This window comes from Argopecten irradians, chromosome 10 (genome assembly GCF_041381155.1).
Source record: "Argopecten irradians isolate NY chromosome 10, Ai_NY, whole genome shotgun sequence".
Classification (NCBI taxonomy): Eukaryota; Metazoa; Mollusca; class Bivalvia; order Pectinida; family Pectinidae; genus Argopecten; species Argopecten irradians.
In genome coordinates, this window is record NC_091143.1 from 37,058,920 (window position 1) to 37,128,314 (window position 69,395).

At 38.0% G+C, this 69,395-nt stretch overlaps 5 protein-coding genes across 5 annotated transcripts; 3 read left to right on the forward strand and 2 right to left on the reverse strand.

Annotated features, from left to right (window-relative positions):
• Nucleotides 1–9,913: 9,913 nt before the first annotated feature.
• Nucleotides 9,914–18,474, reverse strand: LOC138333814 (zinc finger protein 235-like). The gene is made up of 3 exons (XM_069282426.1): nucleotides 18,422–18,474; nucleotides 13,458–13,528; nucleotides 9,914–12,354 (listed from the first exon to the last, which is right to left on the reverse strand). The coding sequence occupies exon 3, from the start codon at nucleotides 12,302–12,304 to the stop codon at nucleotides 11,228–11,230; it is 1,077 nt and encodes a 358-aa protein (XP_069138527.1). The 5' UTR covers nucleotides 12,305–12,354; nucleotides 13,458–13,528; nucleotides 18,422–18,474; the 3' UTR covers nucleotides 9,914–11,227.
• Nucleotides 16,110–16,871, reverse strand: LOC138332691 (uncharacterized). The gene has a single exon (XM_069280681.1). The coding sequence runs from the start codon at nucleotides 16,869–16,871 to the stop codon at nucleotides 16,110–16,112; it is 762 nt and encodes a 253-aa protein (XP_069136782.1).
• A 25,830-nt stretch (nucleotides 18,475–44,304) lies between the features above and the next one.
• On the forward strand, nucleotides 44,305–45,277 carry LOC138332692 (golgin subfamily A member 6-like protein 24). The gene is made up of 2 exons (XM_069280682.1): nucleotides 44,305–44,599; nucleotides 44,976–45,277. The coding sequence occupies exons 1-2, from the start codon at nucleotides 44,305–44,307 to the stop codon at nucleotides 45,275–45,277; spliced, it is 597 nt and encodes a 198-aa protein (XP_069136783.1).
• A 119-nt stretch (nucleotides 45,278–45,396) lies between these two features.
• On the forward strand, nucleotides 45,397–46,912 carry LOC138332693 (golgin subfamily A member 6-like protein 7). The gene is made up of 2 exons (XM_069280684.1): nucleotides 45,397–45,546; nucleotides 46,730–46,912. Exons 1-2 carry the CDS (start codon nucleotides 45,397–45,399, stop codon nucleotides 46,910–46,912), a joined length of 333 nt encoding a protein of 110 aa, XP_069136785.1.
• Nucleotides 46,913–47,220: 308 nt separating this feature from the next.
• On the forward strand, nucleotides 47,221–47,963 carry LOC138332694 (golgin subfamily A member 6-like protein 7). Its single transcript, XM_069280685.1, has 2 exons — nucleotides 47,221–47,501; nucleotides 47,750–47,963. Exons 1-2 carry the CDS (start codon nucleotides 47,221–47,223, stop codon nucleotides 47,961–47,963), a joined length of 495 nt encoding a protein of 164 aa, XP_069136786.1.
• Nucleotides 47,964–69,395: the final 21,432 nt, after the last annotated feature.

Below are 69,395 nucleotides of genomic sequence, written 5' to 3' on the forward strand. Positions count from 1 at the left end.
GATTTCCCTTTCTTCCCGAATGGCAGTTCCAACATTTGGACCTCTTTTAGTGAACTGCTTTGCTGTGGATTCGTCTCGTTGACTCCACGATGTTTCAGTTTGGTAACTCTCGTTGGCAATACCAATTGGTTAGCATCTCAGGATGGCGACACCATCAGTATAGTGATATCTGACCATCAGGATAGTGACAATTTAACCATCAGGAGTGTGACAACCATCAGGATAGCGACAACCACCAGAATAGTGACAGCCAGCAGAATAGTGACAAACATCAGGATAGTGACAACCACCAGGATAGTGATAACCACCAGGATAGTGATAAACATCAGGATAGTGATAACCATAACGATAGGATAGTGATAAACATCAGGATAGTGAAAACCATCAGGATAATGACAACAATCAGGAAAGTGACAATTATCACGATAGGAAAGTGACAACTATCACGATAGGATAGTGACACCTATCACGATAGGATAGTGACAACTATCACGATAGGATAGTGACAACCATCACGATAGGATAGTGACAACCATCAGGAAAGGATAGTGGCACCATCAGGATAGCGACAACCAGTGAGGATGACGCGCATGAGGAGTTCGAGGAGGAAAACACCGTCTTCCCTCTCTGTGAGGAGCAGCACAAAGGCCCTGTGCCAGAGTCTTGCCCCCAAACGCATCCTGGTTTCCATGCCAAAAGTGAAAGTGACATAGATAAAGACATATCTGGAAGCGCTTGTATGACTATATTTTCAGTATGATGCTGTGAAACACCAATCATACATGTGGGTACGCTCGGTAAGCACGAGCACATCAAAACAATAATAACAATCCTCGATGAAAATTAAATGAAATCCTAATTGAAGGTATGAAATAATAATAAAAAAAAAAACATTTGCAATGATTTCACAACGATTATCGATGTTTACAATTATGCGATCGGTGATGTTTTCTAATGTTTACATCGTTCTATTTCGTTTTCATATTTATGAGCAAAGTGTGTATTTCCACACACAACGCTTTCTTAATTTATTCCTCAGCAGTAAATTTCTATCTATCTATTTGGATGTTACACAATTTGGTGATTAATAATTTATCAAAATGATTTATACAAAAAAAAAGATTTAAATGTGTTTGCAAAAGTCTTGTTGTTGAAGTGAGTGATTTTTGTTGAAGTTCCGAACTATATCTGATGAATTTCCTACGCTCTTTTCCATCGAGATTTGGTAGCTCGAGTTGCCACCCTTCATAGTAGTGATATATTATTTTTAGCTACCTTTTAATCATATATCATTTTCAAACCAATACATATAGAAAGTATACATAAAAAGATGTCAATCTCTAGTCAAGATTAATTTTATCTTTTTTGATTTTGAAAACATGACACGACCGTAATACTGCTATATTTAGTAACAGTGCATAGCACTTGTTGTTCGACTTGTTCAAGCTGTGTTTAACTTGCAGAAATGCTTCATTTCATAAAAAGTGTTATAAGAAACCAAATTATGTACTTTTTATTTGGCAAAAGTATCTGGCCATGATTTATAAGTAAAAAAAACGGCAAATCAAAGTGATACACATGTAAGCAGCCATGTTGGTTTTCTAAAAAGGAAACTAACACATAATCCGGAAATGGTAATACTTCTAATGTTGTTGGGTTTTATTTTTTTTCGAAAATATTCTCAAATTAAGTAAACATTAAGATATGGATATATTTTACTTTTTTAATTTATTTTTTTTCTTAAAAGAGACATTGATAATTTTAGTAATTAATATATGAATATAGAAATGATTAATTTGAAACGGCACTTAGATTTTTACCCGGATTTGTTAGTGTTGAAATTGTTATTTCAGAAATAAGAAATTTAAAATAAATTTATTTCAGTTATTTCAGGAAAATACGTTATTCAATTTATTTATCTTGAATCAACTTTAAATATCAAAAATGAATAAATATATTTTGTTTAACTCTAACATTCAACATGGTACAAAATAAACTACAGGTATACTAAATTCAATATAAATGATAAGCCATTTCTTTATTCCTTTGTTTGAGTCCTTCATTTCACAGCATCTATGAGTGGCTTGACTGGGTTCTAAAATGTACTTGGTTTTAACCTTCGAGCTCTATTCTGTGTGTTACAGATTCACCCCAGTCCTTGCAACAACTCAGCGCCAGTTAAGTTTTCGGGTACATACCAATTGTATGTATTTTCTCTGTTACAGGAGTCAGACGGACCTAATGGAATGTGTCCATTGTGTCCCCGAGGGATCAGATGACAGCCCTGGCCAGACGACAGGTGATCACCATCGTTTCCCTGTGGGGCGGGCCTTCATCCCTTTGACAGGAGTCCTACCACTTTTCCCCTCTCGTCACCGAACTAGGGCAGTCGCCCGATTCGAGGCGTCGAAGAGAAGGTGGCCCTTGGAGTGGAGTCAACCAAACAATACTTTCTCGGTCAGAACGCAGGACCTGCACAGTGGCCCGACTCTAAACGTGGATGCAATCATCATACGCTTATGCAGGGCTTTCTCGTCACCAGTGAAGAAACAGGGAGCCTCTTGTACCAAGTGGACCATGGTGATGCAGGCATACAAGGCGATCCGCGACAAGTTCCTTGACAACCAGCAGGTCATGTCGCAGATTTCAGCTTGTGTCACCAGTGGTAAGTAATATATGTATTCATATTGTGTATGTAAAATGCTACAAAGAATATAGAAAGGTGGAAAGGTAAAAAGTAATTGTTTTGGCTTATTGTGAAACTATTGCAAACAATGAAAACAAATTGATGTTATGTTTCATTCCGGTAATTTTACAGGTTCAACAGAAGATCGAAGAGACATGATCACAGTGCGTTGAAGCAAGGGTTACAGATCAAGATTTTGGAGGAGAGCTAAAAGCTCCTGTCCCACGTCGTTTGAACATGCAACCTCACCGGTCAGGGTATCCCAAAGCCAGCAACACCAGTTTGATTCGTCATCTAACACCGCAGGTTTGTCAGCAACACGGAAGTGTCATCAGAAGTTCATATTGCCAACGGGCAGCGCCACGCCAGTAACATTCGGTTGCCACGACCGTTGTCTCTGCGCCGGTTTCTGTTACTTCTGTTCCGGCTCCCTTTGCCACGATTCCTCAAGAGCCATACCAGATATACTTTGGTGTCTGCGCGTTCGATGATTGTTCCTCTTCTGTTACAGATACCTAGTCCAGGTCAGCAGTTTTGTTCCTATACCAATACAGCCATCGCCGCCTCAACAAAGTCCTGATCAGGTGGTTCCTCAAAGCGCCATTCCGATTCAGCAGTTCATCCTTGTACATATACTGCCATGCTCTCTACGAAGACCTGTTCAGGTGGTTCCTCAAGGCACCATTCCGACTCAGCTGTACAGATACTGCCATCCCCTCCTCTACCAGTCCTGTCCAAATGGTTCCTTAAAGCACCACTCCATCACAGCAGTTTGTCTCGATTGTACCACAGGAATCCACGATGTCGCGTCTACCATCAACACTTCGTCCGTCACCATCCAGCCCTGGCCCATCGCGAAGCAGCAACTCGTACTACAAAACGTCAAACGAAGAGGTCGAGAAAGGCAGGGTTTTGAGGACTGCAATATTATCATTTGAAGAATGGACAGAGACGATGAAGGCTAGAAGCTACACCACCAGAGAAATCCCAAGATTTAGGGATCCCTGATCTCCGTTTACATATACCAAGCGCTGGACAACAAGGCACAAGGGGGGGATATAAATATTTTTAATGCTGCCTAGCAACATTGCTAGAAGGTCCCAAGCCCTTGAAAAAGCAGAGGGGAAATATTTGTATTCACTAAAAAAACCAACAAACACTGTGATAAATCGTGTAGTGTCGATAGCAATTCCTATGGTGAAGTGGCTATCACAATTGTCACTATATGTGGCAGGAGACCCGGTTCGATTCCCGGTGGGAATTTCAGCACAATTGGTTTGTTACAGCTTTTTTTGGTCATATTTTGATATCTGAGTCATAATTAGGGCTTTTCACCATGTGGTGAAAAGACCTATTGTTTTTGTTCTGTTTTTTTTTTTATTATTATTATTACAAGCTAACCGATACTTACATAATATATAATTCATTTTTTCGCAATTTTCAGTCAGGTGGACATGACGTACATAGCAATTAGTTTACATGATGAAATAATTTGCGTGCCCCTATGCTTGGGGTGAGGTGACCAATATTACATTTCACGGTCCCGGAATAGCAGTTGAGATGGGTTGTTTTTATCTTGTACACACGTTCCTTCCACATATTCATAATTCTTAATATAACTGTCGAAGACAGATATATCTGGATCAAATAATCGATGAAAAGTTACATAATACATTTGTATAAGACCACGATCGAAATGCATTGTGGTTAGCGATAGGCCTAGGACGTCTCCTTGCAGGCGGTATATGGAGTTTTCAAATTATTATTTGCCTAGATGAAATAAATGATTTGTTTTAATGTCCAGGAGACAGGAGTCATCTCGTCTTTCCGTGTCAAAACCCATGCATTACCTAGTTCTTAACTTACCTGGCAATGACGGTATTGTAAACTAAATATAGTGAAAATCCCGCCAAATTGTCTATGACAATATCTAGTTACTAACAATAATTTTATTAGATTCACCCTATTTAACTAGTTATAGGCTTTCTTTGGAAACTCGCTGTAAAGATCCCACTGTATTAGCCATGTACATGTATCTACATTGTAATATTTTGAATGTTTGTGTAAACTCGCGAAATCAAAAACTAAATCATGTTTTCTGTTGTGGTGCCTCCAGTCTAAGCGTCCAGGGTGCAGAGATCGTAAGTGATCGGAACCCTGGAGTATCGGGGATGTATTTTTAGGGTTCCTCATTCTGTCATAGTTGTAGCTTATATTATAGGTATGATCACCTAGCTACATTGTACTTATCTGTATAACGAGCTGAGTTCTACGATTATCGCTTAAATGTCTATATTATTACTCTATCATATGTTCTCACGATTTACTAGTATTGACAATATGACTAAAATATGTCGAAATAAATTATCAATCTACGCCAATATGGTATTTCTTCTTGGACTTATTTAAATATTGAAATTATATCATATACTGTCTCATATATGTTTTCTCTCCATTTTAGGCCAAAAAGGATATGTCTATATAGGATTACATTAACAAAAAAAATAGGGTCAGGGTGATTTTTCTTTTTCTAGTGTCTTTCACTATTATATAATGGCCGGAACCGGAGTCTGAGATCGAAATCCATACTTTTAATTCTTAATTTTATTTCGTAGAAAAGTGGTAAAAAATATTTGTGTCTAGGATAAATAATTAGGGTCGGTCGGGTAACCCTAAACAGACATATTATTATTATCATATAACATCCTGGAATGTTAGCAAATATAATCGGTTGTTTTGCCTTTCATGTTGTTGGAATTCCACCTGATTATAAATAATCTGTTCTCTTTGATCGGATGGTCAAAAATGATTTATATTTGTATGTAGGTACCGGAATCGACCGAGCGTTGCCGAATCAAATAAATTCTACGAATTTAGCCGGGAGCAGCCGATCTTAGTAGATCTTAGATTAGACGGTTAGACCGATTGAATGGGTCAATTCACTTATTTTGCATTATATCATTTATAGATAAAGAAATTGATATGGCAGTTTTACGACTCATTTAGTCCATTTTTTACAGTCAAACAGTACATGTGTGCAAGTCAAACTAATATGCTTGCAATATTAATAATATTCTGACGTCTAAATATTTTAAAATAAATCAGTATGTATATCCGACATAATGGGAAGCAAACTATTTGTCGAATTTTGACCGTTTGACGGAGATATACAATTTCCTAGTATGTGTCAACAAATTGTTGAAGATGAATGTCATTTTTTTAATTGTATGTTATTTTTATTCAGATTTACGAAGAAATCTTTTTACTTTGGCTGAATCAATTTTTCCAGATTTTAGTCTTTTAAAGATGCTCTACCGCCGACATAGCATAAATAATATTCATTATTTGAATAATAATTGGTGTACTATCGTATATATATATGTCTAATTAACACAAAAAATAATCTGAAATAATTTATTTTGCCTTTGGTGCATGCGCAATCAGTACTTCATTCCATATAGGATATAGTGCCACGGAATTTTTTCGGGATGCAATTAATAATTTTTCATATTTTTAACTTGAAGTAAAATTAGAAGCTCGTACTTTTCAATGTTGGTAATGGTGTAAAGTAAGTAACTTTTGTAACTGAAGAAAAATACTAAATCGTCTTCTCCTATGTCGGCGGTGGAGCATCTTTAAATAATCAAGATAAACTCATTTTTTTAATGAATGAATGCAATCTTCAAAATATTTTAGCAAGCACAATCTATAAAATGTATAGTAGAAGAATGAATTTTTTAACTACAAACTATAGATATCAGTGTCTCGTAAGCCTTTATGTTATAGGCTGGGTGGCAATTTTTAAATTTGAATATTTTGTACAGTACTTTGTTGTTTCATGTAAATTGACATGTGACACTTTAATAAAAATAAATTGTATTGTATTGTATTGTATATTGTATTGTGTAAACTTTTCATTCAAACGACTTAATTCTCAATAACCGGAAGGCCTTGGATATTGATATTTGGCCTATAAGCATGCTGCTGGGAGGAAGGGCTACAGCCTACCACGATTGTTCAAATGATCATGAATGACCTTTATCTTATAATTCAAGGTCACAATGGTCAAAATGGCTATTTTTTCATCATTGGATACGTCTAGGTTCAGCTGACCAATGAAAAAGCGCTTTCTTTATGACTGAACTTATAAGTGACAGTGACCACGGAGGCGTGCCTAGTCCGCTAAACCTGCCTATATGATTAGGTTTTTTTTTTTAATTTTGCCTAATATATAGTCTATATATCAGGCAAAACAAATTTAAAAGCCTAATAATATAGGCAGGTTTAGCGGACTAAGGCATGTCATGTCTGCCACCAACAGCTTCCAAAATAGTCAAGATGGGTGATATTGACTCTTTAGTCAATTACCAAATGTTTTAAGACCAGCTAAATTAACTTCTTGAATACCTTGCTCTCGAAACAGAGAGGAAAAGTAAATACATGTATGTGTGTGGTTTTTGTTTCACAAAGTTAAACAATTCATGCAGATAGAATTTGATCTCGTGACAAAATTGAACACAATGAAACATGAAACTCAAGAGGCCCATGTGGGTTTTAACGGTCATCTGACATTCCAGCTTTGGCACATTTGAATAGGAAAAGATATATGTTTCATGGTGACTTTGACATCTATCTTGGATTTTGAAATAACAAAGAAATCTGTTTTTAGAGGTCTGAAATTTTACATTCAAAGAAATTTTCAGCAATGAAGCTGAAGAAGAACTTTAAAATGTGTTTTCATGATGACAGCTGTGGCGGTCATATTAGTCGTGAATTAACCTGAAAAATAACAAAACTTCGTCAGGACCACGTTAGGATCATTTTAAGCAAGTTTCAGCTATGTTTCACAAGCTGAACTTGGGAAGATCGAAATTCAAATTGTGTTTTGAAAATGACTGCCACATGTACAGCTGCCATATATATTGGACTTAGGATTGACCCGAAAAATAACAACACTTGGTTGGGACCCTATCAGCGTCATTTCAGGCAAGTTTCAGCTCAATCGCACAAGTAGAACTTGAGAAGTAGAAGTTTAAAATGTGAAAAGTTTACTGACGCAGTGACAGCACACGGCAGATGAAGGACAATGACTATAGGTCATCGTGACCCTTTTGTTCAAATGATTTAAAAACTGATGTACTAACAAACAAATTTATTTTTAAATATCTCACAAATATAAATATGCTAATATCTAGAATTTTGAATCGGTTCCATATAACATGTTTTTTTTTCAAAAAGTGCCACCATTCCCTCAATGCATACATCAATGGATAACAAATGTAAATTTAAAACAATAACAAACTTCATATGACAAAATCCAAGATGGCTGATTGTTAGCCAAATTGTTCTCAAATCAGTCCCAAATGCACAATTATATACATAATGAACTATAGAGAGACTAAGCTGAAGGGGAAACTACAGATGTCATTAGAGAAACATCCTTTACATATGTATATACTTTAGGCTAAGAAATATCAATAACAAAATCCAAGATGGCTGTCTGTCTTGTTGTCCATATATAATCCAAGATGGCTGTCTGTCTTGTTGTCCATATATATACTGAGAACCAATGTAAAGAAAACCTACATATACACCACATTAAACTGCAACAATATGAGTAAGTGCAGTTATCTAGTCAGCTAAACCTGCCTATATTATTAGGATTTCTTATTTATTTATTTATTTATTTAATTTTGCATATTCATAATTACACAAAAAATAAAATAATGATAATATAGGCAGGTTTAGGAGGAAAAAATGTATCTTGCATAATTAAGTTGAAAATACAACATTGTAGCTATATAGGTTATCAAATCTTTATTCAATATTTATTCATTATTTAAATGAACATAAAACTAAATGAATAAAAGAGATAAATGATATTCTTTGCTTAGGGTTTATATATATGCAAAGCTTAAGACATTACAACTTACTTGTAAACAGTGACCTCTGTGAGACATCCAAATAGAGAATTATAACTGCCAGTGTCAATATATGCATTGCAGTGAGAATACATTTTTTCTATGATTGATAGTTCTACTGTAATAACTTAAAGGCCCAATATCCGTATCTTTCTTATTTTTTTCATGATTTAGAAGAATGTTGAAAAAAAATCCTGTTGTAAATCATGCAGAGACAGGACTAAATCGAAGTCAAGATGAGCGATTATGATTCGGAATATTTTGATAAAAATCAAATAAATATTAAACATCGCTAGGTGGGTCCCACTTAGTCAAACAAGCCGATGTTGGCCGACATTGTAATGTCGTTGCCGAGAACGTCATGTGACTACCGTAACTACGTAATGTCTGTCCGAACTCTTCCGAAAACGGGTCATGAACTTTCCGACTTCCGTTCGGCAACAATCGTAACTTCTATGGTGACCAGTTTTAAATGAAGGCATGTTTACATGTATCGCCTTTCAACAACTGCTGTACCAAAGTTATTGAAAAACATTTTAAACATTCTTTAATATATCTTAAATTTCAACTACATCTACAAATACTAACAATATCGGAGTCAAATTTAACTTGAATTTTTGTTGATAGTTAAGTATACATGTAGTGTGGCTTTAAATAACTGGGAAACAAATTCACTCTTATTTCCAAATGACATCATGTGACCATGGCCAGTGTGTATACAAATTAAGATCATAAGACCCCAGAGGGTACAGTATGCAGAACAAGACGGACCCCTTCAAAATTTTATGAGAAATAGCGATAACAATTAACTTCATTTGTCTAAATTCAATCCTCGATACTCCAGGGGTTACGATCACTTACAATCTCTATACCCCTGGACTATCTCATAGTACAAGAATTCCAAAGAACTGGATGCGTCGCCTGCACAGCAGTTTAAACATCACAAAAAATTTATTTACAGTTGAAAATATTGTTAATAACTAAGTGAAGTTATCAAGTCCCGTAACTCTTGCAAATATTGACGGATTTTGACCAGTATCAAACCCATCTGAGATCTTATTGATATAAAGCTATATACATAATTTAGTTGAAATCGCATACCGTCAATAAATACAAAAGTTACTGAGCAGTAACCAAGAAATTGTCTGTTTTGATAATTTTAAAGTAATGTAACTCTTGCAAATATTGATGGATTTTGACCAGTATCAAACCCATCAAATCATAGATCTCATTGATATAAGGCAATATATCAAATTTGGTTGAAATTGAATAATTAATATTAATGTTATCGAACAGAAACCATGGATTTATTTGTTTTGACAATTTTAATGTCACGTAACTCTCGCAAATATTGACAGATTTTAACCAGTGTCAAACTCATCCGAGATCTCAATGATATAAAACAATAAACCAAGTTTGGTTGAAATTGGGGAGATGGACAATAAATACTTAAGTTATCGCACAGATACCGTTTTCTGGACTCCAGCAACGCTGAAGTCGACGCAAACGCTTAAGTCGACATAGAGATACCTATGTATTGCACTTGTTTTGCAGGTGACACAAATACTGGAGGCAACAGGACAGGTAATTTACTCCTTTGATGTACATCAAAAGAGCCATATAAAGGTACACTGTGGTTGACTGTGTGGCTTTGAAGTTGGGCATCGTTCTATCCGTATTGTAGTCTTCATAGGAAATCTTTGCTGGCCTGTGATTGGTTTAGATCGATGTATTCCTCTGAACTACCTTCAGTTTTATTATGAGATAGTCCAGGGGTGTAGAGATCGTAAGTGATTGGAACCCCTGGAGTATCAGGGATGTCAAATTCCAAATGGCTGCCTGTTGGGCAAAATGTATATACATGTACTAAGATGATTTTTTTTGTAACATGGAGAGAATAGTGTGCCACCATCTTGGGCTTGAAACCACGACCCTGGACTTCCTCGACCGCTGCTCTACAGACTGATCAGCTAAAAGGAAAATTCCCTCTAGTGTGAAGCTAGAAGGTAACCTATCACTATGTACAGTATACAAACAAAACCTGCAACATTTATATGAAGATACCATCAGTACCTAGCAATAACAAAAATTGTTTACAAACGGGGGGATGGACGACGAATCCGGAGGAAATGTGATTTGAACAGCCAACTATATAATGATGTGTGGTCCCCAACAGATGACCACATGATCAGATATCATCAAAGACTGGGTATACGTATAATGAAGACATGGGCTTATCTTGGTCCTTTAGACCAACTAGGTGATCGAAGGCAAAAATTGTAAATATATGTAAACGGTTTCATTTCCAAACAGAGATGCTAAAAAGATATAGTTATGTTTAAGTGAATGTTTTTCCTCATCTATTCTACGTAATGCAGTTAACTCCTTAAGCACATTATTATTCCGTCTTTGCATATTACAGAGTTAGCTCCCTTGCGGGTAGGTATCAATTGTTACGCCATTATTTTGTGAGCGCAATTCACGTCGTTTTCTCCGAAACTTATGACGTTACAGTCGCAAACACATGACGTCACAATCAATACCTACCCGCAAGTGCAGATAACTCTGTAATAAGCAAATTCGGAATTTTCATTCCTCAGATGGTGATGTCCTGGTAGATCTATATGGTGTCTTCTGGTTCATCGGTGGTAAGGGGTACATCTTCACAACTGAAAATTGTAACATAATCTTGTGCCACAAATTTCTGTGCATCAAAATTCTGTCCCTCGGATGTCATATTTAAATCGCTTGCTTCATGTTTTCTTTTGATATGCATTAACAAATTACTGCTCTGAGTAAATTCCTTGCCACAGACTGTACAGGTAAATGGCTTCTCTCCTGTATGTATCCTTACATGCCTAGAGAGGTTACTCCGACAGAAGAACCCTTTACCACAGACATCACATTTAAAAGGTTTTTCGCCAGTGTGTATTCTGTTGTGTATTGAAAGTGCGCTGTTCTCAGAAAACTCCTTCCCGCAAACTTCACATTTGAATGGCTTTTCTCCAGTATGTATTCTTACATGTCTAGCAAGGTTACTTCGGGAGAAAAACTCGCTGTCACAAACTTCACATTTAAATGGTTTCTCTCCCGTATGTATTCTTTGATGTGTGGAAAGGTTATTTTTCTCCGCAAACTTTTTTCCACAGATATCACATTTGAAGGGTCTCTCTCCAGTATGACTTCGGACATGTTTGGCCAAGCTACTACTGCGAGGATATGCCTTTCCACAGATATCACATTTGAACGGTAGTTCTCCAGTGTGTATTCTGATATGTTTCGACAAGTTGCTTCTCTCTGAAAACTGCTTTCCGCAGACCTCACATTTATATGGCTTCTCCCCAGTGTGTATTCTGACATGCTTTGATAGACTGCTGCCCTCTGAAAATTCCTTGCCACATGCCTCACATTTAAACAGTTTCCCTCGTATATGAATTTTAATATGTTTCCCGAGACTACTACTCCGGGCATATTCCTTCCCACAGACCTCACATTTATATGGTCTCTCTCCGGTGTGGATTCTAAGATGTTGTGACAGATCAAACTTTTTAGCAAACTGCTTTCCACAATCGTCACATTTAAACTGTTTCTCTTTTGTGTTTTTACTAATACATGTCTTCAGATAATTTTGTAAAGAAAACATATTCTCACAGGTAGCATCAGAAATTACAGATTCAGTTCCTTGATGTTCCTCCATATTGTTACCGCCAACTCGAGAGGAAAACTTCTTCTATTTGTGTTAAGTACCTGAAAATAGATATTTAATACATCACAGATACAAACATATGTAGATTATGTATATACATGTACATGTAACACATATGATATTTGGATTTCATACTGCAGTTGGATCCTAAAATTTTGACTTTGGCATTTCCTCTTTACTTCAGGAAAATGATGCTTGTTTACTGATTAGCAAAACCATTTACATTATACGATAATGACATACTGAATTATGTAAGCTTGTTATGAATTCCTGTGCATTTTAGAAAACAATACAAGATAGATAAGACAATTGAAGCCTATACTGTCTTGGGTATCTGAAATTTATTCATATATCAGAGTTACCTCCCCTTTACCAGGAGATGTAATTCCAGCACACAATACTCTAACCCATAACACTAAGAAATAGAAAAGCCCTAATTTACTACGCTATTTTCTCGGACTTTCGTCATAGATTGGGGCAAGTTTTATTATAATGGTCCTATTCACTAAGAGTGGTTCTTGGTCGTCCAGGAATGGGACTTAATTGTTTCCCAGTTATAATTACTCACTTTTACTTAAAATTGATTGAATCTAGTCACTTTAAAGCATCAATCAATTACAGAAAACATTTTGTAAACATGTAAAATTATTAATTCCTGCATCATGTAACAGCTAGGCCTTAATTAGGTTTTTTATTTACTTCAGTGGCAATATAAAGTGATCAATACTCCAGTGGTTACTACAACTGATGTTATATGCACCCCTGGACTGTCTCATGGTGAAACTGGAGGCAACACAGGAAAAAGAAAAACTGACCAATCACAGGCCTGCAGAGACTTCCTTTGAAGATCTAGATTACAGAGAGAGCAACGCCCACTTCAAAGCCATGCTGTCAACCACATCTTCTGTTATTCTGTTCTTTTGATGACATCAAAGAATCAAATTTAGCTGAAATTACCTGTGTCTTATGATGCCTTCAGTTTAACTACGACATAGTTCAGGGGTGGATATAACGTCAGTGATAGCAACCCCTGAAGCGTCTAGTATGGGGGTGGATATAACATGAGTGATAGTGAACCCTAGAGTATCAAGAATGTATTAACGAAAGTGAGCTTTTAATCAATATATATTCTTACATACAGTACCTTTCCAGCCTTCAGTAGACAATACTTCTGATTACATTACACTCCACCAAACGCCAAGTCTACCAATTTACCTGAAAATATTTCATAATTTTATAAAGTTCATAAATCAACTTTAAAAAAAAATTTAAATATTGAGATCAGAGTGACATTTCATGTTTCTATTGGGTTTCCCCTCTAATAAGTAACAAATTATTCTAATTGTTTTTGTCAGTTTTGTATAGCTATAAATAGCTATTATAGCCATATATCGCTATCACACCAATAAATAAACATGTGCCCAACTCGTCTTCAGTAGGAACAGACCTACAAAAATATATCACAACACATAAACATATACTAAATTGTATATGGTTTTTTTAGACATGCATGATAGGAATTATGATTATAAATCATAAACATACCTGTAGCCATTATTTGTTTGAAGGTTCTGAATCAACACATTCAATAAATAAATGGGGAATAAATATTGACACTCTAAATGTCTAACAGAAATAACAATTATATTTTACATTGTCAGATTGGGCACATGTAAATTTATTGCTATTATTTAAGGATTAACTTGAATGGATTTTTTATATAATTATGTTATGGAGATATAACACAAAAATCTGAGTGTACTCTAAATAAACCGCAAAGAGGTTTATGATGAGAGTACACTCAGATTTTTGTGTTATATCTCCATAACATAAAATTTTTATTCAAATTAATCCTTATAATAATCTTAAAGATAATCTTTTAACATTCAAAATTCATTTTGGGACTCTTTTGTCGATGAAATCATTACACTGTCTTCTCAGGTAATCAGAAGCAACGTCACAAATGGAGACGCCATTTTTTCCTTTATGAGCTGATAAAGTTAATTTTTAGACAATGAAAATGCTCGTTACAAGCAAAATTGAATTATAGAGCTCTATATATAGCTATAATAACTATTTATAGCTATACAAAACTAGCAAAAAAAACTAAATTTCTGGAGATAAAAATGTTTGCGCCAAAAACCGACTTCTGAAACTTGCAGGGAATGCATGTGTATAAGGATAATTTTGAACACTATGCAACCACTTTTCGTTCGAAACAATAGAACAATAATTGACTTAATTAGCTTAATTATACCTCATCTAAACTGCTTTCGATATGTTTGAATAATTGTTTTTTTATTATTATTTGATTTAAACATATTTTATTTGCATGTTATATACAAATGGGATTAGACACAAGTTGTAAACTTGTCTTATAATCTGTCTTAGCTTCTCCTGTAAAAAATAAAGATGATATATACATATGACTGCAAATATTAAACAAAGTGATGATTGAATAACACACAAAACTAGCTTTGAGATAAAATTTACAATGAAGTTCAAGCATGATGAAAATTTCTCTGCACATGTCTTTATAAAATAAAATTACTGTAAAATACAGAATCAATTTTTAAATAACATCATTAAAGATGCTCCACCGCTGACAAATAGTATTCTTTCACCATCAAAAACAGGAGCAGACAATTTAGTATTTTTCTTCAGTTACAAAAGTTACTTACTTTACACCAGTACCACCATTGAAAAATTTGAGCTTCTAATTTTACTTAAAGTTAAAAATATGAAAAATAATTAATTGCATCCCGAAAAAAATCTGTTGCACTATATTCTATATGGAATGGAGTAATGATTGAGCATGCACCAAAGGCGAAATAAATTATTTAATGTTATTTTTGGTGTTAATTATATTTATATAAACACGATTAAACACAAATTATTGTCCAAATGATGAATATCATTTATGCTCTGTCGGCGGTGGAGCATCTTTAAATGAATCAAATATCAAATATTAGAAACACATCTTTGTTCTAAGTACATGAAAGTATAGTAATAGATACATTCAACAGTAATTTTTTATAAGATCCATTGATTCAACTCCTAGTACATTTATATGTATCAGAACTGAAAAATTACGACTGCTGGTTAGTAAATTATTAAATGTGTAAATACATTTAAGATGATCGTTATAAACAACCACTGCAAATTTCAGGAGTCAGTTTTGAGCGGAAGCATTTTTATCTTCAACAAGAGCTGTTGGGGAACAGCAAAGCTCGCCTATTCAGAAGAAGTTCGCTGATACTTCGCTGATGGCGGCCTCGTTGAAAGTGTACACACTTGTAGAGAGGCATTGATGGTATTATTGATCTTGGTGGAGATAGGGGTTTTTCCCCCTCCTACACCGACTTTTGAGTTCCGGCTACGCACGCACAGATATTATAGAGTTATTTACAAAAATTTAAAAGTATCACTATTAACAAAAAAAAATAAAATATCTATAAATTCCAGTCATAGGGACTGGGAATATGTATCATTTTAAAATATTGGTGTCAAATGAATTGAGGGTACCCTATGTGTATACGTACTAGTTAATAGATTTAGTTTCATAAAATTATGATCTATCTATAGGGTAGATTGATACAATGATATATAATGGGGAACACTGATACAAGTGGCGGGGCAATCCCCAAACAACTTGTACTACTTAATGGTAAATGAGTATATAAACCTGAGTAGACTGGCGATCAGAATTGGTCTATAGGCTGCATATGTGTTTAATAGAGTCTCTTTTGCAGTTTCCTTAGACCAAATCTATTTTAAAGTTACACTACCGGCCTCACTAAGGATGATCACTTAGGACAAACTTGTTGTTGGTCTTCCAATATTTGTTTAGCTGAGTCTTAAAGCTGTTGATTGACTTGGCGTTTACTACCTCGTTTGGTAATGCATTCCAGTGGTTGACGACTCTATTGGAGAAGGCATTTTTTGTTGTATTCAGCCTGACCTGTCTCTTGAACAGTTTGTGGGTATTTCCTCGGGTTGACTGGTATGGTCGACTACTAAACATTGTGTCTGAGACTATTTTATCATGCTTATTAATAATCTTGTATAGTTGAATCAAATCACAACGTTTTCGTCTATACTCCAGTGTAGGGAGACCCAATGTTCTAAGTCTGTCTTCGTAGGACAAGTCTTTGATATTTTTAATCCTCTTTGTAGCTCTCCGTTGGACATTTTCGATTTTGATGATATCTTTTTGTAGGAATGGTGACCAGATGGTAGTGGCATATTCTAAGTGCGGTCGTACCAGGGATTTGTAAAGAGTTCTGAATATATGTTGGTCCATGTATGTAAATGACTTAAAAATTACTCCCATGATACGATTTCCTTTTTGTGCTGCTATGTTAGCTTGTTCCGAGAAGTTCAGCTTCTCATCTATGATCACACCTAGATCCTTTTCTGTTGAGACTTTCTGGATAGTTATGTTTGAGGATTCGTTCCGGATGTTGTATTGGGATGTTTTCTCGTTGTTACCAATCTCCATATGTTTACATTTGGTAAGATTGAGAGTCATCAGCCAGTTCTCTGCCCACTTTACCATTTTATCTATGCTATTTTGTAGTTCTTGTCTGCTACCCCGGAGTAGATATTTGTTTGTAAAGTTTGGTGTCGTCAGCAAACATTTTAACGAGGCATGGCACAACTTCTGGAATATCATTTACATAGATCAGAAACAGTACAGGTCCCAGAACACTTCCTTGGGGAACTCCACTTGTTACAGGTAGACTATGGGAACATGTTCCGTTAACAATTACTCGTTGTTCCATGTCCGTGAGAAAATTTCTTATCCATTGGAGTACTCTCCCTTTAATACCATATTGTTCCAGTTTGTGTAGCAGTAAGCTGTGACATACCTTGTCAAACGCCTTGCTGAAGTCCAGGTATATCACATCGGTATTGTGCCCTTCATCCATTGATATTGTCCAGTCTTCCAGGCATTCCAGTAATTGAGTGGTGCATGAACGTCCCTGTCTGAAACCGTGTTGCTCTTTTGTGAATAGGTTGTTGGTATCCATATGTTTGACAATTTCGTCTCTCACTATTCTTTGTAAAATCTTGCTAGGTACTGAGGTCAGGCTGATTGGTCTGTAGTTACTTGGGTCTTTCCTTGAACCTTTTTTGAATATTGGGCAGACGTTGGCTTTTTTCCATGGGTCTGGGAGTGTCCCTTCTTGGATTGATTTGTTGAATATAATAGTTAGTATACTTTTTATTTCATTAACTGTTTTTGCCAGCAGCATTGGATGGATATTATCTGGACCTGGTGATTTGTTAGGGTTGATTTTATTGATGGCTTTTTCAACTTGTGTGACAGTCACAGTAATCGTCTCAAGGGGTTCAGCATAATTTCTGGTTGAAAGGTGTGGTCTTTCTCTGATTCTTTCCTCTGCAGTAAACACACTGGCGAAGTATTTATTCATAGTGTTGGCTATTTCTTCGGAGGTCGATGTTAGCTCTCCTGATGGCATTGTAACATTTCCAATCGTTGTAGCTGTGTTAGTATTAGTTCGAACATATTTCCAGAAAAGCTTCGGATTAGTTTTTTAGTTGATGTTCAAGTACATTTATTTGCTATTTGAACATGGAAATATGACAAATTAACAGACTCAAAAAAAACCTAAAGGGCCCCAAATTGGTTGTAATATCACGTTCAGCATCCATACACATTAGGAAAATAAAATCATAAACATTTATGATGACTTAAGCTTAAACAATTGACAAAACAGAAACTTGCTCAAAAACTTTAACGTGAAATGGGACGCCAACGCTGACGCCGGGGTGACAACATTAGCTCCCCCTATTCTTCGAATAGGCGAGCTAAAAATGTTGTTTACTGTCAGTTTTGTATAGCTATAAATAGCTATTATAGCTATATATCGCTATAATAGCAATACATTTATATGTGCCCAACTTGATTGTGTAGCTCAGGCTGTTAGGATAACAATGCCTTCTACAAATAGACCTAAAATTCCGCTCATTGGTGCAATGGATCACTTATCTACTTATAAATCCTTGAATTAGAATAATGTGTTATTACATGTAGCTGCGCTTTGGTCAGACTTTTTCTTCAAATAGACATGTAGGTCTTACCAAATATCATCTTAGACGATACATTTTCAACAGCTATTACCGGAAATGAGTTTAGCTCTATAATAGCAGGTCCGCATATCGGTACGTAGTGTTCCGGATTGGTAAGTGCTGTAAAATTAGCATTTTTAGGTATATAAAAAAGCCTTTCCATTTTCATCGATTTTACTGAAACTAATCATCGAGATTTCATTTAAAGATTTATCTATTAAAAACAGAAGTAGACGAATTAAGATCAAAATATTCGAAAATAATTAATTGCGTCCCGAAAAAAATCCACGGCACTATGTCATACACAGAATGGTATTATTCTGTATACAATGAAGTAATGAATGCAACGAAAGTGAAACGAGTTAATTCATATGTATTTTTGTGTTAATTACACAAATACTTTAAGAATAACGTTATGCATTTTGTGTATGAGTTATACATTTAGACACTTCGGTTTGTTTCCGAGAGTTATATAGCGTTAATTTTGGTATAAGGTAGAAAATGGGCCCTGTGTAACAGTGCCACTACAAAATAGTTTAACATGTTACGAAGCCCGACACAATTACAACTAAAAGATAGCGAAAACGCCTGAAGCTTATATACATATCGCACTTATTATAACAAAATTAACACATGGTTATCTTATATATAGGAAACAATCACGATAAAATGTTCAGTATAACATGACCTGAACACCTATTTGACACAGGGTTCTGAAAATTAGTTACAGTTTATATACTTGTTTGTTTGATTGATTAATTAACGTCCTATTAACAGCTTTGGTCATTTAAGGACGGCCTCCCATGTATGCGATGTGTTGAGTGTATGTTGTGCGAGGTGCGTGTTTTTGGAGACTGCGGTATATTCATGTTCTGAAAATTGACACAGGGTTCTGAAAATTAGTTACAGTTTGTATACAGGTATGTTTGGCTAGGCGATTGGGTGCCGTAGATCGTGGGTTAGAGGCCCGAATAGGGCACGAGTCAATAAATTGTCATGCTTTGTTAAATTGTGTTTCTGTGATATTTTGTAATTATGGACCAACACAGTGCCCATAGACTATTAATTGCTTAGACGTGTTTGGGGTCTAGATCAAAAATCTGTAAAAATCATAGTCTACATTGAACGTGTATAGGATATTTTACGGATTTTTTTTATCTAGAATGTCATAAAACGTCTGAAATTGGTCTATGGGCACTCTACTGATCCCGGTATAAAATGGTGATTTGGACGAAGCGCGATAACTCCTATGAATTTTCATTGGAAATATTCGACCTGCAAATTTACACTTCCGATTTCCCGAGTGACACACATGTGCATATAATACAAATAAAGATAGAAAGACAAACACAGATATAGACATAGAAAGAGACACAGAGACATAAATGTACAGATAGATATAAAAGATAGAGAAAAAGAAAGAGATGGGGATGGATCAATTATTATATCATTATACACTGCAAAAAATACGTAAACAAAATGTCGATATTGTTTCAAAGCCCAGGAGACAAAATATGTTAAGACATGAAAGAGACAGGGACAGAAATGAGATGGAAATGTCAAAAATTCAACCATAATACAATGTTTTGAATTTAATTACTTCAACCCTGCATATTCGCGACTGATGGTACACATTGTATTTCGAAAATTATTAAGGAATCTGAAAATGTCCAAATATAATCATTGTTATTAAGAAAACATATATACAATCCATGTACAATTATTGCTACCTTCCTGGAATGGTAGTAACTATAATCAGTTGTTTTGCCTGGCATGTTGTGGGGTTCCTCCTGATTGTACATGGAGGATACCGGAATCGGCCGATGTTTGCCGATTGAATTAAATTCTACGAATTTAGCCGGGAGCAGCCGATCTTAGTAGATCTTCGTTTAGACGGTTAGAACGATTGAATCAGTCAATTTGCATTTTATCTTTTATGGATATAAAGTTGAAATAACAGATTGATAACTCATTTTAGTCTATTTTTTATAGTAAAAACAGACATATGTGCAAGTCAAACTAAAATGCTTGCAATATTAATAATACTTTGACGTCTAGATATTTTTAAATAAATCAGTATACCCGACCAAATGGGAAGCAAACATTTAACGGATTTTGACCGTTTGACGGAGATACATGTATATATATGTGCTATATTTTTTAATCCTTATAAAATGTGTTAATTTTAAAGTCGTTTCCTCATAAGTGTTATACAGAGATACTTGAGAATTAGGGGAATTACCTGTACACAGAATTTTACATTTTTTTTCTATCATATACATAAATGTATGTTGAATGGGTTTTTTACCGGTTTTTATTTAACATGCTTAATCCCATTGAATATATTAGGATATGTCAAAATGTATTAAGCTTATATTGCCTGACCTTTGTGTTGTTGCACCACCTCGTTTATAAATTGTGCAAGTACGCATTTTATTCAGATATTATGACATGTAAATTAGCATTATCGAAATTTCTTTGGGACGAGCTTCCATTTTTTTATATCATTAATGATACTGCAGACCATATTTCTGGCCACGACACGAGTAAAAGAAAAGTTTAAGCCTTTTAAAGATGTTCTTATCAGATCAAGACAATATTGTTTAAAATATACTATTAATTTGTTAATCTTTATTTGATTATATACAGAGAGCTGCTACATATTTTTATTGTAAAACGGCCAAGTTGTCTTCATGGAACAGCAGCTTTCGAACCCCCGAGGATCTCCTTCATCAGTTGTTGGAATAGCAGATCGATCTACACATGTAAACAGTTTCATTATTCAAGTACACATATATGTTTTATTGAACTTGTTTATATATATATATTATTGTATTATTTTCCTTGGCTACTATTTATCTGCCGAATTCGCCTTTATCTGACAGCTTCTATGTCCATATCATAAGACATATTACACAGATTATATAGTGTGTGAATGGTTAATTACATTTGATGTAAACAAATATGTACTATACATGGTGTCCTTTAGATGTTTTTCTAGCAGGATGAGGGGCCGCGGTGGCCGAGTGGTTAAGATGTACCGACATATTACCACATGCCCTCCACCTCTGGGTTGCGAGTTCGAATCCTCCCATGTGGGGCAGTTGCCAGGTACTGGCCGATGGTCGGTGGTTTTTCTCCGGGTACTCCGGCTTGCCTCCACCAACAAACCTGGCTCGTCCTTAAATGACCCTGTCTGTTAATAGGACGTTAAACTAATCAAACTAAACTAAATCTAGCAGGATTCACAACTGATTCTAGCAAACCGTTCCAGACATTACCAACCATATTTATCATCCCTGTGTTGGCGGATATTGGTGTCTCAGGTGTATTATTAATTTGTTTTATCATCTTTCTTTCACAGATTTATATTTCACTAAATTTAGACTTATGTGTGATGCAATGCTTTTTGGTGTATATATATTATTGTGTAATGATTCGTACATGCACGTATCTTGTCGATCTACATTTTTGGTATTTCCTCTTGAAACAGTTTATGATACATGTAAATCAAGGTTTTGAGTTAACTCTCCATAGATCATATATAAGTACAAGAAAATATGATCATAGGTCATCTTTATAAGAAGATGAAGGTGTCTGATCGGAATACAAAATGCAGTCGTATGATGTGTAATATATAGACTATTTTGAAAACGTCGACGTATTTATCATCACTGTTGTTAAATATTTTACAATTTGTGTTATCAATATTTATTTCTTTACAAATGGTTATGCTATAAGTCACAAATTAAATTATATTCTGAATACATCTACAATACAAAAAAAAAATCCAGAAATGCCGGGACGCGATCCCGATTTTCAGTATTTATTTGGAATTTACATACTGCCTCATTCATTGTAAAATATTTATATCAAAAGCTGAGTCGTAGTTTGATCCGATTTCCTGGATTGTTTGAACTGTTCCGGGACAAGTTGCTTTGGAGGGGATTCGGCAGGGGATAACATTGCATCCACATCGTTTCAACCCTGAGTACGCCCATGGACGTCGTGGTTGACGAATGTATGTGTGTGACGTCATTTATTTATCCGACTCCGGGAGCAAAGGAGAGATAAAACAAGGCTTTCGGACTATGGGTCTCCGGACTATTAGGCCTTCGGACTAACGGATTTCGGACTATTACGCCTTCGCACTATTAGTCCAGGAAATCTAAGCCAAAAATAGGCTCAACCTCAAACAAATTGCAACAGAATTTTTTTCACTGCTATGCATTTCTCTAAGGTCCTTAGAACAACATATCAAAAGTATAGAAAGGTGCAAGTGGTGGAAGTATATATAATTTGCATAAATCCAATATGGCCGCCAACTGTGCTTAAAAATCAATCATATTATATTCATTGGTATTTTATTTGATGTCTAGCAATTTTATTGCAGTCCAATTGAATTAAATACATCAATAACTAATGAAATCTTTATTTCAGCTAACTAAGGTAATCTGTTTGGTTTCTTAATGAGCATATTTCCAGGATGGCAGACAAAATGGCCAACAGAATGGCACTTGTTTCATTGATATCGAACAAAACTTTTGCATTTACCAATTGATAATTCCAAAATATGATACGTACTTCCCCTGGCAAATGTATTTGACAAATTGGGTTCTTTTCTGACTACCTTTTCCAAATAAAGCGACTAAATGTCTACCTTGTGATATATTTTAACCAGAAATGATGAACATTGCACGCCAAGTGTGGTAGTTTCGTTTCACATAATTATGATACTTCTAGTGTTATTTTCTTTTGACATAAAGTGTTCTTTGTTGCTTAGGGGCGATGAAACAAACCATGGGCTAGCTGATTGTTTTAGATGAATATTTATTCTTCACTTCCGGTTTCACGATGGCTGAAAAATGGCCATCTTTCATGAAGCAAGGTATCAGGCCAATTTTTTAGTACTCAAATTTGTTTCCTATATATGTTTTCACATTTCAGGTTTGACATCATAATCTAGTCATGGAAAGATGCTGTATCTGCAGTGAATTAACTGATGATGGACGAGAAACATCTGAGTTAGGAGAAAAAGGAAGCGACAGCATAAATCGGGCCAGTGAGCAACGTGGAAGCAGTGTAACAGCAAATCCTGGACAGCGTGTTCATAAAAACTATCGCCGTGTGTTTTGTAATCAAAATGCTATCAACGCCTATATTAGAACACAGAATCAACCAGCAGCAGCATCATCAGTTGAAAATAGTGCTAAGCTTCGATCTGAGAGTCCACAATTTATCTTTAAGGAACATTGCTTGTTCTGTGGGCTAGCGGCTAAGTACGATGGAAAGAAGAGAGGTTTTGATATCATTCCGGTCAGAACCATGGACTTTCAGGGCGCAGTTACTAAGATTTGTGAAAGCCGGAATGATGAATGGTCTCGGGCGGTTTATGGGCGAATCCTGTCTGTAAATGACTTACCTGCAGCTGATGCAGTCTATCATCAGTCCTGCAGTGTGAACTTCAGGACTGGAAAGCAAGTACCATCATCTGTTGGTGACGGGGGAGGAAAAAGAACTAGGTCGGGTAGACCTTCACATGATCTAAAGCTCAGTGCGTTTCAGAAGGTTGCTCGGTACTTGGAAGAGAATGACGAAGAGCAAACGACCGTCAATGATCTTGTGGTAAAGATGGGGGAGTATTTGGACAAAACAGATGCAGAGCCATACACTGCAGTGTATATGAAACAGAAGCTAAAAGATCCCTTTGGTGATAGACTTATTGTGACCGAACTGAATGGGAAACAAAATGTTGTAACGTTTAGAGACAATGCCAAAAGGACTATTTATGATTTTCATCAGAAGAAGGATGACACAATCAGTGAACAAACCAAAATAATTCAGACAGCTGCAAAGCTAATCCAATGTGATATCAAGTCTGTCACTATGGAATCTGATGTATATTCAAGTGTAGAGGAGTTGTCATCCAAGAACATGGCCAATGATTTTGTCCCAGACACCCTTAAACTGTTTTTGAGAACAATGTTTACTGGAAAAGACATCGAACTGAAATTGGCATCAATCGGACAGACAATAATGCAAGCTGTCAGACCTAGAGTCTTACTGGTACCCCTTCAACTTGGACTTGGAATCCAATTGCATCATCATTTTGCTTCCCGATACCTCATTGACACACTGAACTCACTGGGATTTTGCTGTTCATATTCAGAAGTGAAGAGGTACGAACGCAGCGCTGCCACTGAACAAGGCACCTCCATTCAGGGATATACTCCAGACAAGCACATAGAGTATGTTGCAGACAACGTAGACCATAATGTTGCAACACTTGATGGTTCAGGAACATTCCACGGCATGGGCATTATTTGTACTGTTACCCCTGGATCTTCGGCCCGCAAAAGAATCGCAAAGACCAATGTGACAGCTGAGGATATTGCTACTGTAGGACGTATCAACATTGAATACTTTAAAGCTCCCCCTGTTATTCCCCGTTTGTTGTACCAACCACTCATGAACCCAAATGTGGAGGATCCCACTGCAATGCTAGATACTCTCTGGAAATCTTCCTTGCTTGTTTGTTCAACTCGACCTGCATGGTCAGGCATGATGCAGATGGTACACCATGGCAACCATCCAGGAAAGTCAAATGTCCAGTTTCTTCCAATGATCGACATGGATCCAAGACAACACAGTGTATTTACCATAGACTATTAATTGCTTAGACGTGTTTGGGGTCTAGATCAAAATCTGTCAAAAAATCATAGTCTACATTGAACGTGTATAGGATATTTTACGGATTCTTTTATCTAGAATGTCATAAAACGTCTGAAATTGGTCTATGGGCACTCTACTGATCCCGGTATAGAATGGTGATTTGGACGAAGCGCGATAACTCCTAATGAATTTTCATTGGAAATATTCGACCTGCAAATTTACACTTCCGATTTCCCGAGTGACACACATGTGCATATAATACAAATAAAGATAGAAAGACAAACACAGATATAGACATAGAAAGAGACACAGAGACATAAATGTACAGATAGATATAAAAGATAGAGAAAAAGAAAGAGATGGGGATGGATCAATTATTATATCATTATACACTGCAAAAAATACGTAAACAAAATGTCGATATTGTTTCAAAGCCCAGGAGACAAAATATGTTAAGACATGAAAGAGACAGGGACAGAAATGAGATGGAAATGTCAAAAATTCAACCATAATATTGAATTTAATTACTTCAACCCTGCATATTCGCGACTGATGGTACACATTGTATTTCGAAAATTAAGGAATCTGAAAATGTCCAAATATAATCATTGTTATTAAGAAAACATATATACAATCCATGTACAATTATTGCTACCTTCCTGGAATGGTAGTAACTATAATCAGTTGTTTTGCCTGGCATGTTGTGGGGTTCTTCCTGATTGTACATGGAGGATACCGGAATCGGCCGATGTTTGCCGATTGAATTAAATTCTACGAATTTAGCCGGGAGCAGCCGATCTTAGTAGATCTTCGATTAGACGGTTAGAACGATTGAATCGGTCAATTTGCATTTTATCTTTTATGGATATAAAGTTGAAATAACAGATTTATAACTCATTTTAGTCTATTTTTTATAGTAAAAACAGACATATGTGCAAGTCAAACTAAAATGCTTGCAATATTAATAATACTTTGACGTCTAGATATTTTTAAATAAATCAGTATACCCGACCAAATGGGAAGCAAACATTTAACGGATTTTGACCGTTTGACGGAGATACATGTATATATATGTGCTATATTTTTTAATCCTTATAACATGTGTTAATTTTAAAGTCGTTTCCTCATAAGTGTTATACAGAGATACTTGAGAATTAGGGGAATTACCTGTACACAGAATTTTACATTTTTTTTCTATCATATACATAAATGTATGTTGAATGGGTTTTTTTACCGGTTTTTATTTAACATGCTTAATCCCATTGAATATATTAGGATATGTCAAAATGTATTAAGCTTATATTGCCTGACCTTTGTGTTGTTGCACCACCTCGTTTATAAATTGTGCAAGTACGCATTTTATTCAGATATTATGACATGTAAATTAGCATTATCGAAATTTCTTTGGGACGAGCTTCCAATTTTTTCATATCATTAATGATACTGCAGACCATACATCTGGCCACGACATGAGTAAAAGAAAAGTTTAAGCCTTTTAAAAATGTTCTTATCAGATCAAGACAATATTGTTTAAGATATACTATTAATTTGTTAATCTTTGTTTGATTATATATAGAGAGCTGCTTCATATTTTTATAGTAAAACGTTCAAGTTGTCTGCATCGACCTGCAGCTTTCGAACCCTCGAGGATCTCCTTCATCAGTTGTTGGAATAGCAGATCGATCTACACATTTAAACAGTTTCATTATTCAAGTACACATGCATGTTTTATTGAACTTGTTGTATATATATATTATTGTATTATTTTCCTTGGCTACTTTTTACCTATCGAATTCGCCTTTATCTGACAGCTTCTATGTCCATATCATAAGACATATTACACAGATTATATAGTGTGAATGGTTAATTACATTTGATGTAAACAAATATGTACTATACATGGTGTCCTTTAGATGTTTTTCTAGCAGGATGAGGGGCCGCGGTGGCCGAGTGGTTAAGATGTACCGACATATTACCACATGCCCTCCACCTCTGGGTTGCGAGTTCGAATCCTCCCATGTGGGGCAGTTGCCAGGTACTGGCCGATGGTCGGTGGTTTTTCTCCGGGTACTCCGGCTTGCCTCCACCAACAAACCTGGCTCGTCCTTAAATGACCCTGTCTGTTAATAGGACGTTAAACTAATCAAACTAAACTAAATCTAGCAGGATTCACAACTGATTCTGGCAAACCGTTCCAGACATTACCAACCACATTTATCATCCCTGTGTTTGCGGATATTGGTGTCTTTGGTGTATCATTAATTTGTTTTATCATCTTTCTTTCACTGATTTATATTTCACTAAATTTAGACTTCTGTGTGATCCAATGCTTTTTGGTGTATTTTGTGTAATGATTCGTATATGCACGTATCTGGTCGATCTACATTTTTGGTATTTCCTCTTGAAACAGTTTATGATACATGTAAATCAAGATTTTGAGTTAACTCTCCATAGATCATATATAAGTACAAGAAAATATGATCATAGGTCATCATTGTAACAGGATGAAGGCGTCTGATCGGAACAGAAAATACAGTCGTATGATGTGTAATATATAGACTATTTTGAAAACGTCGACGTATTTATCATCACTGTTGTTAAATATTTTACAATACTTGTGTTATCAACATTTATTTCTTTACAAATGGTTATGATATAAGTCACGAATTAAATTATATTCTGAATACATCTACAATACAAAAAAAAAATCCAGAAATGCCGGGACGCGTTCCTGATTTTCAGTATTTATTTGGAATTTACATACTGCCTCATTCATTGTAAAATATTTATATCAAAAAGCTGAGTCGTAGTTTGATCCGATTTCCTGGATTGTTTGAACTGTTCCGGGAAAAGTTGCTTTGGAGGGGATTCGGCAGGGGATAACATTGCATCCACATCGTTTCAACCCTGAGTACGCCCATGGACGTCGTGGTTGACGAATGTATGTGTGTGACGTCATTTATTTATCGGACTCCGGGAGCAAAGGAGAGATAAAACAAGGCTTTCGGACTATGGGTCTCCTGACTATTAGGCCTTTGGACTATCGGATTTCGGACTAATACACCTTCGAACTATCGGATTTCGGACTATTACGCGTTCGGACTATCGGATTTAGGACTATTACCCCTAAGTGATGTAAGGTTATCGCCTTTTTAATTATTTCAGCATCAAAAATAAAAATCAAACAAGACAACAGTTATACAGATATGCCTTTGGTCCAAAACCTGGCGATAAATGCATTCAAGGTAGCAAGGCACGAGGAAATGATATCCAAATTGTAACATTACATGTCGAAATTGCAAAATAAAAGCCGTGCGAAAATAATATCGTTTCCATTAAAGCGTTAAAAGATGTACGTGCATGTCTCTTACTGTTGGGATGGTGGGTTTTTATTTATTGAAATACTGCAGAGTCATATATATATATATATATAATGTCATATGTGTAAATCAATTAGCGGTCCGACCTGTCATTGTCTCTAATGAGCTTCTCTAATTAGCTTCATGATTTGAAACATCATACAAGCAATCCATGAACCATATAGTCCCGTCAGTCGTATAGTCAATCCGTGATCTGTGACTGATGTTCCAGATAAATTAAATCAGTTTACATACTGTTCTATCACAGATACATACATTTGTGGTCACGGATGACGGATTGTATGAGATATCTACGGAACAGCAATTCTTGACAGTGAACACAGATTATAGAGATGGTGTTAGGATAACAGCGATGTTTATATCTGTGTGACGGCGCAGTGTTGCCGCTTGTTCGGTGGATAACAATCTATATAGATCTATTGTTTTAACTGATCATTACCCGCTGATGTCATTCATTAAAACTTTATTGTCACATGGAGCATTCCAAGAGGGGGCATATTTCACACGCGTATAGCTAATTATTTACACTATGAATCGGGACCAAATAACAGCATGTCTGTCATCTCTTGAAGACTCGAAGAAAAAAGTCTCTGTAACCCGACACCAATCCCTATATTATAACATTCCGCATTTTAACAAGAACATATGCGCATTATATTTTGTGCGTGTACATACTATTCGATGTCATATATCAAAGAAACACAATTTTAAAAAAGGATGTTTCTTTGACGAATTGATAGTCGGTTCGATATGCTGACATGATCACTGTGGAAATTGTCAAATTAAATCTTTGGATCAACAACATATAGTGAATATGATACAATGTGTTTAGTTAATATCACTTCGTCATAGAAATATCCTTTTTTGGGGGGATGTGGATGTGGCGCAGTGGTAGAAGGCGCAGGTATGTTTGGCTAGGCGATTGGGTGCTGTAGATCAGGAGTTCGAGGCCCGGATATGGCACGAGTCAATAAATTGCCATGCTTTGTTTAATTGTGTTTCTTTGATATTTAATATAAAGTATAAAACTCACTGTTCTCAATGTGAGTCACGATATCAGATAGTTATACAATCAACTATTCTCAATGTGAGTCACGATATCAGATAGTTATACAATCGTTTCTTCTCAAAGTGAGTCACAATGTCTGATAGTTATACAATATATAATATAAACTTTATTTATTTTACATCGATTGAGAAACAAGTTTTACAACTTATATAAATCACTCTCGATGGCCCGGATGTAAGCGCGCGAGGGGTCTTAGTGTGGGAGGAAACCGGAGTGCCCGGAGAAAACCCACGTGATCGGGCAGGTGACCCCTAACCTTTTCACGTCTGTGCCGGGGGTCGAACCCCGGCAGATAGGTGAAAGGCGAGCGGCTTAACCACTACACCACCCGACCACCCGTCGAGTGAGACGGTACCAAGTGTGTTACCAAGTGTACCAATAGTTATACAATCATCTGTTCTCAGAGTGAGTCGATAGTTGGCACCATCTCACCCAAAGTGAGTCACCTGCTGGACAGTTGGTACCATAATACCCAAAGCGAGTCACCTTGTCAACTAGTTATACAACTCACTGTTCTCAGAGTGACTCCCAATGTCAGATAGTCATACAATCCACTGTTCTCAGAGTGACTCACAATGTCAGATAAGTCACGATGTCAGATAGTTTTAAAACCCACTTTTCTCAAAGTGAGTCACGATTTCAAATATTGGTACGCTCACTGTTCTCAATATGATTCATGATGTCAGATAGTAATAAAATCAACTGTTCTCAGAGTAAGTCGAAAAAGTTGGCACCATCTCACTAAAAGTGAGTCACTATGTTTCACACCCCGTCTCACTCAAAGTGAGACACCTTTGGACAGTTGATACCATCTCACTCAAAGTGGGACACTATGTTTCACACTTGGTACCGTCTCACTCAAAGTGAGTCACTTGTTGAACAGTTGGTACCATCTCACTCAAAGTGAGTCACTATGTTTCACACTTGGTACCGTCTCACTCAAAGTGAGTCACTATGTTTCACACTTGGTACCGTTTCACTCAAAGCGAGTCACTATGTTTCACACTTGGTACCGTCTCACTCAAAGTGAGACACCTGTTGGACAGTTGATACCATCTCACTTCAGGTGAGACACCTGTTGAACAGTTGGTACCATCTCACTCAAAGTGATTCACCAGGTGCGACAGTTTGTACCATCTTACTAAAAGTTTAGTCCCCGTGTTAGACAGTTTGTACCATCTCACTAAAAGTTTAGTCACCAAGTCATACAATTGGTACCGTCTCACTCAAAGTGAGACATTCTGTCGGGCAATTAGTTCCGTTAACTCAAAGTGAGTTACCAAGTCATACAATTGGTACCATCTCACTTAAAGTGAGTCATCATGTCACAAATTTGTTATCATCTCATTAAAAATTTGAGTCGCCATGTTAGAGAGTTGGTACCATCTCACTCAAAGTTAGTAACTGTGTCAGACAGTCGGTACCATCGCACTCAAAGTGAGTCACCAAGTCACATGGTTGATAGTCTCACTCAAAGTGAGTCACCATGTCAGACAGTAGGCACCATCTCACTCAAAGTTGAGTCACCATGCCAGACTGTTGGTTCCATCGCACTCAAAGTGAGTCACCCTGTTAGACAGTTGGTATGTTATCTCACTCAAAGTGAGTCACCATGCCAGACAGTAGGCACCATCTCACTCAAAGTGAGTAACCGTGTCAGACAGTCTCAATCAAAGTGAGTAACCATGTCAGACGGTTGGTATTATCTCACTCAAAGTGAGTCACCCTGTTAGACAGTTGTTACCATTTTACTCAAAACTGAGTAACCATGTCAGACAGTAGGCACCATCTCACTCAAAGCGAGTAACCATGTCAGACAGTTGGTACCATCGCACTCAAAGTGAGTCCCGAGTAATATGAAGTCAATAGTTACCTCAATTTCATATATGTTAGTTTACTCTATATACTAAAGATATCCATTTAGTTGTAGGTGTAGCATCAACAAGTATTTTCATTGTTCTTCACAAAATGACAGAAGGCACGTGCACCATTTCATTGAATGAATTCGTTAGTTACTCTTACCACTAATGAGTGGCACGAAAAATTTTAACCAACAGTATAGATATATATAGATAAATATATATCTTGTACTGTACATTAAAAATTTTCGTGCCTAAGAAAATGTTGACTCTTAGCTAATGTGTGATTCACAAATATGACAGTGTTTGCAATGTACAATCTTAAAATGAACTTCCCTAAGAAAATGATAATCCATAACTTAGTATATGTTTCTGGCATTCACCTTTCCAAAAAGACTATATTTTGTGGTGTGCTAAGTTTAAGATATACTGTATGTCTTAAAATCAAATTCATTTTGATTAACCAGTTTTCGCAAACCTGAATTTCACATCGACTGATTTTTGAAAAAAATATCAATTATGGATTTAGTTTTTCTCCAATGCCTTACTCCAGCTGTTGTATCCTCAATTAAAATAATTCTAATTATTAATAAAAATCTGCTGTTGGTTCATGTTCATCATCTGGTAAACAATTCATTAAAACTGACGCTGATTTTTTTCAAAATTATGCAAAAGCAATGTATTTTATGTGCATTGCAGGTATTACAATAAATCTGATTTTTTAAACTCAAATATGTACATTTATGTACAATGAATTCTGGCATTAGTTAATCATTTACATGAAAAACAAAGATTACATCTTGACTTTAGATGATTAGAAATTGTTATTTAAAGTTAGAATCCCTTTGAGAAATTACAAACGTTCAATACCTTCAATATATTCGTATAATTTATATTTTAGTATTTAATTTTACATTTGATTATTTTTCATTTACTATTTGAATATGAATTTCCCCACAATAACCTTTGTCTATAATAAAAAAAATGTGATTTTCAACATTTATCGTATATATCATAAAAAAAACACCTTTGGAATGTTTATCGATGATTTTCGTTCAAAAAAATCAATTGAAATAAAGACATTATATAAGCTACATGTATATATTTATTTGGTATTTTAATTTAAAAAAAAAACATTCACTATACATGCATGTGGTAGTGGCGTCAAGCGATCAGTCATTGTAAAGGGGCGTGTCCAGTAGCTGGTACAGTAGAGTGGGCGGAGTCACTGTAAAGGGGCGTGTCCAAATCTGGTAAAGTAATGTGTGGGCGGAGTTGTTGTCACCAATTACTGTCAGTCAACTGTCCCGTTCTCCTGGAGAGCCTGGCGGTGTAGCCAATTACAGGCCGTTCATCTGCCAGGGTCGATCAGGAAATATATTTAGGTAAATTTCTCTCCATTTCTACAGTTTTGATGTCGAGCCAGAGCTGTTCCCCGCGGACCTGAGTGAATCTCTACACACAGTGACCGCATTACTCCTCGTCTCTATACGCCGAGATCTAAACAACTTCCTTGGCCAACGTTCTTATGAATGTCTGAACGTCGACAATGGGTTTCACGTAATTGGGAATGCTGCAAGCATACCACCACTCTTATCAATATTCAGATTGCAACTACGCGCTCAGTTTGTAAATAATGTCTTGCCGGACGCGTCCTCCTTTCACTGCGTTTTAAAATGCTGGTGCTCAGCCCGAAGGGGCTTCTGGAAATTATCTTCAGTTATTGCTACTTTTCTCACACGCATGGTACTTGTTGAAAACGTCTGGATTCGTTATACAATCGTGGTTTGAATGCGCAGCGAATACATAACCACCACGTGACTGACGGTGCTATGCGATGGAATTTTTTTCAAAGTCTTCTCATACACATACATACATACATCAGAGGGGAAAGTTTCATAAATCGATTGTGTAATTTAGTTGTAACATCACATTGAACACACCAGTCGGTGTATAGTCGGTGCGACACATGCTCTACCGTGTTACATACACCAACAACCAATCGGATGCTCGTTTTTACCCAGCTTAGGTGATTGGCATTAATGTATTCACACTTCTACATTAGATATGCACACTTGTCGGTAATGTATGCACACTTGCCAGTATTCTCTGTTCTGATTGGTCAATAGTAACACCAAGTTACTTGTGATTGGACAAAGAGGACTATGCAAGCCACAGAGACCCACTTGCTCGTCGTACATTCTATTATTTTCTCCGGGTCTTTGTAACGAAATCTATTCTATGAGCAATACAAAAAAAAACAACAAAAAAACTGGTAACTAAAAAAAATTAGAGTAATTAAATTTACTGATTGCTATTACTTTTTTGCTGTAAATTTTGTTCATACACTGCAGAAAGATACTTTTAATATTTTGAAATATTTTTTGAAAGTTTATAAATCCAACTGTACATTTGGGAATAAAATTGCGGCAATTTAATTATTGGTTTATTTTGAAATAAATAAACATTTCAGCAAATAAATGCAACATTTTAAAAATTTTGAAAATTGAAAATACTTCATTGTTTTCGATTTTAGTTCTGCTTGAATGCGAGTTTATTGATCAATATGCGTGACACAGAAGAATACAGAAGTGAATAATAAACAATGTTCGATGATCATATATAGGTAAAACTTCAGTATAAACATGTCAAATTCAGTTGTTTATTTTACATTTTCATATCGGTCATAACACATGGATCTGAGAATTAGTTACAGTTTATAAATATGGACCACCGGTCATTTTTAACCGATCAAGGGGTCTAAAGACCCTTAACTCTGGCGGGTCCATACTGACATTAACTGTAACTAATTCTCAGATCTCTGAAAGGCGTAAGGGTCTGGATTAAAACAAGTGCGCATGCTTATCATCACCTCCTACGGAATTGTCAGATGTTTATATCAGAGTGTCACACCTACATTTCATTATGTCAATTTCATGTCAATTTCACAATTTCCGCACAGATGCTTCCAGGTAAGTGTTATATACAAATCTATCTCCAGAATATAAAACATTGGCTATATCTGAACGATATTTCTTCAACAGGACATGATAGATTCTAGAGAAAAATAAAGTGGCTGCTAAAACGTTTCTCTATGTAAACAGCATTTCATCGTAGTATTTTTCTCATAAAAGGATCTATCGCCAGAAAATGTAACATACCACGGTATATCTGAATGATATTTCTACAACAGATAATGAGAAATTTTAGAGAAAATAAACTGACTGTTTTTAAGCTACTCGAGGTAGAAAAAAAAACCTAGGGGAAAACACAACGTTAGCAAAAACGTTTCTTTTTGTAAACAGCATTTCATCGTGGTGTTTTTCTCATAAAAGGTTCGTACACGTGATGGTTTTATAACATTTCAACTTGAAAAGAAACAATACAGTAAATTAGATGTGGACTTTATGTAAGAAATTATCCTTTGAAATATTAATACTCTGGCAAATCTCAAAACAATCATTGTGATTTGTTAGACAATACGCAGTGGATATTGATTATAGCTGCCATTTAGTCTCAGCTGAGACAAAATGGCAGCTCCGCCTTCTCTTTGGTAGGTTTGCAGACGACGGGAACCATGAGGACAGTGAACGGTGTATGTCAATAAGTTTTGAATGACATTGGCCATTTTCGAATAATTACGTACTTACTTTTCGTCGTGAATATGAAACAGTTTTAATCATTATATACTGTTATGCCTATACACTGAATTTCAAGTTCTTGCATGTGTTTTTCAGTTTTCTATTCGCAAGAATATTCATCATTCATATTCAATAGTTTGTCTGTCCTCCAACAATATTCACTATTCACATTCAATAATTTGTCCGTCAATCAGCAATGTTCATGATTCACATTCAATAATCTGTGTGTCCACCAGCAATGTTCATGATTCACATTCAATAATTTGTCCAGTCACTAGAAATGGCCATCAATCGTATTCAATGCATGTCTGTTCACCAGTAATCTTCATAATTCATTAGCTTATCCGTGAACCAGCAATATTCATCATTCACATTCAACAGTTTGTCTGTTCACCAGCAAAGTTCATCATTTATATTCGATAGTTTGTCTTTTCACCAGCGCAATGTTCATTATTCACACCCAATAGTTTGTCCGCCCACCAGCATTATTCATGATTCACATTCAATAAACTGTTTGTCCACCAGCAATGTTAATCATTCACATTCGATAGTTTGTCTTTTCACCAGCAATGTTCATGATTCACATTCAATAATTTGTCTGTCCACAAGCAATGTTCATCATTCATATTCAATAGTTTGTCCGCCCACCAGCAAAATTCATCATTCACATTCAATAAAATGTTTTTTCCACCAGCAATGTTCATCATTCACAATCAATAGTTTGTCTTAGTTCATCATTCACATTCAATAGTTTGTCTTTCCACCAAAGATATTCATCATTCATTAATAGTTTGCCCGTCCACCAGCAATGTTCATCATTCACATTCAATATTTAGTTCAATAGCAGCCCCTGTTTTAAGAAAAATGACATAAAATCTCCTCGATTTGAGTCAGCCAATGAGATTGTAGTATGATAAATAACTTATGGATTGACGCTAGGTGGCGTTGTTAAATCACTTAAAGGACTGACGCTAGGTGGCGTTGTTAAATCACTCAAAGGACTGACGCTAGGTGGCGTTGTTAAACCATTAAAGGAATGGGGCTAGGTGGCGTTGTTAAATCACTTAAAGGACTGACGTTAGGTGGCGTTGTTAAATCACTTAAAGGACTGACGCTAGGTGGCGTTGTTAAATCACTTAAAGGACTGACGCTAGGTGGCGTTGTTAAATCACTTAAAGGACTGACGTTAGGTGGCGTTGTTAAATCACTTAAAGGACTGACGCTAGGTGACGTTGTTAAATCACTTAAAGGACTGACGCTAAGTGGCGTTGTTTAATCATTACATGCATCCTTCATCCATTGTGATAAGCGTGTGTGTTTTGTTAGTTTACCGTCCTATTAACAGCCAAGGTCGTGTAAGGACGTGCCAGGTTTGTTGGTGGAGGAAAACCGGAGAACCCGGAGAAAAACCACCGAACAGCGGTCAGTATCTGGCAACTGCTCCACATGGGATTTGATCTTGCGACGCAGAGGTGGAGGGCCTGTGGTAATATGTTGTGACATTCAAATGACGAGCGTTTGCAGTAGAACTCCCCAGCACGTACTTCTCCACTGACAATAAATATACTCGTGTTCCGTAAGACGGTAGTTAATTTAGCTGGCTGCGCGGAACTATTGAGGTATCTTAGTAACATCTTTGATGCTAACATGGAATCCGTCTAAGCCTTCACTTAGCGGTAGGTCATTATCTCAATTAAACAAAAACACTCAGCATCCATTGGCTTTATAGTATTACATTAGTGTCGGTAGGTACATCAAATGTAACAATATCAGGTCCCTGAAATGACTCGATTAGCTTTATAGAGTAATAAAATATACCATGTAAGTAGTCCGATTTTCTCGTACATGACGCCGGTTATGAACGCCGTGAGGAGTATTAAATTAGCGTTATGTTAATGTTCATTGTTTAACAAATGATAAAAACACGGAAACAAGGTTTAAATCAGATTTCATGTGTTTAGTTAATGGTAGTGCACATCTCATAAAGTCGTGTTTTTTTTGTTTGGTTATGAATGACACGTGAGAATGTGTGACAATTAGAATGGTTAAGATTGTATCCTACACAGGATAGCGACAGTCTGATGTGTCGGAGAGCTAGGATTCTTCTTTTTTCTTCATTTTTAGGTCATCTGACCCGAAGCGTAAACTTTTCATTCAAAGACTTCTTCTCAATAACCGAAATGCCCAGGGTACTGATATTTGGCCTGTTGCATGCTGGGATAGGCTACCAAGCTTTTTCAAATGGATAGCCTTGGCCTTCATCTAAGGTTACAGAGGTCAAAAAGGCTAAAATCTTTAAACGACTTTTTCTCAAGAACCAAAAGGCCTATGGTACTCGTATTGGGACTTCGGCATACTGAGATGATGGAGTACTAAGTTTGTGGAAAAGAATGACACTGACCTAACTAAGAGGCCTAGAGACTAGATATTGGGCTTGTGACACGCTGGGATGAAGGGCTACCAATTTTGTTCAAATGAATGACCTTGACCTTCATTCAAGGTCGCAGGGGTCGATTAGGCTAAAATCTTTAAACGACTTATTGTGAATAACTAAGAGGCCTAGAGACTTGATATTGGGCTTGTGACACGCTGGGATGAAGGGTTACCAATTTTGTTCAAATGAATGACCTTGACCTTCATTCAAGGTCACAGGGGTCGATTAGGCTAAAATCTTTAAACGACTTATTGTGAATAACTAAGAGGCCTAGAGACTTGATATTGGGCTTGTGACACGCTGGGATGAAGGGTTACCAATTTTGTTCAAATGAATGACCTTGACCTTCATTCAAGGTCACAGGGGTCGATTAGGCTAAAATCTTTAAACGACTTATTGTGAATAACTAAGAGGCCTAGAGACTTGATATTGGGCTTGTGACACGCTGGGATGAAGGGCTACCAATTTTGTTCAAATGAATGACCTTGACCTTCATTCAAGGTCACAGGGGTCAAATAGGCTAACATCTATAAACGAGTTCTCATGAATAAGTTAGAGGCCTGGAGACCTAATATACCTGCGACATGCGTGGACGAATGACTACTAGGAGATAAAAAAAAATGTTTTTGTGAATACGCTACCATCGGTGTAAGGATGCTTGAAGTCCGGAGAATCGTATAAAGAATTGTTTAAGTATCGCTTTGCCTCTTGTAGAAGATCCGATGTAGCCTTTGTTCTATAGTCGAATTATTGGCTTATCAAAATGTGAAATTGCTAATAGTTTCGCGTGTGGGTATATTCGCCCCAGAAGATCCATTTAGACTGTTCCAAATCAAAGCCTTGACCAATCCATTATGTAATTTCAGGGGTAAATGACTGAATGAGAGCGAGATTGAAAATTTCCACACCGTGAATAAATCACGTTACACAGTGTAATATATATGTTACTTGCAGACATTTGTTTGCTAATTTCTTCATCAGATAATTATATTTCTCTTCTTACCCCAAGAAGAATATCACTCTTCATGAGAGAAACTTGATTGGGAATTTCGGAGAACGCCAGCTAGAACATTGTCGTTTGCCGAATTCTTACGGACAAATTGAACTCATCGTGAATGAACCTACATTCATAAGGACCAGCTACCTCTCTGGCGAGTAAATACCATTACCAAAACAACACCAAATAGGGTTCCTCGGGAGACGTAGTCGTTTAAAGCAAGTTTCACGACCGTTTTTTCCCTATAATAGATCTCTGCCTCAGAGCCGCGGTCACAATATACGATAAGGTTGATTTCCCTACAGATTTGTTGCTATTTTCCTAGATTTTCTGCTTCCGATCCCTAGGGGGCTCCGTTTGAAAATTGCGTGCATTTTATTGCCACAACTAGGGTTATTTTCTCTGTCTCTCGGGTCGTATACTGTGACAACAAACAGAGAAATCGGAGACTGGATATCATTCCCTAGTATCGATCCCGTCCGTATGCCTAGCTAACCACCCGATTTGATTACGTCCGCGTATGTAATTGATCATCATATACATTGTAATCGACTTTACATTACACAAGAAAGTACATTATTATGTAATTATGCTTAAGAGTTATATATATCCCCCTTTCCATCTTTCGTTAGACTCCACATAAAATCAGAAACATGAACATTGTATGGAATCTTTGTAAATGTATGTCCATGGTAAAATGTGCCTTTATGAAGTATGGTCAATTGGCGATTGCACTGACGGGTGATAGTGAAAGGTGAGATGTGAGATACAACTTCGAGTCTTGGTTTGAATCAGTTCAAAATAAGCTTCTTGGCCAATTGAATTCAGCCGGGTTCGATTGACGAACGCAAACCGGATGTGAAAGTGTGAAGGGTCTAGGAATCATCTCGGATGTAATAGTGTGAATGTGAATCGAACCCCGCTCAAACCGAATGTAGAAGTGTGAATGTCTTAGGAATTGAGTCCTGCTCAAACCGGATGTAAAAGTGTGAATGCCCTGGAAACCGAACCCCGCTCAAACCGGATGTAAAAGTGTGAATGCCCTGGAAACCGAACCCTGCTCATCACGGCGGAAACACTAACTCTGTTCTCCACTTCGCCCACAGACAATCAATGCTAGTATAATCAACAGCAATAATATATGTAAATTGTCTCTGCAATCGTTGTATTGTTTCGACCATTATTCTATCGTTATTTAGGTTCTTTATTCAGGACAAGTCCGAACATCAATCGACCCGCGACCAGGGCCATTCAGGGCTCGTAAGCCAATCACATTGCACACTGTATGTTGGCGAAATGTCGCTCCCACGAGGGAAGCCAATCAGACGATAGATTTCGTCCAGGTTCCAGAGGCTCGTGCGCTGATCCAAATTGATACATGCCAACCTCGTCATATGCAAATTGTGTAATGACTAGCGAACGTTCAGCTTTGTCCCAAGTTGGTTTGAGATGGGGAAGACTACATCAAGTGCGCCACAAGCTCGTCTCGGCGCTTGTCTGGTGTTGTTATCAGAATGTAGGCGAATATACAATTCTCTCTATCTCGAATTCGATTACTAAGCCTTCACATGAAGCTCATTCAATTAGAAGTAAGTTATTGACAACCACAGACCACATCCGTGGTAATTACTAACCGTTTTGTGACTGTAATGCAATTTGATTCCCGCTCATTAAAACCTTTGAGTGAAGATAAGTTAATAAGCTCCGAAATGGTTTCCCAATGCTAGGAGACAATGATGCATACATTTATATTACTTTGATATATTTGTAATAATGCGCATGCGCACATAGAAACACACATAACATTTATGCATTCCGCTGAAAAAGCACTTTTGTCTAACGATTTGCAAACCTAAAGGTATTTATAGTATGGAGGCGTGCGAGGGCGTGTCTACAAGGTCCTTTCTCTTTTTGACGAAGTTGTGGATATTTTAGGAGGTTGCACAATGTATGATAACTTTCGATTTAGAATACTGAGCACTTCCTTATATTTACTTACACAATGCGTGTATGTTGTGCGAGGTGCGTGTTATGTACCGAAACACTTTCTTCTCTTTGAAAAATATTACATATAAATCCAATGAGTGAAAAAAAACTACATAGCCGGTTTGCTAAATATTGGAAGGGTGTGCTTATATGGATCAAATTTGTAGTTTTTATGACTAAGGTTGTATTCCATGTAAAATTGTTTTAATAAAATGAATTTACTACTGGTCACAAAGTGTTAGGAACTTTCCACGGCGTTAGACAAGGACGGACATATTGCTCCTCCTCGAATGTCTGAGATATTTTACCACGAATAACAATATGAACAGGTAGCTCTTTCACCAAATCTATATTCAACAATCAGTTCAGTCTCGCCCAAACCACCCTGTGCCATCCATCCCACCTGTAGCGCTGTTGATTACACAACGAAATACCAGAACCAAAATAGCTTCCAAGCATTTTCCTGACATTGCTGCACACCCATCACTTCCGGTTTTGGAGAGAAGTATTATATATATATATATATACAAAATTACACAGATATTTGATAGAAATGTAGCATAGATATGATTTATCCTGCATAAGCAACGTAATTTGTCCAAACGTTACATGGATAATAGAAGCATAATCTAAATGGATGTAAAGCGCAATCGGTTCACGAGAGAGTTTTGTTATGGAAATGAATGATACTTCGGTCGAGTTATGAATTTTGAGAACTTAAAACTAAATTGTTTTGTTTAACCATATGTATGTAAAGATTAGTGTTTTACACGCGAATCCCATAACGTTTCATTAGGAACGACCTTTTAAGTCTAACCTATTTAACTGTAGAGGAAAAGATCAAATACGTCTATATAAGGCAATACTCTGTACTGCATATCGAATATTTCAGATTGTACCTATGATGGTGGTCAGTTTCTGTAATAGTCGGTCAACTTCCGGTCAAGCCTTAACGGCGTGAAGCGTCAATATTGATATATTGTTGGCTATTGAACTGTGTTTATTAATTTTCTCTGTATGCGATTTCTCACCGACAACGACCATTCTTATAATTCAGTGTTATCGATCGCTGCGGTGCAATTCCGGAGCCATGCGATCCGTTGTCGGTTTGCTAGATTACGTTCCCCCCCGGGAGAAGGCTGGTCCACCACTCCGCACGCGCTGTGATATATATCGGAATGGTACTCCGGAGTGTAACGAATCTCTTTTTTATAGTTGTATACTGTACAAGAAATTGAGTCGATTTGTGTTCATGTTTTTCACGATACGTGCGACCCAAGACTGGTGGCCCGCCTCCCATGGGGCGGGACGCTCCAACATGGCGGCTGTGACGTAGCTGAGCCAGTAACACCTCATGAACTATATCAAGAGTCGTTGAGACAAATATACACACCGCCATCAAATTACTTTCAAACAGTCACAAAAATATCTCTCGGCTGTTATACATGTATATAAGTCTTCAAATAGTTCAAGCAACCGGGAGCTCTTTTTCACTCTTATACACCGATTTTTTTAATTCTTTCCCTATGAGAACTACCCATTTTTTAATGCTTAGAACATGCAGAAGCTTTATTTGAATTTTTTTTCACATTATTTAAAAGAAAAGTAAAAGTTTTCATTAAAGCTGACAAAGGAATGATTTTGATGTATTTCATATATGATTATTTGGTAAATACTAGAAATACTATTCCATTTGTGTGTGCAATTATGCAGAGTAGCAAAAATGATGGGAAATTAAGCAGTGATCTGATTATAGAATGTATTCCCTCTGAAATCGCATTCTTATTCATATTTTTTTCCACAAAATCACAGCACTGCTTTTATAACGAGTACTGATTTGGAATTCTCCTTATTGTTATACGATCAAGCCATCTAAATGCTAATACAAGTATTGACTAGGATAGTCTGCCGAAGGCTCGTGCGAAAACAGTTATCGTTATTTTAAAGTCGAGAGTTTGATCAGCTATTGCGTGGCTGTCGGGCCCGATAAACGGGTGTCGCTATCTGCCAGAACATGTGCAGAATAAATTGTAACAGCACGCACTTGCTAGATGCTGTGTTTTCATGGACTTTTAACATGTGAATATAATAAGTTATGTCATTAATTTCTTCGCAGGCCATTACAAGTTATTCAACTCCATTAAAATGTCTTTGTCAACAAATTAAAAGTTCATTAGCCAAACAAATCCTCTCAATAATGCTTTGAAGTAAGCTACATTTCTAGAACTAGTAAATAATTTGAAGGAAAGGCGTTAAAATTGCACCTGCTGCTCCCGTTATATAATTGTGGAAGGCGACTGGAATCTTATTCTTTCTCTTCCTAACTGACTTTGTCGTTCTTCACGTCTCCCTTGACACCGCCTCACATGAGCGTTCGTCCCCGTGAAGAAGGCTCAAGGTTCTATCACCTGGCCGAAACACACCAAAAGTAGTCAGCATAAAGTGGGTGGGACGACTGGGTTGGGTGTCTTCGGAAACATTCTTCAGTGAGATAGCGCTATAGAAAATGGGTTTCCACTATCGCAGAGAGACACCGGAGGCCATATTTAAATAATTTTGGGACCATTTTAATTAATGTCTGCTACTCTTAATGCAGAGTAAACTTTTGATATTCCCGACTGTTGGATTCTACCCCTGGGTTTACAACTGTCACCCTATGCGGGGGTAGGGAACAACAGGGTACTGGACTCGGGCTGTAGGGATATAAGGCGGTCACCGTGGGCTCGGGAGAGCGGCTCTTATATTCTGATTGCCTCAGTGCAAACCAAAAGTGATTACACCTTATCATTTATCTCGGACCAGATATCAACTGCTAGTAATTTCCGGATTTCCCGCTCCACAGAACAGGCCTGTTTTTACTTATAACCGGGAGACATCCTTTCAATAAGAGTATCTGGTAGTTAACGCCTGTGTGACGCGGTCTAGATTGAATTTGGAACAGATTTCGAATATAGAGAGCATAATAATATTGGAAACGATGGTAGGAATTCGCTTAAAGTTTACGATTTTTTAGAACAAAATCCAAATACGACATCATTTGTTTTCCAAATACGACGCCATTTGTTTAGAGGGATGAATCTTAGGCCATACAAGTCGTTCTTCTGAAAGTAACAAGGACAAATAGAATTCGATTTTCTCCGTGTCGTTTCCAGAACAGTTTATCGAGATTCAGACATGATTGATTCACAACCGTGTATAGTTGTCTGAATGGCTGCCTTTGTGATGTTTTCTAAGATAGAGCGATAAAGGATATGAAGCAGCCATCTTAATGGTCCACAGATCAAATTCACAAACATCAATAATGTTTTATCATATCCACTGCCATTACAAAGCAACAGAATAAATCTGGATTTCTTATGAAGTCAAACATAATATTCGTACCAAAAAAACGTCAAATTGGAGTTGAATCTGACGAAATTAAGACTAAAATCTGCATTTTCTCAATACCAATTGCCACACACAGTACAGTTGTAACCCAAGTTGTTTAATCACCGAGACCGACTGTAAATCAGGGGACAGAACGGTGAAATTAGGGAACAGAATGGTGAAATCAGGGGACAGAATGGCGAAATCAGGGGACAGAATGGTGAAATCAGGGGACAGAATGGCGAAATCAGGGGACAGAATGGCGAAATTAGGAGACAGAATGGTGAAATTAGGGAACAGAATGGTGAAATCAGGGGACAGAATGATATAATCAGGGAACATAATGGTGAAATCAGAGGACAGAATGGTGAAGTCAGGGGACAAAATTGGTGAAATCTGGAAACAGAATGGTGACATTAGGGGACAAATTGTTGAAATAAGGAGAAAGAAAGTTGAAATCAGGGGACAAAATTGTGAAATCAGGAGACCGAATGGTGAAATTACGGAACAGAATGGTGACATCGGGGAAAAATGATGAAATCAGGGAACAGAATGGTGAAATCAGGGGACTAAATGGTGAAATCAGGGGACAGAGTGATGAAATTGGGGGACAGAATGGTGAAAACAGTGAACAGAGTGGTGAAATCAGGGAACAGAAAGGTGAAATCAGGGGACAAAATGGTGAAATCAGGAATCAGAGTGATGAAATCACGGAACAGAATGGTGAAATCAAAGAACAGAATGGTAAAATCAGGGAACAGAATGGTGAAATCAGGGAACAGAATGGTAAAATCAGAGAACAAAATGGTGAAATCAGAGGGCAAAGTTGGCGAAATCAGGGGACAGAATGGCGAAATCAGGGGACAGAATGGTGAAATTAGGAGACAGAATGGTGAAATTAGGGAACAGAATGGTGAAATCAGGGGACAGAATGATATAATCAGGGAACTGAATGGTAAAATCAGAGACCAGAATGGTGAAATCAGGGAACAGAATGGTGAAATCAGAGGATAGAATGGTGAAGTCAGAGGACAAAATTGGTGAAATCTGGAAACAGAATGGTGACATTAGGGGACAAATTGTTGAAATAAGGAGAAAGAATGTTGAAATCAGGGGACAAAATTGTGAAATCAGGAGACCGAATGGTGAAATTACGGAACAGAATGGTACCATCGGGGAAAAAATGATGAAATCAGGGAACAGAATGGTGAAATCAGGGGACTAAATGGTGAAATCAGGGGACAGAGTGATGAAATTGGGGAACAGAATGGTGAAAACAGTGAACAGAGTGGCGAAATCAGGGAACAGAAAGGTGAAATCAGGTTACAAAATGGTGAAATCAGGAATCAGAGTGATGAAATCAGGGAACAGAATGGTGAAATCAGGGAACATAATGGTGAAATCAGGGAACAGAATGGTAAAATCAGAGAACAAAATGGTGAAATCAGAGGACAAAGTTGGTGAAGTCAGGGAACAGATTTGTGAAATCAGGGGACAAAATGGTGAAATCAGGGGACAGAATGGTGAAGTCAGGGGACAGAACGGTGAATCATAAGACACAATGGTGAAATCGGGGAACAGAAATGGTAAAATCGGAGGAACAGAATGGTGAATTCGGGGAAAGAATGGTGAAATCCCGTAACAGAATGGTGAAATCAGGGGACAGAAAGGCGAAATCGGGGGACAGAATGGTGAAATCAGGGGATAGAATGGTGAAGTCAGGTGACAGAATGGTGAAATCGGGGAACAAAATGTAAAATCGGGGAACAGAATGGTGAAGCAGAAGACAAAATGGTAAAATCGGAGCACAGAATGGTGTAAAATCGGGGAAAGAATGGTGAAATCCGGTTATAGAATGGTGAAATCAGGGACAGAATGGTGTAAAATCGGGGGGCACAGAATGGTGAATTCGGGGAACAGAATAGTGAAATCGGGGGAATAGAATGGTGAAATTAGGGAACAGAATGGTGAAATCAGGGAACAGAATGGTGAATTCGGGGAACAGAATAGTGAAATTGGGGAATAGAATGGTGAAATTAGGGAACAGAATGGTGAAATCAGAGAACAGAATGGTGAAATCGGGGACCAGAATGGCGAAATCGTGAAACAGAATGGTGAAATCAGGGGACAGAAATGGTGAAATCAGGGGACAGAATGGTGAATCAGGTGACAGAATGGTGAAATCGGGGAACAAAGTTGAAAAGTCGGGTAACAGAATGGTGAATCAGAAGACAAAATGGTGAAATCGGGGAACAGAATGGCGAAATCGTGAAACAGAATGGTAAAATCGGAGGACAGAATGGTGAAATCGGGGGAAAGAATGGTGAAATCCGGTAACAGAATGGTGAAATCAGGGGACAGAATGTTGAAATCGGGGGACAGAATGGTGAATTCAGGGAACAGAATAGTGAAATTAGGGAATAGAATGGTGAAATTAGGGAACAGAATAGTGAAATTAGGGAATAGAATGGTGAAATTAGGGAACAGAATGGTCAAATCAGGAGACAGGATGGTGAAATCAGGGAACAGAATGGTGAAACAGGGAACAGAGTGGTGAATCAGGGAACAGAGTGGTGAAATCAGGGGAACAGAATGGTGAAATCAGGGAACAGAATGGTGAAATCGGGGAACAGAATGGTGAAATCAGGGGATAGAATGGTGAAGTCAGGTGACAGAATGGTGAAATCGGGGAACAAAATTGTAAATCGGGAAACAGAATGGTGAAATCAGGGACAAATGGTAAAATCGGGACAGATGGTGAAATCGGGGAACAGAATGGTGAAATCGGGGGAACAGAATGGTGAAATCGGGGACAGAAGGTGAAATCGGGAACAGAATGGTGAAATTGGGAACAGAATGGTGAAATCGGGGAACAGAATGGTGAAATCAGGGAAAGAATGGTGAAATCGGGAACAGAATGGTGAAATCAGGGAACAGAATGGTGAAATCAGGGAACAGAATGGTGAAATCAGGGAACAGAATGGTGAAATCAGGGAACAGAATGGTGAAATCAGGGAACAGAATGGTGAAATCGGGGAACAGAATGGTGAAATCAGGGAACAGAATGGTGAAATCGGAGGACAAAATGGTGAAATCTAGGGAACAGAATGGTGAAATGGGAACAGAATGGTGAAACTGGAACAGAATGGTGAAATCGGGGACAGAAAGGTGAAATCAGGGGACAGAATGGTGAAGTCAGGTGACAGAATGGTGAAATCGGGGAACAAAATGGTAAAGTCGGGGAACAGAATGGTGAATCAGAAGACAAAATGGTGAAATCGGGGAACAGAATGGCGAAATCGTGAAACAGAATGGAAAATCGGAGGACAGAATGGTGAAATCAGGGAAAGAATGGTGAAATGGAACAGAATGGTGAAATCAGGGAAGAATGGTGAAATCGGAACAGAATGGTGAAATCAGGGGAACAGAATGGTGAAATCAGGGAACAGAATGGTGAAAAGGGAACAGAATGGAAATTAGGGAATAGAATGGTGAAATTAGGGAACAGAATGGTCAAATCAGGAGACAGGATGGTGAAATCAGGGAACAGAATGGTGAAAACAGGGAACAGAGTGGTGAAATCAGGGAACAGAGTGGTGAAATCAGGGAACAGAATGGTGAAATCAGGGAAGAATGGTGAAATCGGGGAACAGAATGGTGAAATCAGGGGACAGAATGGTGAAGTCAGGTGACAGAATGGTGAAATCGGGGAACAGAATGGTAAAATCGGGGAACAGAATGGTGAAGCAGAAGACAAAATGGTAAAATCGGAGCACAGAATGGTGAAATCGGGGAAAGAATGGTGAAATCCGGTTATAGAATGGTGAAATCAGGGGACAGAATGGTGAAATCGGGGCAGAATGGTGAATTCGGGGAACAGAATAGTGAAATTGGGGAATAGAATGGTGAAATTAGGGAACAGAATGGTCAAATCAGGAGACAGGATGGTGAAATCAGGGAACAGAATGGTGAAAACAGGGAACAGAGTGGTGAAATCAGGGAACAGAATGGTGAAATCAAGGAACAGAATGGTGAAATCGGGGACCAGAATGGCGAAATCGTGAAACAGAATGGTAAAATCGGAGGACAAAATGGTGAAATTAGGGAACAGAATGGTGAAATCAGGGGACAGAATGGTGAAATCGGGTAACAGAATGGTGAAATCAGGGGACAGAATGGTGAAATCAGGGGACAGAATGGTGAAATCGGGGAACAGAAAGGTGAAATCAGGGGACAGAATGGTGAAGTCAGGTGACAGAATGGTGAAATCGGGGAACAGAATGGTGAAATCAGGGGACAGAATGGTGAAATCGGGGAACAGAAAGGTGAAATCAGGGGACAGAATGGTGAAGTCAGGTGACAGAATGGTGAAATCGGGGAACAAATTGTAAAGTCGGGGAACAGAATGGTGAATCAGAAGACAAAATGGTGAAATCGGGGAACAGAATGGCGAAATCGTGAAACAGAATGGTAAAATCGGAGGACAGAATGGTGAAATCGGGGGAAAGAATGGTGAAATCCGGTAACAGAATGGTGAAATCAGGGGACAGAATGTTGAAATCGGGGGACAGAATGGTGAATTCAGGGAACAGAATAGTGAAATTAGGGAATAGAATGGTGAAATTAGGGAACAGAATGGTCAAATCAGGAGACAGGATGGTGAAATCAGGGAACAGAATGGTGAAGTCAGGAATGGTGAAATCGGGGAACAAAGTTGTAAAGTCGGGGAACAGAATGGTGAATCAGAAGACAAAATGGTGAAATCGGGGAACAGAATGGCGAAATCGTGAAACAGAATGGAAAAATCGGAGGACAGAATGGTGAAATCGGGGGAAAGAATGGTGAAATCCGGTAACAGAATGGTGAAATCAGGGGACAGAATGTTGAAATCGGGGGACAGAATGGTGAATTCAGGGAACAGAATAGTGAAATTAGGGAATAGAATGGTGAAATTAGGGAATAGAATGGTCAAATCAGGAGACAGGATGGTGAAATCAGGGAACAGAATGGTGAAAACAGGGAACAGAGTGGTGAAATCAGGGAACAGAATGGTGAAATCAGGGAACAGAATGGTGAAAGCGGGGAATAGAATGGTGAAATCGGGGGACAGAATAGTGAAATCGAGGGACAATAAATTTTATTTCCCTATATAACCATTTTGAACTCAATGAAAATATCTCCCAACTCTTGACCTGGTCGACTATTCTTGTACTCTTGTGAATTCATTCTAACAGTTTTGATAACAAATTTAAAAATACGGTGTTTCCGTTTTTCAGATATTAAAGAAATGTGCCATATTAAATTATCAGTATTAGAAAAAAATCGATGAATACGTCATTGTACTTCCGGTTCCGGTGGCGCAAGGTTCGTGTTATTCCTGATCGACTTGTTATGTCACGAACTGCCTGTCTCCCGATCCGAAAGGGCGTCCAAGACGTTGTCTGTACGTGGTCCTTTGTTTAAGACAATGAATCTAGACTCTACATAATACATTATGTATCAGCCATCTTACTTTGTAAGAACAGGTCGTTATTGACGGCCATAATTACTATGTGATAGGCTGTCACACGTGCACTGCACGAGATCTGAAGGTTGAAAGAGTACATTTGTATCAATCTGTTTGATATATTACAGGTAACATTGGTGTTAATAAATAATTAGATTGATTGACACTTACACCTAGCGGGCGAGAGTGTACATTGGTCAATAATAAGTGTTATATGGTGTCAGAGGTATCGATGAAAAACAGCATCTGTTAGGCCAGGAATGACACCCGACACGGGTACACGTAGTCCGCTAAACCTAACTATATATTACTTTTTTATTATTATTATATTATATTATATATATTGGGCAAAATTAATAAAAACTGATATACACATGCTGGCTTTGCGGACTAGGGTACATATACACATGTACACTCATCCTTATTAGAATCTGGTTAATTTGCGTTAATTAATTATTACGTAAGTTTGATTAATCCCACACTTTTTAAAAGAACTAAATAAAAGATAAATAGTTATTGTCTAAAAAATCTTTAATAGAAAGCGCAGTTGAGTGATCCTGGAGAACAAAGTCAAATTTATTCATTACGCAAACGACCTTGAAAAAATAGAATAGTTAATGATATATATCTGTATGTACAAAGAATAATGTTCGACATGACACGACCAGGTGTTTTTGAACGCAAGCGTCTTTGCCTATTCGAACAGATCGTATCCATACGGTGCGAGGCATGGACTAAACTTATCGTTTAAAACATGGTCACAATATTCGGTTACTTGAGCTGCTAAACTAGTGTAATATCATGTGAGGGGGAGAAACAAAGGGCAATAACTCTGATGGATCATCAACACAGAGCGACAGTGGACTAAAACAAAAATGAAGGGCATTGACAAAAATCAAGATCGAATTCATTCCAATATGACCATAAATTAAGTATCAAAAATTAATTTACATGTTGTCATAGATAAAAAAAATGAATAGATTGGTGTCATATGAAAATGTTGGTAATTTGTATGAATGATAAGGACTCCGACCTTATCACAACACATTCAACATGACTTCCCGAAAAATACGTATTTACGACTTTTGGGTAATAAGTCAACTGTATTCCAATCACACTCAAATCCTCCTTATTCCACTTGTAGCGGAGAAACTAATGACTTTAAATTTCAACTTCCAATTAACGGAAGCCTAAAACAGTGCTCAGTGTTGAGAAATCCCAACTAGGCCTGCTAATTTGCACTGCCAGATATTAGATTGTTCACTTCTCCAAAAGGTCGATGTTAAAATGAGACTATCATGTCGATGAAGGTTTTTGCAGGCGCGTTCGAGTCGGCCATTAAATAATGCGACGCACATGGAAAAGAGTGTCTATTTTTTGCCGGCTTTCTCGCATCCCCCAATTGGATTAGATTATTGAATTATGGACATTCATGTCGCGTTCGATGAGCACTAAGTAATTGCAAGCTTTTGATTGGCTGTTGAGACGTGACGGCGAAGATATCGACGATTACACACGGTTTCTTTCTCTCGATACACATTGCCCTATGTATTGTATCGAACTAGCCTTTATGTCAAAGTGCGCTCGATACCATGTGCGGTTAAATAAAGCAAAACATGAATATATACAAAGGTACACTATCTGCAGTTGATTTATATTTAATCAGAGGAATATTTTGTTACTTAATAGGTGACCATGGAATATTAATAGCACCGTCATTGGTTTGCAAGATACTATTTGATTATGAAATCTAGCTCAAATGAACTTGACGCAGTATAGATACCTATGTCTATTATAAGTACAATGTTGTGTATACAATTGATCATTCTGCTGTGCCGTCAAATCTCCCAGGAGGCGGGTAAAACATACCACGCACATTTCACCTCATCCTTGTCGATCTCCAAAGTCTTCGATCCTATTGCTGCGGCAGCCTGGAGACGGAGAAGTATGCATTAGTGGTGGGCGGAGTTGAGCACGTGAGAGGGGCGTGGCCATGAAACAGATGTCCGTCATAAATCGACATTGCCACGTGCACAACTGAGTTTCTCATCAAGAGGGCGAACGCTAATCCATACCGACCGGCGAAGCCAAATTTGAAACTCATATCTGTAAATTATATAGCTGAGCGGAAATTATCATTGACCAAGCAGGATTCAATTTCTTCCACTGACTAGCTTCAGATGTGTCTTCAGTGAGGTGCAGGCTATGTGTATGTGTACGCGCGCGTTACTGCCAGCGTCTACATCACTCCACGCAGACTTTATTCGCAATAATATCAATTCGTCAGACCTAATGGATATTTATCACTGGAAACAAACTCCGAGTTCACGCGGGAATCGAAACTGCAAAAACAGCGGCATCTTGCGCGCCCCGAGAAAACAATCGCCTTAACCATCGTTCTGGTATCAGAAAACATAAAACAATCCCGAAGCGATGTAAATCACCAGTGCCGCCTTAATTTGCACTTTTTCAAGACTCATGTGACTGGGATGAAGTCACAGCGATCTTTATTTCTGCTATCCACTGGTGTTATATCGCTTTTCATCGGTACAAACCATAAACCCTAACACATGCGTTTTTTTCCTTCTCTCCCTTCACAATAAAGTCTCATTTTTATTTCTTTTCTTTTCTTTTTTCTTAAACTTTGCATGCCCAATCAGACAACGAGAATCGTGTGCAGCAGAGCTACTCCGCTACGTGTTAGTGTGTACCCAATCAAAACAGGGAAATAAATGAGAATTTCATGACAAAACAAGAGCCGCAATTATTGTTTGAAATATAACCATTTGTCGAATTCCTTCCATCCGAACGATGTCTGTTATTGCAACATATGTTCTTCATATGCGAAATCCAAGAAAAAATCTGCCTGAATTTTGTAAAGAAATGTGAATTAAGGAAAATAAATGGATTGGGTTTCCCTTCTATTGACACACGAGCGTACAGTAATTGCAACAAATACAACGTTCCATCTCTATAACAAGTTTGACATCCAGTCAGGAAAAGTGCATGTGTTTTAGGTCAATCGACGAATGATGAATGATCTTTGAATCATTTGAAAAAAAACGTAAATTACCATGTGCCCTTCCTGTCCAAGTCTTACAAGAAGCCCGTGTAAGTCCAGACACTAACGGGGCGATGGTTTAGTGTATGTGCGTGATGCTGACATAATGTTCGTGATGCTGTATATGACAATGAAGCACGTGCAATGGGATGATATTGCTACCTTTTACGGTAATAAACAGGATTTTTCAATTGAGGTCGATGGGTCGGCACGTGAGCGCGCTTATGCCGAACCCTTGGACAGACGTGAATGCAAATTGCCATAAATTACTAACATGTAGTGAAACACACTTCACTACCATACTCTTTGTTTCCGTGGCTAAGAAATCCATATTACAACGTTATTGTCGTATGAGAGGAAAGCTTACCGCGGGGCCCAGCTGGTCCCCCGCCCCGTGTCTGTACTCTCAGCTAAACCATGCTATCTGTCTCAGTTATGCATGGATAGAGTACGAACCCAAATTATACCGTTTGTGTAACGTAGACGGACGGCATACGTGCATTTGATATCGTCAATGATTGGTATGATTAATAATTAATTGGACATCATATCAGTACAGCTCTATGATAATAAAAATGTAAACGTCGAGATTTTTTCTGTTCACAGAAGTATGTCCGTTCCCGATCCTGGAAGATTCTGTGTTCACTCAACTGTCCTATAGATTACGATGTTGGCGTATTTCGGCTACCTTTAACTAATCAATACATTAATGACGCCCTTTATCAGGTCTAATTACAGTTTTTTGCTAACGATTTTTCCCCTCTGTCGGTCATCCTTGGAGATAAAATTGTTGAATCTTAAATTATGTCGATTCCGATAAGTCATTAAACTTACCAATGAAAAATAGATTACGCGAAAACGTTGCCATTTTATCTCAGTGGTACTTAATTATTTATCAGTGAAGGGAATTATTGATTAAAGTTGATTGTTGATTAGAAAAAACTTAAAAATCATTTTCAATGGTATCTTGTTGATTTATTTTGCATAATCAAAGAACAATTTCAATATGACAGTTGTGAGATTGATTTATAAATAGTGAAATGATTTAGCTAATCTATAATTCAAACATTGAAAATTGAAAATGAAATTTTGCAATGCCACTGAGGTACATGTTTTATCATTCTCGATACTCCAGGAGTTACTATCACTGTCGTTAGATCTACCCCCATCCTCGATACTCCAGGGGTTACTTTCACTGTCGTTATATTAACGCCATCCTCGATACTCCAGGGGTTACTTTCACTGTAGTTATATCCAACCCATCCTCGATACTCCAGGGGTTAATTTCATTGTCATTATATCCTGCCCTAGACAATCTGATAGTAAATATGCAGTTCAGAGAAAAAAGACTGACCAATCACAAGCCAGCATAATCTTCCTTTGCAAATACGGAGAGCACCCAGCGTTAAAGCCACAAAGCTAACCAAAAGATGAGCTTTCAGTTTAACTGCTCATCCTTTGTCGCAAAGAGAGCCTTCAGTTTTTTATGTCCAGGGTTGAATATAACAACAGTGATGGTAACTCCTGGAATGTCTAGGGTGATGTCATAAAATTCTTGTATAGACAATAACAAATTTCTACATGATGGCGGAGGCATCAGGCTCACTCAGTCAGAGTTATCGTCCGAGTTCTTAAAAAACAAAACAAAACAAAATTTATTTAATACCAAATTCGTTGTATCTTTTTCTCAAAAACCAATATCGATACTAATGCAGCTCTGTCGCTCGCGTGAAGTCTTCATCTGGCGAATCAAACTAGTGATATACCGACAGGTTTACCGGAAAATTTGTAGCTCGCGATTATAATCACTGCTGGCTGCAAATTAACGCAACAAAACCTTTGTCATGGTGAGGTCAAAGTTCTCAGCCCTTGCTTGACGTGAGAAGTTCAGTTCGCGCTGGTTGAATGTAAACCTGTGAATTGTTATAAACTAGTTATGCTACTCACAGAATAGCCAGACAGGACACTGCATGCTTCAATTGAATGGCGTTAAATCATGGCGTCAACAGGGTCTTCTGCGCTAAGTACTTCCGGTGTCTTCGCACCTGCCCAGTTCTCCAGTTGCTAATGTGGACACTCGACCCCTGTCAAGTGCGGATGATAACTGAGCGTCTATGGGGCTTCGCGTACTATCCTGTCTACACACAATCAGCTTTAACTATTTCTGATCTATTGGGGTCAGAAGGTAGACTTACTCAAGTCCGTCTTTAATCAGATTTATTATCAAGTTGTTTACATAATTGACAAATTGACAAATATTAACAGATGCTACAACAGTGATCTTATCGGATTTTGCCACACATTCCTTCTGAGTAATGTATTCTTCATGTAGCGATTCACCTCAAGGTCAGTATGGCCGAACAAGACGCCTTATATTCTGCCTCTAGTCTCTCACCTCAAGGCCACTATGGCTGAATAAGAAGCCTTATATTCTGCCTTTAATCTCTCACCTCAAGGTCACTATGGCTGAATAAGAAGCCTTATATTCTGCCTCTAGTCCCTCACCTCAAGGCCACTATGGCTGAATAAGAAGCCTTATATTCTGCCTCTAGTCTCTCACCTCAAGGACAGTATGGCCGAACAAGACACCTTATATTCTGCCTCTAGTCTCTCACCTCAAGGTCACTATGGTCGAATAAGACACCTTATATTCTGCCTCTAATCTCTCACCTCAAGGGCACTATGGTCGAATAAGACGCCTTATATTCTGCCTCTGGTCTCTCACCTCAAGGTCACTATGGCTGAATAAGACGCCTTATATTCTGCCTCTAGTCTCTCACCTCAAGGTCAGTATGGCTGAATAAGACGCCTTATATTCTGCCTCTGGTCTCTCACCTCAAGGGCACTATGGCTGAATAAGACGCCTTATATTCTGCCTCTAGTCTCTCACCTCAAGGTCACTATGGCTGAATAAGAAGCCTTATATTCTGCCTCTAGTCTCTCACCTCAAGGTCACTATGACTGAATAAGAAGCCTTATATTCTGCCTCTAGTCTCTCACCTCAAGGTCACTATGACTGAATAAGAAGCCTTATATTCTGCCTCTAGTCTCTCACCTCAAGGTCAGTATGGCTGAATAAGACGCCTTATATTCTGCCTCTGGTCTCTCACCTCAAGGGCACTATGGCTGAATAAGACGCCTTATATTCTGCCTCTGGTCTCTCACCTCAAGGGCACTATGGCTGAATAAGAAGCCTTATATTCTGCCTCTAATCTCTCACCTCAAGGGCACTATGGTCGAATAAGACGCCTTATATTCTGCCTCTAATCTCTCACCTCAAGGTCACTATGGCTGAATAAGAAGCCTTATATTCTGCCTCTAGTCTCTCACCTCAAGGCCACTATGGCTGAATAAGACGCCTTATATTCTGCCTCTAGTCTCTCACCTCAAGGTCACTATGGCTGAACAAGACGCCTTATATTCTACCTCTAGTCTCTCACCTCAAGAACAGTATGGCCGAACAAGACGCCTTATATTCTGCCTCTAATCTCTCACCTCAAGGTCACTATGGCTGAATAAGAAGCCTTATATTCTGCCTCTAGTCTCTCACCTCAAGGTCAGTATGGCCGAATAAGACGCCTCATATACTATCTCAGGTATCTCACCTCAAGGTCACTATGGCCGAAGAAGACGCCTTATATTCGATCTGGTCTCTCACCTCAAGGTCACTATGGCCAAAGAAGACGCCTTATATTCTGCTTTTAGTCTCTCACCTCAAGGTCAGTATGGCCGAACAAGACACCTCATACAATCTAGTCTCTCACCTCAAGGTCACTATGGCCGAATAAGACGCTTTATATTCTACCTCCATTCTCTCACCTTGGGTGATCGGGTGGTGTAGTGGTTAAGCCGCTCGCCTTTCACCTAGCCGGCCGGGGTTCGATTCCCGGCACGGACGTGGAAAGGTTAGAGGTCACCTGCCCGATCACGTGGGTTTTCCCCGGATACTCCGGTTCCCTTCCACACTAAGACCCCTCGTACGCTTACATCCGGGCCATCGAGAGTGATTTACATAAGTTGTATAGCTTGCTTCTCAATCGATGTAAGATAAATAAAGTTTATATTTTAAGACACCTTATACTATATACCTCTAGTGTCTCACCTCAAGGTGAATAGCCGAATAAGACGTCACGATAAACAAATGCTCAGGTTATTTAGAACCTTGACCCGCGAACCGACTACTAGTAGTTGCATACAGTATACTATACTACTAGTTTTCACTCTTCGACTCTCTAGTGAAAATTGTCTTAAATAGCCTTCGTCATTTGAAGCTCGTAAAACAAATAAATCGCCTTTATAAAGAATATTTGTATTTATATTTCATATTTATTTTACAACAAATTAATTTAGTATTGATATAAGATTATACGAAACACGATACCAAATTGAGTTTAATTAGCTGGGGCTAGGTCTGCCATTATCCGATGTACACATATTACCTAACCCTAGCGAAATATGATAGAACTCTTGTATATGTATGTTATACAAGCTAATCAAATCTCTCTTCATTTAATAAGTAAACATTTGTCTTCGTTTCAAATTCACACCAATAGAATAATAAGAATTTGACAACATGCAATAATTTTTGGGGGATTTCTCTTGGTGTGTCGTAGTGTACAACCTAGCATCTCAATCATCAATACTTCACAAAGGACCATCGATTTTATTGTTAAAAATAGGGGCCTGATCGCAAGCTCTCGCCAACGCATAGTAGGGCATTAATAATTTGAATGGCTCAATCTGTTCCTTAGGGAAACACTTCTCTGTTCACATCTAATTGGTTCAAAAGTGATTAATGAAGATTTGTTTCCCTTACAAATATCATTTAATTTCGTAAAAGTCACTGATCCTCGAAATCGTTCTTAGAATGAAATCCTTTATCACAAAAGTCATTCAATATGCTCATATTGTATGATACAGGATATAATTTTGATGAGTCATTTGACTGATACGATTATTAAATCTCACTATAAAAAGTGGCACATGCAATGGCCAAGGTACTTAGTTTTAAATTTGAAAAATCGCACTTTTTATTTCAAGAACTCAGTATTATTGCGTTCAACATCCCTCATAACTTTAAATTGCGGATCTTTATCTAACTAAGATGAGATTTTATTTTAGGCCACGGTAAAAAAACTTTAATATGGCTAGATAGTATGATTGATATTAAAACTTTTGTGTACAAAGAAAGAATGAAATATCATTCTATCAATTAAACCAGAAAATAAAAAAATATATATATTTGCTAATTATACAGAAAATTTATACAAATGTATCGAATGTATTACTGTTGATTTCAATATTTCGTTATGGCTTTATTCAATATTTGGCAAAAGACAGCTAATTCATTTTTTCAAGAATTCGTCGTTTTTGATCCAGACAAGTATTCATCCTATTCGGGCAGTGATCGCCTGCTTTTAAGGTCACGGTGGTCAATTATATCAGAAACTTACATCTTCTACTCAGCAGATCTTTGAATACAATTTCTTAACTTTCATCCCATTTTTTTTTATTTTAAATATGCTATTTCCATTACCTTGTACTTCTACCATATATTTGCCAATTGTCAGATGACCGTTTGCATCTCTATTTACAAATTCATTTAATTTATTCTGCATTACATTTCATTATGTCCCACTTAAGACAAAAGAAAATAACTTAACTCTTTCTCAGCATGATTGAAAAAGCCACTTCTTATTCTTTTCTCTGAAAATTGATGAATGATTAACAACCCTGTAAGCTTACTACTGATTTAACCCCCTATAATTCCTAAGCGGGTATCACGGGTATTGCTGTTGTTGTCGCTATGCAGTTACGTTGATGGCTTCTATTTGTCAGCGACCTAGGAATATTAATCTCCACGAAGGAGTGATTCTAGTATCGATTTATTTGTTCTTAGCAGCAGCCGACACAGAAATAGAAGCCCTTGCTTAGATTGTGAAGCTGATACGACATCGTTTAGTGCCGGAAACCAGTCTTCATGAATCTCATTCATCAGTGAACGTCAGCCATATTCCCAAGATGCACGGCGGCGTTGAAAGGATGTCATACATTTGTGGCGAGCCTCCAGCGCGAGACTTGTTCTTAGCTGATATGGGACATTGCCGGGGCAAAGGAAATTTAGTGAAGCCTGTTGGGGATGAATGTTAGAAGGTGGTAAAAATATCGATCACATTGATGATAGAGGCAGTGCAAAATAACACGAGTATGAATGAAGTTAATTATTCTCTTTCAATGCCGTTTGAATGAATATTTTCACATGGCAACTTTCGTGTAACAGTGACTATCGTATTGATGCCGTTTTCTCATTTTGATTTATCTTCCTCAACTTGAACAGATGCTTGGAGCAACGAAAACGTTCCAAAGCTCATTATTTTTGGTTTCTCTGACGACGTTTTTGAACCGTCGACTTGTCTAGTTCCGTGCCATTATTATAAATCATATGGATACAGACAGAACTGTCCGTATTAGCACGTGACTCTTTGACAGCCTAGCCACTCCTCCTTCAGTTGATGACGACACGCCCCTTTTTTGCAGCTGTGAATTAACTGATGGGCCGCCGATTTCACTATGTAGCAATATCAAATTCCTTGACCTGCGTCTTCCAATGTTTATCTTGATTTTTTAAGTATTTACGCAAAAAAAAAAGAAATAATAAAAATCTGTGGTTACGAAGGTATACTGTATACCACTAAGCTTACAAACATATGGCGGCCCGTTATATGGCGACATATACCAAGGAAATGGTCTGGGGAAAATATTGAATATTGAAATCTCAACGAAAGATGTGGAAGGAAGGCACATACTAAGTCATGTTTAGACAGATGAAATCCTAATTAACATTTCCGACCAGTCTGCCCTACCAATAAGAATCGAGTGGCCATGTTCCAAGTCTTGGTCCTTGTTTACTCTGGCGGGGAGCTGGCTGTGCGAAGACTGAATGTGATCGCACCCCTTTCACTACAACCGACGTACACTCTTTAATAGGCGGTCGGGTGTTTGTTTTCACAGATCATCAGCGAGAACGCATCGTAAATTATTGAAACCCCAAAGTCTGACTCTAATTAGTGGGCTAGTCTCCCGGGGAGAAAATTAGATTTACGTTCGCCCCGCCATTGTGAACGGTTGAATTGATCGTCTACAGCGTAGAGATGACGTGAAATATGATAGCCATGTTCATTACCTAATAACCCATATCTAAGGCCGAGTGAGTGACATCTCCCGCCAAAATTACTTAGCATCCCGCAACCATTTACGAGTCCCTTAAAACCACGTGACTTGAGCTCTCAAATTAGGTTTTCCAGAGCTGATGCGATTGTATGCGTTCGTCATAAGGACAAATTGATTGTGACTTTGTCCCCCGACGCTTCATCTTGACGCCTTTCGGCTACAAGGGGCAAGGCAGGGAATCAAATAAAAACCAGTTATATGGGGACAGTACGAGCCCATACATTACCTAGGGGCAGCGTGTGATATCCCCCGACAGCCATCCACCGACTGGCGTTTATTAGTCATAAGGTATTAGAGGTCCCTAGCAGTCAGTAGTTTCTCAACAATGCGACGAATGTTTTTTCTAGGAAAGGCACCATTCCGAGAATGTCAAACGGTGAAGCAGAGGCCTTTGGACATGGTTGGTGTTAGACAGGTGACTTCTTTGTCCCGTGGCCTGTTAAGCTACTGTGTATATAAAATGTACAAATCGAATATAGTAAGTGCTTTGTCCAATTATAGAACTGGAAAGAGTTGAGTTTTGTGTTAAAACAACATATGGATATACTTATATAAATCATTTATATTTCGTTTCAAAATTCTTTAATGGAATTTCAAAAGAGCGATGTGTGCGTAGATTTTAAATAGTTACAAAATATGCTAATATTATCGCTATATTTGGAAATCATCTTCTTTTTCTCCTAGATAAGTACTCGCCCCATCTATGCACTATAGATTTTTTGAAAATACCAAAACAAATAATCTCACTATTCTCCTGGATAAGAATCTCACTATTCTCCTGGATAAGAACTCGTCCCATCTATGCGCCAGTCGTGGGTGTACAGTGTTTGTGATGGGCGTGTTTGTCAGACTGCAGTATAATGAGAGTTGTCTCCCCATGTCTCTTTATAGTGCAGTCTTACTGGAGCGTACTTAATACTGGCGATTATACGAAGGTACTGTTAAAATAACCAATGGTTTTATGTCTCGCCAAGGAAAAGAATTTAACTACTGCACTAACGACTGGCGCATTCAGTATTCATATTGGAAATGCATCTGATGACGTCACAAATGCTGTTTAAGGCGAAATGATATACTGTGCTCGTTTGATGTTTAGTTTTATAACATCACTTGCCGAACGGAGAAAGTTATACTGAATGCGATCAATATTGTTTTTAACAACATGTACATACGAATAATGTCGTAATCTTCCTTCCCCGGTTTTAATAGAACCTGGTCCCAGAGGAAGAAATGTTAGACCTAATACACGGGCTATTGAGGTAAACATCGCAATGTTATAAGTGGATGTATATGCATGGCGTAGCATTTGTTTAGTCAATATAGATAAAGCGGTCAAAATGCATCCTTCCTTTCTCCCAAAACCGGAAGTACGTGTCGTCACAGCACCACCCCTGTTAAGGAAGGTGAATACTTAAGATATTGAACCGGATCTGATATCACAAAGCATGCGGAACATTTTGGAGAATTATATCTGATTAAACATGGATGTTGATATATTTATAATTATTTCTTTTTATATTTTCTATGTTATTAGTCTAAATTAATTGCGAATTATGATATAACACTAACTTATAGATCTATAACACCCAAAACTCTATATGATAGAGATGCTCCACCGCTGACGAACAGCGATTTTCTCTATCAAAAACAGAAGCAGACAAAAATATTTAAAAAAATAATTGCGCCACGAAACAAATCCGTGGCATTATGTCCTATATGGAACAAAAGCAAAATAATTTATTTTATATTCTTATTTGTGTTAATTAGATACATATAAACACAATTATACATAAGTTATTGTTCAAATAATCGGCGCTTATGCTCAGTCGGCGATGGGGCATCTTTAATGAATCCTTATATTTCGGTCTATAATTTCGAGTAATCATAATTTCTTTTTCCTATTAAATGATTACGCCGTTGTATGAGCCAATCAAAGACGACCTTTTATACGTTATGATATGACCACACGAAATTTTAAGCCAATGAAAAAAGCCGTTGTAAGAGTTTGTTAGATCTATAGTAAATTCGGCCATAGACAGCAGTCGTGGGATCCTGTGATAGTTTGTCTGATCTACTTCATGGAAACACAAGTATGTGAAATGTGTGCGGAGAGGGTGTAAACTAGCCATCAGTCAACAGATGATAACGTCCGAGAGATAAGAAAGTTCCGGGTAGCTGCATACCATTCGGAGAAGGCCGCCGCGTTGTTCGGACGACCGTGGCCTATCGTTTGATCTCCATTGTTTGCAATTCCGATATACTTACACAAATTGTTTAGGATATGGAATTATTAGCGTATCGCTTGGTTGTTAAGCTGCAGTAACACATTCAGATTCGGCTATCTAATACATAGACGCTCTTTGTGAAATCACCGGGGCCAATTGAAAACTTTTATCATAAATATGAAGTGTTTTACCCATATATGCTTACTATGAATGCAAAAAAGCGTTATGACACATTAACTCAATTTAGGGTGGTGCTATGTTTCCTGCTTTCCTTGCCCGGTTTGCATTGTAGTCTAAGAGTTCTGGAATTACGTATATATAGATCTATTATTTGTCCATACTATCCGTTACAACTTGTCATGTGTCTTGAGAGCGCTTGACCCTGACAAAGGCCCTCTGTGTCTGACCACCTATACGTCAAACACCTTCCTCGTGTCCCGCCCACATCCGACTTTCAAACTCAGCTCCGCCCATTCGGACAGATGCCGCGGTACCTATATAAAATTACATATATTAAAAGCTGGCGATTTAATCAGCCAGACACTGGCTTTTAATTTTGACTCCCACAGGGCCGTGTCTACAAACAAAGCCAGTGACCAATCCGATACACAGCGAGGGTCATTGGTAAGAAATATGGCCATCAAGTGCCCAGATTATCAACATTCCCCTATGCTAAACTCGAGCTATAGTCAAATATTGGTTTGTGTCAACATTGACACAGGGACTGAGAGTTTTTGTCATTAATTGTTCAGTCAATAAATGTGAGTGTAATATAGAGATGGACGGCCAACGGACTGATGTAGGAACACCTATGAAACACTGGCATTCTTTCTCCGTGTAAGGAATACTTATCTAAGTTAGGGTCATACAACAAGCTGTATGTTTAGTAAATTTGTATGGGGAGAGTGAGGCACTGTAAAGACTGGCCTCCTTTATCAAGTGGCGGTCAATCTCTCAGCTAGTAGGAAATTAAACATATCGGCCTCGTGCTTGAGTTTTTATTTGTATGCTAAATTGATTAAGTACACACACACAAGGCCGGCTACTTCACATGCAGACGTAGTCAACTAATTGTATTTCGTGCAGAGATTCAGAAGGATGCGGACGGTTCCACCCGCCTCTCTCCATTTTCGTCTCTATCGGAAGACATACTTTGAACCTTCTTTCACAATAAATTCTTAAATGTGGGTTGTCTGAGCCTGGCTACACTGTGATCGATAGGAAAGGCCCAAATAAGTAGTTTTCGTATCCCGTCATGCAACATGATACATGTAGCTGTCCGTATATATAACTACTACGTTAGCTTTGTTTCCACTGAAGTAGAATAATTACTCGATAATTCTCTTTTAATTATGGTTTTTTATCGAAGGTTGAAATTTCGGATAAGCTTACAATACTAAAAGAAATGTTTCTGTTCCGGAAAACAACACAGGGGCCGGAAGTGGTCTACGTTCTGACGTCACAGGGTAAAGATACGATGTAATATTGACGTCAGTGCTGAGCAGCCGACTCTCGGTTATAAATAGTAATGAATTTGACATAATTTTAACACACAGTCTGCTCATTCCTTGTTTTCATTTAATAAGGATCTTCATTTGAACTGGTTTGATTTTGGTTTATTTTATGGTCTCATTCAACAATAACATTGTACAATATTCTAAACTTTGACGACGGAGAGAAAACCCGTAGTACCAGAGAAAAACCACGAAGCTACGACCGGTAAATGGTGATGTGGGTTTAGAGCTCGCGACTCCATGTGGAATGTTAGTGGTAGAATGCCGGTCATCTCGACTTTTTTGACAAGAAGAAAAGTCATAGTTCGTTTTGATATTTTATAAATAAAAAAAAAATAATGGACAACAAGTCGCTCGTGATAAGGTTAGGGGCTGATAAAGTTACCCCCTCGACCTTGATAGGGTTCAAGGCTGTTCAAAGTCATTCCCTCGACCGTGATAGGGTTCAAAGCTGTTCAAAGTCACCCCCTCGACCGTGATAGGGTTCAAGGCTGTTCAAAGTCATCCCCTCGACCGTGATAGGGTTCAAGGCTGTTCAAAGTCATCCCCTCGACCGTGATAGGGTTCAAGGCTGTTCAAAGTCACCCCCCTCGACCGTGATAGGGTTCATGGCTGTTCAAAGTCATCCCCTCGACCGTAATAGGGTTCAAGGCTATTCAAAGTCATCCCCTCGACCGTGATAGGGTTCATGGCTGTTCAAAGTCATCCCCTCCGACCGTGATAGGGTTCAAGGCTGTTCAAAGTTACCCCTCGACCGTGATAGGGTTCACGGCTGTTCAAAGTCACCCCCTCGTTCGTGATAGGGTTCACGGCTATTCGAAGTCACCCTCTCGACCATGATTAGGTTTGCGGCTGTTCAAAGTCACCCCTTCGCTTGAGTAGGTAAGGGTTTCTCTGATGGTTCATGTTTCAAAGTCACTCCTGTAGGTTAGCTGTTCAAAGTCACGTGATAGGGTTCACGGCTGTTCAAAGTCACCCCTCGTTCTGATAGGGTTCACGGCTGTTCAAAGTCACCCCTTCGCTCGTGACTGATAGGGTTCACGGCTGTTCAAAGTCACCCCTCGTTCGTGATAGGGTTCACGACTGTTCATAGGGTTAGGATTAACGGCTGTTCAAAGTCACCCCCCTCGTTCGTGATAGGGTTCACGGCTGTTCAAAGTCACCCCCTCGTTCGTGATAGGGTTCACGGCTGTTCATAGTCACCCCTTCGCTCGTGACTGATAGGTTTAACGGCTGTTCAAAGCCACCCCCTCGTTCGTGATAGGGTTCACGGCTGTTCAAAGTGATAGGGTTCACGACTGTTCATAGTCACCCCTTCGCTCGTGACTGATAGGATTAACGGCTGTTCAAAGTCACCCCCTCGTTCGTGATAGGGTTCACGGCTGTTCAAAGTCACCCCCTCGTTCGTGATAGGGTTCACGGCTGTTCATAGTCACCTCTTCGCTCGTGATTGATAGGATTAACGGCTGTTCAAAGTCACCCCCTCGTTCGTGATAGGGTTCACGGCTGTTCAAAGTCACCCCCTCGTTCGTGATAGGATTAACGGCTGTTCAAAGTCATCCCCTCGTAATACTCTAGTTAAAACACCCGCTCGGAGCATTCCTTCAGTTATGCATTCATTTATTGCAAGACTTTTCATAAAATATTTAAACTTTATTTTACAAGGTCTGTCGATGAGTTTCTATTTGGATAATGTATCGACGGATATGGTTCATTTCCCGAATCAATTTTCCTTGTTTGATGAAATGCATCCGGCACGGTACTAAAACCTTGAAGCTATACGCGGAATCTGTGTTCGCTAATCTGCCTCATTTTCCGTATCAAGTGCTCATCCCTTCCCTGGTGTATTTATAGACAGACACATGACAAGTATGTAAGCTTATATCTGCTAAAATGAGTAAGTATAATTGTCAAGTACCTTGTGTTAGTGTGTGGCAGTTGACAGGGTCAAGTGGAGGGTGACATCCGAGGACCCGGAACGCCCTTGCAGTCGTCAGACATTCGGATATCATCGACATTTTCCGAATGATCTGACACCGGATATTAGTAGATACTTTAGTAAGTAAATAAGTGGTCGAAAGGGCCTGTAATTCCCTGACAACAAGTTACTAACTTAATACATGTATACAGAGAATACATTGTCAGCGTCTTAAGATATAAGATGTATTGTGGCGAGTATAAAGAAAGACAAAACTGGCTACCCTCCGTATTCTTTTTATCCTGCAACATTACAAAACAATGCATTTTTTTATTTAGCAATGTTACATTTATCAATACATTCATATTACAATGTTTAAAGATGCTACACCGCCGACAGAGCATAAGTGATACCAATCATTTCAACAATAATTGGTGTTTAATCGTGTATAAATATGTCTAATAAACACAAAAAATAACATATTAAAAATTAATCATTTATTTTGTTTTGGGGCATGCGCAGTCAATAATTCTTTCCATATACAATGTAGGACATTGTGCCACGGAATTTTTTCGGGATGCAATTAATTTTTTTTTTTGTTTTTTTTTTTTTGAGTAAAATAATAAACTCTTCAATAAGAAACTTTTCAATGGTGGTAATGGTGTAAGTAAGTAACTTTTGTAACTGACGAAAAATACTAAGAAGTCTGTTCCCGTTGCGATGTCATGAGTTTGCGAGCGTAACGTCAAACTTTTCGGAGAAAACGACGTGAATTGCGCCCACTGAAATAATGACGTCACAATCGATTACTACCCGCAAGGAGGCTAACTCTGTAATATGGCAAGGCGGAATAGCCAGCAATATCGTTAACTACATATAAGTTAACCTCCAGGGGATATTTACATTAAAGTTTGAAATTCCTTCATCGTTTTCCATGGCAAAATCGTATTTCTTCCCTATTAGCAAAGGCATTATATATACATTTTTTTTATTTCTAATGTTTTCTTCAGTCATATGTTTTTAAAAAAAAGATTTACTGTAGATTTGTTTGGCATCCATTATATAGATAAATAATGAGAATTTTACATGGAAATAAATATTACCGTATGCTATAGACGGAGTCGTAGACAATGATCGATCTTGTGTGACACAGTATAGAATTTGCATGAAACCATGCAATTTTGAGTTAAAATTTGTGAATAATTTACAAACGCGCCAATCTCGCTGGCGATATGTGTTTTCAGTATTGGTAACGGTAGACGTTCGCCCCCTACCAGAGGCCTGATTCACGGGGCTGGCGCCTACACTAGAATCGCCGGAAGTTGGTATTGGATAACAATGGCGGTCATAGTATCGGCCCTAATCTCGTCTGCTTGTTATCACTAACGTTATTAAATGTGATTGGGAAGATAATAGTTTTGTTACATCCCGAGGCGACAAAGGCCCGACAATACACCAGTCTATTTCCGATCACGTAGTTAGTTTATTCTGTAGGACTGCCCTACACGTGGCACGTTTCCCCGAAAGCAGTCAGTTGTCGTACCGCCAGACAGCAGCCTATTTGGTACTTTATCCATCCAAGCAACGCAATGTTGAGTTAACCATTTTGTGTTTTGGATAGTTCTTAGTTAAGTTATATATGTGATATTGCATTCCCTGTAGGATTCAATTACTGTTCATAATATAAGCAAATTCTAATCAAATGGCTTTAGAAATATCAGACTGTGCCACAAAGATCTGGAGACCACAATTTGTTTTGCTTTATGCTCCATTACAAAATTAAAATCCATGGATAAATTCCAAAAACCCCTCGACAACTCGCCTTCCAAAAGTGTTATGAAACTGGGTCAATATGTTTTTGCCTTTTGGCGGATTCCAATTTTCCAATATAACGACTGCTTAACTCGACAAAATGTTTCAATAAATATTAAATAACAGTATCAGGGGTTATATCCACATCGAAAAATAGTTTCCTAGATAATTATGTTGATGCTTTTTCGAGAATGTAAATCTGAGATTTGATGCTTTTTCGAGAATGTAAATCTGAGATTGATAATGTTGTAGTGTTCGACACCTTGTATGTCTAACGTAAATTTTTTTGTAGGTATATTGTATGTCGAAAAGAGATACATCTGCATATTTTGTCTATGTCGATATATAATCATGTTCGATGCTCTATACACCCTTTATGTCGAATTATATATTATGTTCGATGCGCTATAACCCTTTATGTCGAATTATATATCATGTTCGACACATTTCGTGTCTCTTGTCTGTCGAGACATTTTCCGTATTCATTATCAAAGCTTACGTTATTTGATGTTTTGGGGAAAAAAGTGCACGCGCTCCAATTGATTTGCTGTCTTTATATATATATACGGGCTCTCGGCTACAACTCGTACCACTTAATAGGAAAGTGACGGTTTTCTGTGTAAAACCCAACCCCTCACGGCATTTTAGTTCGATTATAATACTCGATTATGGATGCGGTGCCGACAGCATATCCGAGTCTTAATCCAATACCAGATATTAGTGCTTTCAAATCAAAATTTACGAACTTCAGAAATGAACCGAGAAGCATAATAAATGCTTTCGTGCCCCGTTTTTCGTTACAACAATTATTCACTGGGTCGGCGAGATAATTACAAACCTATGATGCTCTGCAGAGAACAACGGAATCATTTTGGAAATATAAAGGCCAAAAACCCCTGGTCGAGACAGCCAATTCCTAATTGTCTGAAAAAGCATGGACGTGAAAATCAGAACGCAGGGAAGTTTAAAATGAATCATTTTTCTGTTCTGTGCAGTAATTAACTTGCTGTCTGCAGTCTAACTCGGAATTAAGGTTCTCTGCTCAGGCGGGTGATTTGTTTGAAGTCTAACTCGGAATTAAAATGCTGTGCTCAGGCGGGTGATTTGTTTGCAGTCTAACTCGAAATTAAGGTGCTGTGCTCAGGCGGGTGATTTGTTTGAAGTCTAACTCGAAATTAAGGTGCTGTGCTCAAGCGGATGTTTTGTTTGAAGCCTAACTAGGAATTAAGGTGCTGTGCTCAGGCGGGTGTTTTGTTTGAAGCCTAACTAGGAATTAAGGTGCTGTGCTCAGGCGGGTGTTTTGTTTGAAGCCTAACTAGGAATTAAGGTGCTGTGCTCAGGCGGGTGTTTTGTTTGAAGCCTAACTAGGAATTAAGGTGCTGTGCTCAGGCGGGTGTTTTGTTTGAAGCTAACTGGAATTAAGGTGCTGTGCTCAGCGGGTTTTGTTTGAAGCTAACTGAATTAAGGTGCTGTGCTCAGGCGGTGTTTTGTTTGAAGCTAACTAGGAATTAAGGTGCTGTGCTCAAGCTCCTAATAGGAATTAAGGTGCTGTGCTCAGGCGGGTGTTTTGTTTGAAGCCTAACTAGGAATTAAGGTGCTGTGCTCAGGCGGGTGTTTTGTTTGAAGCCTAACTAGGAATTAAGGTGCTGTGCTCAGGCGGGTGTTTTGTTTGAAGCCTAACTAGGAATTAAGGTGCTGTGCTCAGGCGAGTGATCTGTCTGAAGTATAACTCGAAATTAAGGTGCTGTGCTCAGGCGGGTGATCTGTCTGAAGTATAACTCGGAATTAAGATGCTGTGCTCAGGCGAGTGATTTGTCTGCAGTCTAACTCGGAATTTAGGTGCTGTGCTCAGGCGGGTGTTTTAACGAGTGCTCAAATTTAAAAGTGGATTTGAGTGGGCGGGCCATGTTTAATGTGATTAGGGTGTGATGTAAGGGAGAGTTATAGTTCCAGCAGAAACTCCCTGTGGGACGGGATTAATCTCCCTGAGAGACGGGATTAATCTCACGTAAGACCGGGATTAATATCCCCCGAGGGACGGGATTGAATTCATCAAGGCACGGAATTTATCTTCCCCGAGGGACAGGATTCATCCTCTCCGAGAGACGGGGTTAATTTCCGCGAGGGACGGGATTAATCTCCCTGAGAGACGGGTTAATTTCTGCGAGGGACGTGATTAATCAATCAAGAGGGACGGGATTGATCTCCCTGAGGGACGTGATTAATCTCCCCTGAGAGACGGGATTAATCTTCCCGAGGGACGGGATTAATCTCCCCGGAGGGACGGGATTAATCTCCCATGATGGACGGCATTGG

What these genes read in the sequence shown, in the direction of transcription:
- LOC138333814 (XM_069282426.1), bottom strand. Translation starts at nt 12,304, where the DNA reads ATGGAGGAACATCAAGGAACTGAATCTGTAATTTCTGATGCTACCTGT.
- LOC138332691 (XM_069280681.1), bottom strand. Translation starts at nt 16,871, where the DNA reads ATGGTAAAGTGGGCAGAGAACTGGCTGATGACTCTCAATCTTACCAAA.
- LOC138332692 (XM_069280682.1), top strand. Translation starts at nt 44,305, where the DNA reads ATGGTGAAATTACGGAACAGAATGGTGACATCGGGGAAAAATGATGAA. An exon ending in TGAAATCAGGGAACAGAATG is followed by an intron (nt 44,600 to 44,975) that starts GTAAAATCAGAG and finishes ATTACGGAACAG; the next exon opens with AATGGTACCATCGGGGAAAA.
- LOC138332693 (XM_069280684.1), top strand. Translation starts at nt 45,397, where the DNA reads ATGGTAAAATCGGAGGAACAGAATGGTGAATTCGGGGAAAGAATGGTG. An exon ending in TGAAGTCAGGTGACAGAATG is followed by an intron (nt 45,547 to 46,729) that starts GTGAAATCGGGG and finishes AATCGGGAACAG; the next exon opens with AATGGTGAAATCAGGGAACA.
- LOC138332694 (XM_069280685.1), top strand. Translation starts at nt 47,221, where the DNA reads ATGGTGAAATCAGGGGAACAGAATGGTGAAATCAGGGAACAGAATGGT. An exon ending in GGACAGAATGGTGAAGTCAG is followed by an intron (nt 47,502 to 47,749) that starts GTGACAGAATGG and finishes TGGTCAAATCAG; the next exon opens with GAGACAGGATGGTGAAATCA.